The sequence below is a fragment of the Clarias gariepinus genome, chromosome 17 (assembly GCF_024256425.1).
Source record: "Clarias gariepinus isolate MV-2021 ecotype Netherlands chromosome 17, CGAR_prim_01v2, whole genome shotgun sequence".
NCBI classification, from domain to species: domain Eukaryota; kingdom Metazoa; phylum Chordata; class Actinopteri; order Siluriformes; family Clariidae; genus Clarias; species Clarias gariepinus.
Window position 1 is genome coordinate 24744707 of NC_071116.1, and position 72089 is coordinate 24816795.

The 72089-nt window shown below is 37.8% G+C and overlaps 3 protein-coding genes across 3 annotated transcripts in view; all 3 read left to right on the plus strand.

Annotated features, from left to right (window-relative positions):
• The first annotated feature begins 7203 nt into the window (after window positions 1-7203).
• Window positions 7204-40018, plus strand: LOC128545606 (adhesion G protein-coupled receptor F5-like). Its single transcript, XM_053516067.1, has 17 exons — window positions 7204-7259; window positions 8290-8350; window positions 14217-14284; window positions 14832-17032; window positions 24739-24853; window positions 25266-25330; window positions 25437-25573; window positions 25666-25851; window positions 27690-27896; window positions 28132-28284; window positions 31168-31346; window positions 31464-31634; window positions 36415-37770; window positions 37914-37955; window positions 38086-38148; window positions 38271-38334; window positions 39901-40018. Exons 2-17 carry the CDS (start codon window positions 8338-8340, stop codon window positions 39987-39989), a joined length of 5109 nt encoding a protein of 1702 aa, XP_053372042.1. The 5' UTR covers window positions 7204-7259; window positions 8290-8337; the 3' UTR covers window positions 39990-40018.
• Window positions 40019-63542: 23524 nt separating this feature from the next.
• On the plus strand, window positions 63543-68604 carry LOC128545509 (mucin-3A-like). The gene is made up of 2 exons (XM_053515821.1): window positions 63543-68331; window positions 68489-68604. Exons 1-2 carry the CDS (start codon window positions 63543-63545, stop codon window positions 68602-68604), a joined length of 4905 nt encoding a protein of 1634 aa, XP_053371796.1.
• Window positions 68605-68626: 22 nt separating this feature from the next.
• LOC128545604 (adhesion G protein-coupled receptor F5-like) overlaps window positions 68627-72089 on the plus strand; it is a 12358-nt gene continuing 8895 nt past the window's right edge. Inside the window, exons 1-5 of the mRNA XM_053516065.1 lie at window positions 68627-68997; window positions 70756-70865; window positions 71322-71386; window positions 71482-71618; window positions 71829-72014. Coding sequence (XP_053372040.1) covers window positions 68778-68997; window positions 70756-70865; window positions 71322-71386; window positions 71482-71618; window positions 71829-72014 — 718 coding nt within the window. The 5' untranslated portion in view covers window positions 68627-68777. The remainder of the gene's footprint in view (window positions 68998-70755; window positions 70866-71321; window positions 71387-71481; window positions 71619-71828; window positions 72015-72089) is intronic.

Sequence of the window (72089 nt, forward strand, 5' to 3'; positions counted from 1 at the left end):
CTTGGAGTGGTTAAAATGAGCTGAGTGCTGGATCTCATGGTTCTGGCTGGAGTATACATAAACAACAGCTCAAAAAAATAAGAAGGAGCTAGACCATTCAAAGATTTAAACACCAGGTTTACCATTTTCAATTTACCATAATTTAAAGCCGAGAGATATCATACAATTAAAGTATGCCTTTGTGAGGTATTTAGCAAAGTCAGGGATAGTGGGTTACCTCCACACCATCCAAATGACTGTGCCATAAAGTTGTTACCTGCCATCAATACACCCCACAATCGCATTTACCCACTCTCCATCATTGAACAACAGGCCATGAACGAATATATGCATAGCAACAAGACTATTTACGACCCTTAAAATCTTTTGTGGAGAGAAAAGGAGGTGATTTACCGCCATGTATCGAGTATCAGGGTTTAAACCAAGTAGCAGTCAAGTATAATTATCAACTACTATTAGGCCTTGTTCACCCTGGCGTTAAATTTTTGGATAAACGAACGCGCTCTGAACGTCCTAAACGTTTATGTTGCGTTTTGTAGTTGTGTTTGATTTACTTCTACATTGGCGTTCGTTTGGCTCTGTCTAACGCCAGCCTGCAGCCCAAATTGTAGTTTGTGTGTTAACCTGTGGAGGCAGTGTCGGGGACTGAAAAGCCCTTGTTGTTTTATTTAAGGTGCCTCCTTTTAATGTGGACAAATTTGCTTTATTGCACATGAATCTTCTTGTTTTAAAAATTCTAATTAAATTATAATATTTCTATATAATATATTAAAAATAATAATAATAATACGACAACATGGGGAGAGAAAAAATCGCCGCCATTACTGGGTTCACCCTCTGACTGCACAACGTCAGATTAAAGGAAGTTTTTTGTGGTTTATGAAGAAATGCTAAAATTTCCGCGCAAGTTTTATTTTTTAAGCATTTTATTTTTGCTTTTTTTCTGCATTTCCCTATGTATAGGATGTAGGATCATGGGATATATCCGGTTCTCCGAAGCATAAAATGAACGGAGAAAACAGACTAGAAGCGTTTTCCTTGCATTCGTTGGGATTTGAACAGCAAGAAAAAGCTGCATGCAACGTTTTTTTAACGCCGTATAAACGCACAGCCGGACAAGCACACGTCACCAAAGCTCATGTGAACACTCTCATTGACTCCTATGTGTAGAAAGCCCTCGGCGCTTCATCCACGCTCACCGGACGCTACTAACGCCAAAAACACTCGATTTTAACGCCCATGTGAACAAGGCCTTAGTCTCTGCTTCCTAGAAGTATTACGCTCTGCCAAAATTTTTACTAAGTTAGACCTAAGGAGTGCTTATAATCCTATCAGAATCAGAGGGTGATGAATGGAAGGCTGCATTCAGCACCACGTCAGGCCACTATGAGTACTGTGTCATGTCTTATGGGCTGTCCTATTCACCATCTGTCTTCCAGTGTCAAATTGATGGGGTTCTATGATATGCTGGGCAAGTCTGTCATTGCTTATATTGGTGACATTCTCATCTACTCCCCTTCTTTTGAAGCTCTTGTACTTCACTCAAAAGGCTAATGAATAATTAGCTATATGTGAAACTGTGAATTTCACGTATGCCAAATCTCTTTTCTGGCATACATAATGAGTTCAGAAGGAATTTTTATGGAATGAGTACAGTAAGGTCTCTGCTGTCACAACCTGACCCTCCCCTAACCCTAACCCTGACCCAGGGTTGTTTTGCGTGTGCGCACAATAGCCAAGGACATCTCAGACCTAGCTCTGGGAGTCTGACTCAAGGACCTGTGAGCCTGGAGTAGCATTAACATCCAAACTATAAAATCTAACTAATGTGTGCGGAGAGGACCAACCTGCCGCATCACACATTTGCTGCAAGGGAACTCCTCTTGCCAGCGCAATAGATGAGCTAATCCCCCTGGTCAAATGAGCCCCGATTCCTAGAGGCGAAGTGTGACCATGCGCCTCGTACAGTAGGCTAGGGCAATAGCATCTCTCAGCCAATGTGACAGTGCCCCCTGGTTGCGGTCCCCGTAGCATATGAAAAGCTGCTCTGACTTACACCACTGGCTAGTGCGGTGGACATAAATCTGAAGAGCACGTGCTGGACCGAGTAAGTAAAGTCTTTCCTGCTCCGGAGCTGTAAAAGGCAAAGGACAGAATACTTCAAGAACAACTGGGTGCATGGTTGAGAATGGAACTTTGGGAAGATAGTTTGAGTGAGGATGCAGAATAGCTTTGACTAGCCCAGGGGCAAAGTCTAGGCAGGATGGGGAGACTGACAAAGCTTGCAGATCTCCAATTCTTTCATCTTAAGAGTCAGAAGCCTGGCGGGCGCTGACTATAGTGGTTGAAATGGGTGTTGTTCAGACTTTCTAGCATAATAGCTAAGCCCTAAGAAGGGACCGTCATTCTGGTGGGCGGCCTCAACCGTTAAGCTCCATGAATAAAACGGGCAACTAAAGGGTGCTTTCCCACAGGAACCCTGTTGGTCAGAACATGACAAGCCGAAATAGTGCCTACGTACGCAGCCTGAAACAATTTGGCGGTGGACAAGGTCTACATGTTGTGCCATGTACCAACTTTCAAATACACTCCATTTGAGGGCATAAGTTCTTTTAGTGGAGGGAGCACTAGCACTTAAATAAGTTTTGATTACACTGGCTGAAAGACCAGCATCTCTTAATTGGCCCCCTTAGGGGCCAGACGTGAAGGTTCCAGAGCTTGGGCCAGGGATTAAATTTTGTCCCCTGCGCCTGAGTCAGAAAATCCCTCCTCACTGGAATCACCTACGGCGAGCCATCGAGGAGAAATATTAGATCCGAGAACCACACTCTGGTCGGCCAACGGAGTGCTATCAGTAAGAGGGGCAAACCCTGTTGATGGACCCTCGCCAGGACTCCCGGGAGCAGATCTCCAGCTCACTTGGGCTGGACGGCCATTTAAGACAGCACCCCAGCCCGTGAGAGAAGCGTCTGTCGTTAGCATCTTGCGATGACAAGACGGACCTAGAGTGGGATCCAGTTTCAGAAACCGGGGTCTGAATCACATAAAAAGGGTACGAAGCCCCTGGCGCGTAACCTCTCTCTACAGTGCTTATTACCCTAGAAGATATTCTAGGCAGTATCTTCCACGCTGCAGTAGCTTCCACACTGCCAGTTTCTCCGAAAGAGGCAGAAGTCTTGGCGGCTTGGTTAGACGGGGGGGTGTTAGATGTACGACATCCTGAAACATGGCGGGAAAAGACAAAAGAACTAACATTTTGTTGGAGACCAATGTTGTCCGAAACACCAGTGGTGGCGGAGCATGAACACCGACCTCCTGGGGGTGCCAGGGAGAACACTTCATCCTCTAAAGAAATTCTACACGCCCCTCCCCGAATGGAGCCACCCGGCTCATCACACTCTCCTTCTGCAATTTCCGCCTCGCGAGAGTCAGACCTTGTCGGGGCTGGGTGGCCGACTCTTGTGCACAGCGGAAGAAGAAATTTCCCGAAGGCTTGCTCATATAATTTCGCCTCCCGAAACCTAGTGGTGACGAAATTAAAAGCGTCGCCAAAAGCCCGGAAGGCGAGATGAAATGCAGGAAGCAGGAATGCACGATCCTTATTCTTGATGCCCAAGAGATTTAACCACAGGTGCCTCTCCGCAGACACCATCGCAGCCATAGAATAGCATGGGCCGTCTGTTGGTTGCACGAAGAACCAGGTCTGCGGCTCGGCGTAATTCCCAAAACGCCCTATTATCAATGGCCCCGCCAATGACCTGCTGCCTGAAAAGCTTTACCCGCCAGGGAAGATAAAAGTCTGCACAGCTTGGAGGGAAGTATTTGCTTTTTTAGGGAGGATGATGTCCCAGGAGAGAGATAGCCCACAACCGTCTCTTTTATCTGGGGCATCATTGTATAACCCCACGCTTCCGCATCAACGATATCCAAATAAATCGAAGTCGATGGCACGAAAAAACGGGATAAATATGGCTTGCTCATGAGCAAGTTAACTCGACGTGGAGGTCACTAATAGAAGAAGAGAGGGTGTCGTTGAGGCTCCGCCCCCTGGCCACCTGACAGAAACCTGTTGTTCAGTTTCGACCGCACGCATTACTACTTCGAGTAACTCCTCATATGCTCTGTTGTCACTAGAGGAGCGCTCTGAGATGCTTTTTGTTTCTATTTCCATCTCCACGGACGCGAGAGAGGATGTCTCTCCTGCCCATTTACAAAAAGCGCTGAATTGCGCTTGAGAAGTGGACGGAAAATTTTCACGATCAGGCGAGAGCGCAAGAGGAAAGAGGGGAGACGCCGTCTCGTGCATATCTACCAGATCGCGTGTGATCCCCAGGACTGCGCCGCTGCTTGCTTTAAATGCAATAGTAATTTAATCAACATTTATCTAGTTGTAGTTGCAGTGTAGGGCGGAATAGAAAAATACAGTACCTTAACATCTACATGCTATATCTTCTTCTTTGTCGTTCGGCTGTTCCCTTTCAGGGGTCGCCACAGCGAATCATTTGCCTCCATCTATCCCTATCCTCTGCATCCTCTTCTCTTACACCAACGTGTCAGCATTTTTAAAGCTACATTAAATACATTTTTACATGTGTGAAAAAAATAAACTGTATTCACCAGTCCTTTTTAAAATGACAGATTTCTTTGTAGGTGACTTCTCATGTCACCCCAATCGACCCCAAGGTAAAACTACAGTAATAACTAGTAGATGTGCAGGCTTTTACCAATGTTCCAGTATTTTTTTTATGTTGCCTACAGGACTATATTATATTTTATTATATGGATTTTCTTTTCACTATTCAGATTGAGTTTAATGCAGTAGATGAAACAGTTCTGAATCAACTGTGGGCCCTTTTGGAGATTCTCAGTGTACCCTTTATAATTAATAATGTCAATATTACTGAAATTGACATCACGGCAGGTAACTGACCTTTCAGTTTCTGCCTATTCCCATAGACAAAATCTACCAGAGATCTTTATAGACCTGTTCTGTGTTCTTATATAAGTCCAGGAAAATAAACAGTAAAATCTAACAGACATTTATTTAAATTATCTTAAAACATTGATCTAAAATGTTAATAAAATGATTGACGCTCATAGCAGATACATTTCATTTGTCTCCCTAATTGCTCCTTAGGCATCCTTAATTATTAAAAAAAAAAGTACCTTATGTGTATAATGTATAAATAATATATAATTATATCAATTGTATAATTGTTTTAGAGTATTCTTTCATGGGATATAGAAAGACATTAATCCTTTACTTGAAATTTTAATGCACTAAGTGTAGATATCAGGCTTTTCTCAGGGTACTCTCGTTTCTTTCCAGAGTAAAAAGACAAGTAGATTAGGCTAATTGGCATTTCTGAATTCCCAATATGAGCATGTGAGTGTGTGCCCTACGATGGTTTGGCACTCTGTCCAGGATACAGTATATCCCACCTAGTGCCCCAAGTTCCCTGTCATAGTCTCCCGGCCTCCTGCGACTCTTTGCAGGATAAGCAGTATAGTGAGAGTAAGTGAGTGTATGAGCCATTTACGACTTTCTCTTCCTTTATTTATTTTTTGACTAAATATTAATACTAAATATTTTAACATGGTCCTGTTTTATGAGTAACATCCTCTTTTCAGACTGGTCCTATAAAGATATACTGTATGCCAAAAGTGAATAGTTAAATAGATGTATAGATAAATGAGTCACTAGGACAAACAACCACTGTTACTGAGAAGTTGTAATTGGAGCAACTTGCCAGCTTTATGTGCCACATTACACACAGTCTGTTTAAATATTTACTGTCATGGCCACCTCTGGGAACACTCCACCATCTTACCTGGACACCAACGCACCACCCGTCGAAGGGTTGAGGATTTGTTATGTGCTATGAAATTATGAGCCATGATTTTTGAGAGGGAATTTGTCTTTGTTTACAATAATGATGTTTGCTTCTTTTTTTGTTTTTTTACTTTGTGTCTTGAATTCCATTTTAGTTATTTGTCTGTCTTCATGATGCTTCAATTTCGAACTGGATTTTGTTGCAGTTGCCATTTGTTTCACTAAACATTACAACAAACCAATTATTTGGATTAGATCCTCTGTTTTATTTAATTTACATAGTTTTTGTTCAAACACAAAACTCTCAATGCAAATGTTTGTTACTTTTAACCAGATAGGCTGCACAAAGGTAACCTACTTTATATACAGAGTCAGTGAAAGATGTATACACACTTTAGGTAAAGAAAAACTTGTAAAATTATTTAAATACTACATTTTTTGCTATACATTATAATATTATGATATTAATATTAATATAATATTCATCATATTATTTTTCCTTTCCTGAAGTTTGTATAATTTTATTGTCTGACTCTGTATATATACCAGTCAAAAGTTTAAACAAACCTCTATCTCCAATTTTAAGGTGTTTCCTGATTTTTATTTCTTTCTTTTCCAAAAAGCCATAATCTCCTTTGAACAGTTGATATTGGGATGTGTCTGCTAATTATGCTCTGTAAAGGCTTCACAACGCTCTAATCTGAGGTGCTGTTTGTTAATTGGTAATTTCCTGAGGCTGGTAACTCGAAATAAATTTCTCCTCTGCAGCAGAGGTAAGTTTTGGTCTTGCTTTTAAGGGATGACCATTTATGAGAGACAGTTTCATTATGGTGCTTGATAAGTTTTGCAAATGCACTTGACAATACTGTTCTTGCAAGAACTATTCCAGAAAGACTGACTTCCGTGTCAAAATAACATTGACTGTTGTTGTTGCTTAATTCCCTATGTCATGAGTGATATTTCATAGTTTGGAAATCTTCTTTATTGTTCTAGAATCATGAAACAAAAAACATTGAACATTTTTATATGTATTTTTTCCCCTTCTACTTCACAAGTATGTGCCACTTTGTGTTGGTTTTATAGTTCCTAATAAAATTCCAATAGAAAACATTTACATTTGTGGTTGTAACATGCCAAAATATGGAAAAGATCAAGGTATATGAATACTTTTGCAAGTCACTGAATTGTTTTTATAATTAAAAAAAAAAAAAAAAACAGTTGGATAAAACTCTATATGTGTGTAATAGTCAGGATGTACCTGCCACCCTTATCCATCTGTATGACTTGGATGGATAACAGCAAGTTAATGATAAGCCATCTTTTTGTTAAGCTATAAAATCTTCAAAAGGCAAACCTCCTTGTGGTTAGAGCACTAAACGTGGGCTAGCTGGAGCCAAGGTACAAGATCCAAAACTACATTTTCATGGTAAAGTTAATATTACATTCTCTTTACTGTACTTTTTAATTACAATTATTTGCTTACATTTGTCTTTAATTATTAATCAATATTCTATTTCTAAGGTAATATATTGCATTTGGTATCCCTCAACTCTATAAGTATTACATATAGTGTTTATTACATTTATTTATTTCCAAATTACTTTGACCAGAATTATGAGTCAGGGCAGTATTTTTTAAATGTAATTTTATATACTCTTTAACAGTAGTTGTTCATAAAGAAATGTTAGCGACAAGAAGTTAAGGACAAATCGTAGATGTGTGTAATCAAAGTATAAAGAAATAAACAATGCAGTAAAATCTTGCATGGATTGGCATGCAATGGCCTCATGCCCCAAGTCTCCTGTGATCGGCTTCAGGCCCCTGCAACCCTGTATACGAGTTAAATTATGCAAGCATAATATAATTCAAAATGTAATGCATAAGATGCATAACTGAGAACAAAATACACTTCCAGGAGTGGGCAACAAGACTAAAATAGGTTTATTCACAAATTAATGCATTTGGGTCAAGCATCTAAAGAAGCAAAGACATGAGTTTAAATACCCTTAACAACTCTGTGTCCATAAGAACTTAACAATAATGGCCTAAAAATTATATTTCTAAAGGACAAGATGCGACCTTAGGGGAGAACCTTTTAGAGAGAGACACACCTGGTTTGATGTTCTTCTTCTACCCTTTGATTCACACATACAGTACACAGAGATAACATTCCTTACATAAAGTAATACAGAGTGTTAGATTAGATTAGCTTTTATCACATACTGTACACAGTGACACAGAATAAGAAAAAAACATTAACGAATTGCATGTATACATGGGATTAAAACACACACTTAAGAAATGCATAAGGAGTAATATTAAGTACTGTGATATTGAAATTTGCCACAACATGACTCTTTAACCTTTTGCACAGTCGGAAAATAGTCTATTGAACTTAGCTAACCACAGATTGATTTCTTCTGATTGTACCAAATAACTCATTTATTTGTATGTAGAGAAACTGAGGTGGTACCAGTTGAAGTTTAAAATCTGTCTAGAGTATCATGGCTAATAAAGGTAAGTTATACTTTTGTATAACGCAACAATTTTAATTGTTTCCAATAATGTTGTCCTACAAGGAATCATTTAGATTCAAATTTGCTTGTTCGAGTATATGAAACATTGCCGATAAATTTTTGGTTCTAATATTTAACTCACTGATAGCAATAAAATTACATTCTGCTTTTTTTTTAATTAAATGTTTTCTTTCTAATCACTCTTGCTGAAATATCAAATCAGTAATTATAGTGTATTACAAGAACCATAGTTAATTAGTCGTATTTTAAAACTAATTTAGAGGCAACAAACAAAAAGCTAAATTTAAAAGCCTTACAACTTTTTTTTCTACAAGTACAAATACCCATGAATAAAAACCCTCCAGTGACTTAAAATAATATAATATTTTATTTTAAGTATATTGCTATTCATACGATATAAATACTGTGAATCTCTTGATCTAGTTTAGCAAAAACAACAATAATCATAGAAAAACTGCTGACCTAACAGTTTTCAGAACATGATCATCTACAAACTCCAAAAGAAGGGTAAGCCACAGAAGATCATCGCTAAAAAGATTGGCTGTTTGCACAGTGCCAAGTTCTGAAACATAGTCATGGAAAATTGACTGGAAGGGAAAAGCGATTGCCATGCCGATTTGCCGAAGAAATTGAAAGAGAAAGTGCATCAAAAGCCCCCAGTTACAGACACCAGGAAATGGACTAACTCTTGCATTCCTAGTATGAAGACACTCATGAATCAGAGATAACATCAAAAACACCTTACCCAGCCAAAAAAAAAACAAAAAAAACTCAGTAGTCCAAAGTAATCTTTTCGAATTAAAGTAAATCTTGCATTTAATTTGGAAATGAAGTTTGCAGAGTCTGAAAAAGGAGTGGACAGGCACATAGTCCAAACCGCTTTAAATCCAGTGTGAAGTTTTCACAATTTTTTGATAATTTTGGATTCCATGTCATTTACTTGTGTTGGTCCACTGTGTTTTATTAAGTCCATGCAATGCAGCCGTCTACCAGGAGACTGTAGAGCACTTCATTTGTCCCTGATTTTCTCCCTAAGTTAATCATGTCTAATTCCTCCCCATCACTAGGGGCTCCTTACTTAAGGCTACTATGACCACTTAGACAGGAGAGCCAAAGTCTATCAGGTGTTTCCTCTAAACCACGTGTCACTAACTGACCCCATCTTTTTGAACTGCTTGCTGACGCACCGTTGGGGGCAGCGTAACACATTTGGAGGACAGTGCTATCTGCTCCTTCCCTTTCAGTGAGATCACAAATGCCCCTGATTGGCCGTATCATAAAATTTTTCTATACTCGACTTTCGATTTTTAATGTAAGAGCACTAAGTGCCTCACATCCCAGCCCGCTGGCTCGGCCAATTAGCTCTCTCTAGGACCTTGGCTGCGAGAGGCTAGGGCATCACCCAGGGATTGAAACTGCGATCTTCAGATGATGGTGTATTTTACCACTGGCCCACTTTGGACAATATTAAATCAGTTTTTGATTGATCTTAGTTCTTTTATACCAGTTATACCACCATGTTATACCAGTTACTACTTAGCCGTAGTTATCAAAATTGAAGCAAAAAAAGCTTAAAATGTTTTACTTGACATGTAAAGTATTTATATATACTTTCTGAAAAACTGTGTTCATCTATACATGGATTCAGACTTCTATACCAAGAAACACTGAAGCTTGTGGTGGCTTTTTATGATGATGGTGGAGAGCACTACAAAATTTGAGGTGACCTGGTTCAAGGGGTGAATCCAGGAAACACGAATATCGGCATGCTTCACATGCAACTGCCACAGTAGCGCTTACATCACAATTGATAAAGCACATCCTGCTTCCCGTCTAAATTCTAATTATCTTGATACTGTACTTAATTAATATTTGCCTTTCTGGGACAGGTATCCTGACAAGCGAGTTAAATATGATCTCCTTTGTTGGTTGTCTGTTTTCTTAAAGGATAACTCAGATTATTTCTGTTTTAAATAACTTAAATAACTTCCTTCCAAATGTAAATTGCTGGTTAAAAGGTCTGCCAGCTGTAAATACCTGTTTGGATCATTTAAATTTTTGTAATCAGACAAATTTGTCTGTTTATTTTACTCAGATATGGGTACAAATGAACATTCCCTTCAAACTGGACAAAAGGTAATAATGTTTTGGAACAGTTGTCCTGTCAAGTAAAAAATTTTAATCACATTTAAAAAAAAAAATTTTATTAAATATTTTAACATATACATGGACAACAATAACATGGACAAACAAATTGTGGTTTTAATAATAGCAATTGATTGAGTGCTGCTGCTTAGTGTGTGTGTGTGTACATGGACAAAAAAATTGTGGTTTTAATAATAGCAATTAAATGAGGGCTGCTGCTTTGTGTGTGTGTGTGTGTGTGTGTGTGTGTGTGTGTGTGTGTACATGGACAAAAAAATTGTGGTTTTAATAATAGCAATTGATTGAGTGCTGCTGCTTAGAGTGTGTACTGTAAGGTAGGGTTGGTGTTGCAACTCCACGTGACTTCACCACCTCAGATAAATTTTGGTTTCACAATAGATTGTTTAGTTCAATCAGTTCAATTGCTCTGGATATGGGGAATATGTTGACTTTCAGTGTTTCTGATGTTGTCAGTGGAGAACTATGACATTTCAGGTCACCTGGGTACATGAAGTAAAACTACATACTAGGAATATCAGCATGCAACAGCAGCCACAGTAGCACTTTCATCACGTGATTGATAACATAAATTCTGCTCCGTGTTTAAATTCTGATTATCTTGATGCTGTACTTGGTTAATATTTATCTTTCTTGCTTGGTGACTACTTCCTTAACACATTGCTCCTTATGCACAGGTGTTCAGAATATATGAACGTTCTGCCTGTAATTCATTTACAAGGTTAGGAGGAACGAAGCTCATACAGAGGGGTGGTGTAAACATATGGTCAAATAAAAGTTTTAATCTGTGCAATGGAATAAATTATCTTGGAGTTTGGAATAAAATGTGAAATATGGTATCCAGTGAGGGTGCAAAATAAAGCAATGAACAGATTATCGGGATAAAGAGCACAATAAGAATCAGGCTTTAATGGCCATGTACACTAGACTAAACAAAGAATTTGCTGCACGTACGTACACCTTGCATTTACATGACAGAGACAAGTCTATCCAGGAGCAGCATGAATTCATTTGCCAAGACGTGATCATTAAATAAAGTCCTACATTAGCTTTTTTTCTAAAATGTCCTTATACACAGGAGAAATAATGCATTGTTTGCACAATGTAGCTTTATTTACGAAACATCTTCTGTGGGGACGTGTTTTTTTTAACACATCTGGTTTTATGCATGTACCCCTTCTAAGGGCTTTTGTCTTATTAAATTTTTCTTCTTTGACTGAGAGTGGAAACATCACCTAGTAACTGCGCATATGGGTGACCTCATGGGTTTGCCTGTTCAGAACAGTGCAGTGTGTCACCTCACAAGTCTGTCCCTTGCGAGACCTGCATCATCACAAATGAAATGTTCAAACCCTGATGCTTGCCTACACTGCTAAAAACAGCACAGCACCCACTTACCTCTCAGCTCTAATCTCACCACGCATCGCACCACACTCCCTCCGATCCTCCAGCTCTGCTCGGCTGGTCTCACCATCTCTCAGGGGTCGAGGAAGAGATGTATCTAGCCTCTTTTCTGTTCTAGCACCTAGGTGGTGGAATGAACTGGTTTTAGATGTCCTTACAGCTGAGTATCTGGCAATCTTTAAATGACAACTTAAGACATATCTGTTTCTTCAGTACTTGGGTAAAAAAAAAAAAAAAGAACTTCCCAACAGTGTTTGCTACTTAGCTAGTAACTTAGGAACCCAGTGTAAGGATCTGTCCAATGATGGAAACCTAAGCACTTTTGTAAGTTGCTCTGGATAAAAGTGTATGCCAAATGCCTAAATGTAAAAGGAGACATCTGTCTGAAATAAATATTATGCAAACTAAGAATACATTTTTTTGGGGGGAGGGAATATATTGTGCATATGTGGGTGAGTTTGCACGAAACTTGGTTTGTGTAAGGACTTGTGCTCTGTTTCCTACAGTATGTACCATGGAGGCATTTATTTATACATGATAATGGCTGAACATAGCCAAGAAGTACTACTGGAGATATTTATTAAGGTCTCCATTCCACTGAACAGAAACGATCACTCCCAATGTCTCCCAAATTAAAATTGGCTTTGGTCAGTACCAGTTCAGTTCATTTTTCAATTATTTTTCAATCATTTTTCAATTATTTTACACCCAGGGAAATACTATGCACCCCGCAGGTATTACATTACATTACACTACTGAAGAACACAGAGGTTCGATTCTACTTAATGAATGAGCAGAAGACAAAGGTACCAGAAATGTATCATGTTAATACAAGTAAAAATGATTTTATTAAAAACAAATAAAATGAAACATTTTGCTGATGATTCTCGAAGTACACACACCACACACAAAAACTGTGTTAACAGGTTTTTGGCCAACTAATCTCAACTTCCTAAAGAAGCATACGTTTCAATTATTAAACACTTAGTGCACACAGTCACACACGCACACAATATTCAGTTAAACAACACTGCACAGTTTTTGCTTGTTGTGTTGGACTCACATCACCACAGAAACGGCCATTAAAAAAAAAAATTAATAAAGCAAAAGAAAATACAGATTAAGGTACACACGCAGCAAAAGAAAATAAACAATTAGATGGCAAAGCTATTAGATACAGCCACAATATTCTCGACATATAATCTGGAGGCAGATGAGGCCAAAATAAACCATCTACCAAAGAAGGCAAAGGAAAACAAAATGTAAAAAAAAGAAAACCAAGTGATATGAAACAAAATTATTAAATTAATAAGCCAAGAAACAAAACAGCAGTGTACTGTAGTTCTGGATACTGGAATTCAGGCTAGAACACATACATCGCAGTAGGCACCCTGCAACATTACTAAGACAAGGAAGATAACATGTCATTAAATAAGGATAATTCAATATATGAAACCTACCACCCTTAAACATGTTCCACCCATACATTCCGGACGCTGCAGCAATGAGTCACATTACATTAGCAAAGCTGCCGTAAGCAACGATTTGAACTAAATAGCTGGAGAATGCAGTCACCTGGAGAAAACAAGAAGAAAAATAGGCGGTAAAAATCAGCGTAAAAATCATTAATGATTCGATAATGGCACTTATGAATTGATAACCAAGGCATTATTAAGGCGTTAATGTTTGGAGGGGCAGACAAAATTTTTCATCTTTTACCGAGTTCTCCAGAGGTCATAACAAATTTGCATCGGTGTAGATTTGGGAGCAAATTCGGCTCAGTGGAATGGGGGTATTATATAGAATCTGTGAGACTGCCTGTATTGTTTAAACAGTTCACATACTGCTTTTTATACTGTCATTTATCTCACTAGGAATTGGTCAGTGAGGACACAGAATATCCCTTTTAGTTATTTCCACCACTTCAATACCAATAAAAATTAATTTATATAATGTTCAGACTGTTGCGATGAGGGACTTATAGCCCAATGCTTAATGTCAACATTAGGTACTGTACACAGCAAATTAAGAGTGTTGAATTAACTCTTAGAGGGTTGAATTAACACAAAGCAGTTGGTATATGAGTCCACCTGGACCCAAATAAACTCTGCATGTGTTAAATCAACACTAGTGTATCTAGCTGTCTAGTCACTAATTTTTTGTTTGTTTGTTTATTTGTAGTATGTATGTTTCTTTCAATTACTTAAACAAGCAGGATTTAATAAGTTGATTTAAAAATGTTTTGCAAGTCTAAATATTTTTTTTCTATATTTTTTTAGGGAAAACTGAATTTTTCCTGATATTTGTTGTTATTGTGCCTATTCATTTACAAAGATTAACTTTCAAGGTAAGGATTTTAAAAAATGAATCAATTAAGAAAGAAATTACAGCACATTTAGACGGCAAGATTTCTAAATGTTAAATCAATATTAATAATATAATTAATATTATTTTGTTGCTTTAGGATAAGAGTATCCTAATTTTCTAATAATTAATAGTAATCTATTTTCCTAATAAATAGATGCTCACACCTTTAAAAAAATATATAAACATGAACAAAATGTAATTTTGGGAATAAAAATGGTATCTGGGCTGAATTATCTTATTTAGAACTTGCAACTATGTACTACAATAATTTTATACAGTAAATCCAACCACTCATAATCCTAACGCTCATGAGATAGGACAAATTATGAAATTTCATGCATAGTAACTAAACAAAGCACATATAAACCAAGGCATATTCAAATATTATAATTTGTAAAAAAAAACAAAAAACAAAAACTGAATTAATTGTCACAAATAAACTGATGACTGACTTAAGAGGTAATGTTTTAGAAAATGTTGAAATTTCTACCTATTTCTTTACCCTTCTTTAAAATAATTTTTGTTAGAATGTGGTGACTGCTACAACCACTGGAACTACAGCCAACACAACAACTGCTCCAACAAGAACTACTATGGTCAACACAACATTAACCAACAGAACCACAGTCAACACAACTCCTGTAACCTTAACCAACAGAACCACAGTCAACACAATAAATCCTGCAACCCCAACTGACAGAACCACTGACTACACAACAACTCATGCAACCCCAACTGACAGAACTACTGACAACACTAATCCTGCAACCCCCAATGACAGAACATCTCCTGCAACCCCAACCAACAGAACCACAGTCAACACAATAACCCCTGCAACACCAACCAACAGAATCACTAATGACACAATAACTCCTACAACTCCAATCGACAGAACCACAGTCAACACAATAAACCCTGCAACCCCAACCAACAGAACCACAGTCAACACAACAACTCCTACAACCCCACCCAACAGAACCACTGATTACACATTAACTCCTACAACTCCAATCGACAGAACCACAGTCAACACAATAAACCCTGCAACTCCAACCAACAGAACGACAGTCAACACAACAACTCCTACAACCCCAACCGACAGTACCACAGTCAACACAATAAATCCTGCAACCACAACCGACAGTACCACAGTCAACACAATAAATCCTGCAACCACAACCGACAGTACCACAGTCAACACAATAAATCCTGCAACCCCAACCGACAAAACCACAGTCAACACATTAATTCCTGCATCCACAACTGACAGAACCACAGACAACACAACAACTCCTACAACCCCAACCAACAATACCATAGTAAACACAATAAATCCTGCAACCCCAACTGACAGTACCACAGTCAACACAATAAATCTTGCAACCACAACCGACAAAACCACAGTCAAAACAATAAATCCTGCAACCACAACCGACAAAACCACAGTCAACACATCAATTCCTGCATCCACAACTGACAGAACCACAGACAACACAACAACTCCTACAACCCCAACCAACAATACCATAGTAAACACAATAACTCCTACAACTCCAATCGACAGAACCACAGTCAACACAATAAACCCTGCAACCCCAACCAACAGAACCACAGTCAACACAACAGCTCCTACAACCCCACCCAACAGAACCACTGATTACACATTAACTCCTACAACTCCAATCGACAGAACCACAGTCAACACAATAAACCCTGCAACTCCAACCAACAGAACGACAGTCAACACAACAACTCCTACAACCCCAACCGACAGTACCACAGTCAACACAATAAATCCTGCAACCACAACCGACAGTACCACAGTCAACACAATAAATCCTGCAACCACAACCGACAGTACCACAGTCAACACAATAAATCCTGCAACCCCAACCGACAAAACCACAGTCAACACATTAATTCCTGCATCCACAACTGACAGAACCACAGACAACACAACAACTCCTACAACCCCAACCAACAATACCATAGTAAACACAATAAATCCTGCAACCCCAACTGACAGTACCACAGTCAACACAATAAATCTTGCAACCACAACCGACAAAACCACAGTCAAAACAATAAATCCTGCAACCACAACCGACAAAACCACAGTCAACACATCAATTCCTGCATCCACAACTGACAGAACCACAGACAACACAACAACTCCTACAACCCCAACCAACAATACCATAGTAAACACAATAAATCCTGCAACCCCAACTGACAGTACCACAGTCAACACAATAACTCCCACATCCACAACTGACAGAACCACAGTCAACACAACAACTCCTACAACCCCACCCAACAGAACCACTGATTACACATTAACTCCTACAACTCCAATCGACAGAACCACAGTCAACACAATAAACCCTGCAACTCCAACCAACAGAACGACAGTCAACACAACAACTCCTACAACCCCAACCGACAGTACCACAGTCAACACAATAAATCCTGCAACCACAACCGACAGTACCACAGTCAACACAATAAATCCTGCAACCACAACTGACAGAACCACAGACAACACAACAAATCCTGCAACCCCAACCGACAAAACCTCGGTCAACACATTAATTCCTGCATCCACAACTGACAGAACCACAGACAACACAACAACTCCTACAACCACAACTGACAGAACTACAGACAACACAACAACTCCTACAACCCCAACCAACAATACCATAGTAAACACAACAACTCCTACAACCCCAACCAGCAATACCATAGTAAACACAATAAATCCTGCAACCCCAACCGACAGTACCACAGTCAACACATTAATTCCTGCATCCACAACTGACAGAACCACAGACAACACAACAACTCCTACAACCCCAACCAACAATACCATAGTAAACACAATAAATCCTGCAACCCGAACCGACAGTACCACAGTCAACACAATAAATCCTGCAACCACAACCGACAGTACCACAGTCAACACAATAAATCCTGCAACCACAACCGACAGTACCACAGTCAACACAATAAATCCTGCAACCACAACTGACAGAACCACAGACAACACAACAACTCCTACAACCCCAACCAGCAATACCATAGTAAACACAATAAATCCTGCAACCCCAACCGACAGTACCACAGTCAACACAATAATTCCTGCAACCACAACCGACAGTACCACAGTCAACACAATAAATCCTGCAACCCCAACTGACAGAACCACAGTCAACACAATAAATCCTGTAACCCCAACCGATAGAACCACTGATTACACAACAAGTCCTGCAACCCCAACCAACATAACTATAGTAAACACAACAACAACCACAACCAGTGAAACAACATCTACTCAATTTATAGGTATGATTTTAATCCTCACTCTTTCCAATCGTCAAAATCAGTCTTATTTTAATAATATAGTTGTACACTACCGGTCAAAAGTTGTGGCAAAACTGTGGCAAATATATCATTATTTCCGGAAGAACAACAAGTAGAATCTCTTGCGTGGTCTGATGAGTGCAAATTTGAAATTAGTTTTAACTGTCATGTCTGCCTCATGTTAGACATAGAAAAGGTGAACAGACACAGGAGGTGTGGTGGTGTGGGGAGTGCTTTGCTGGTGAAACTGTTGGTGACTTAGTCAAAATTGTAAGAACACACATTTGTTTTCCCACAGGACAATGACCTTAAACAAAATTCTAGGTTATGTAAGAGGTACAGTGGCAAGATAAAGTATGTTAATTTTTCAGAGTTCAAATTCAAACTTTATTTGCCACATACACAATTATACACAGTACATAGAATTATGGAATTTATGTATGGGAAGGAAGTTGTATATGAATAGAAATGTCCAGGGGGTGTGCAAATATGCCTGAAAAAAATGTAAGTGACTTTGTGCATTAGGGACATCCATGAATGTGCAGGTGTGCAGTGACCACTAGTGTCAAAGAATGTCCAGATATCCAGAGTGAGTGCAAGAAACATATGTGTGGACATGCAAATGGATTAGTAAGGTGTGCTGTAATAATTAAGAGACTGTATTGCCTGTAGGAAGAAGCTCCTCCTTAGTCTTTCTGTATCGGTTTTCAGGGAGTGGAATCGCTTTCCTGACCTCAACAGAGAAAACAGTCCATTGCTGGGGTGACTAAGGGTCCTCCATGATCTTCCTGGCCTTGATCCAGCAATGCTTGCTGTAGATTGAGTGCAGGTCAGGGAGCTCGATGTGGATGATGCGCTCAGCTGATCACACCACCCTCTGTAGAGCACATCTGTCCTGCATGGTGCTGTTTCCAAACCAGGTCGTAATGTTTACCATTAGGATGCTCTCTATGGTGCAGGAGTAGATATTCCTGAGCACCCTGGAGGGCAGTCTGAAGTCTCTGAGGCTGCTGGGCCTTTTTCACCATGGTGTTGATGTGACAGGACCATGACAGGTCCTGCGTGATGTGAACACCAAGGTATCTAAAGCTGTCCACTCTCTCCATAGGGCTCCTGTTGATGATGGGGGTCTGGTAGTTCCCCTCCTGCTTTGTGCTTAAGTCCACTATCAACTCTTTTGACTTGCTGGCATTTAGAAAGAGAATTCCATGGTTTCGTGCATTAATTTGCCATAAAATTTGGTCTGATCTTTTGCCTAACAACACAAAAAAAAAGATCTTTCATATCTTCATTGAGAACCTCATAGTGCTAGTGGAAAAGGTATGTGAATACTTAAATGACCTCAAAAAAGCTAATTGAAGTCAGGTGTTAGTATACCTGGAGTCTTGTTAAGGAAATACATTTGTAGGTGTGGACTAGAAACACTTTGATGGGTTAAAAACCACTCACACTTTTTGAGCTCTGCCCAAGAAAAATAAGCTAATGTAAGCCATGCCTAGCCAAAAAGAGATTTCAGAGGTAAATAAACAAACCTGAGTGACACCCAAGGATTTGAAGGCATCATTGAAACAGGCGAACATCTGTGTTCATGAGTCTACAGTATATAAAACATGGAACAAGTAGGGTGTCAATGGCAGGACACCACAAAGGATGCCGCTGCTTACTGAAAAGAAGATTGGTGAACAACAAAAGTTGGCGAAAGAGCACATTGATACTCCACTGCAGTATTGGCAAAATGTTTTGTGTACTGATAAAACTAAGATTTAACTATTTGGAAAGAACACACAGTACAGTGGTTACCCAATCGGATTGGTTATTACTGTCGCGCTCACCGCCGTGTAAAGACGACAGCGGCCAAAATAAATCAGTTGCATTTTTTTTGACTGGTTTTACAAGTCATTCGTAAAATGGCCGCCAGGTGGCGCAAAGTGACATTTTCACTCATCACAGTAAATACAATAATGATGGTATTTCCCACATGAGTACTTTACACAACAAACATGAAAAATTGAACCAGAGCTATTGATATGTACTGTACAATAATGAGTAAAAAAAAAAAAAAACATTGGTTAAATGTTGTTTAGATCAAGTTCACTAGCTGATTGATTTGTACAAAGTATAAACTGTTATATAGCGTATCTCCGTATCTGTTTATTGTTATTTAAGATCTGGGTTATTTCAGGTACTTTAAACACATTGTTGGGTTACTTATGTTGGGTCATATAAGATGTAGTGGGTCATTTATAAATGAACACCTGGTTGGGTTATTTTGACCCAACAACTGGTTTATTCATTAATCTTTCATTTCTCCAAATGGCAGCCTGCAAAATTTTCGAAATATTACTGTTATTGTGTCACGGGTGTAGTTTTAAGAGTTGTTTAGGCAGGAATGCATGTGTATACAGCTCAAAACCTCCATCAGTTATTAAAGATAGCGTCTACTTAAAAAAAAATACCCCAGCTTCAGGAAATCTCCCGGCACTCTGCGCATAACACCGAACCAACTCATGTCGGAAAGAATTTATAAACGTTTTCTAAACGTGGGTTATTGTTTTTTTACTTATAATATTTTTAAATTTAATTTAAATGAGGTTTGGGCTCAGGACTTCGATTTCTGATGCGCTCAAGTTCACCAAAAACAATACAGAACAGCGCACCTTATTTGCTTTCTAACATTTACAAAATCATAATGTTTTTTCGTTATTGTGAGTACGCTTGAATAAAAGTCTTATAAAAGATATGTAGTCTTATATAGTTTTATCATATAGTTTTTGCACATTAATCAGAGTCCTCATCTGTTACATTTTTGAGGACAATAGTTTTTTCAGCCTGTCACGGCGTGCGCCCAAATCAATATCGCTCCTCGCTCACTAGTTAGGCGGACTCCCCTTCAGATATGCAAAGGAGCGGGGCCGCGAATTAGGCACGTGAGCTGGTGAGCTATCCTTGCTAATGATCCCGGGCTTGCATTAAACGCTATTGTTTTTTCTAATGCGTTTAATGCAGCCAACATAATCCTTTATATTAAAATTCCATTCTTTTCCTGTAAAATATTAATATTACAACTTGTTCTCCAAGTTCTCCAGTGTTATTTAAGTTTTTTTTTTTTTTTAGGTTTATTTAAGTTTTTTCGGTGTTATTTGTAACAAGGGTTGAGAGAAATGTAATTTCAATTCTCTATATGTATGCACTGTACATATATATACTGTGACAACGTTGACTTTGACATTGCCTGATAAGGACAAATATAGTTCATAAAACACCACAATAAAGAGGAGGATGGGTACAGTTAAGTAACCTTTAAAGTGGCACTTATTCAGTAAACAGACACAATTTTAGCCAATAAAACATTTTATTTAGAGGCAGAGCTGCTCCGTTTAAGAGTGTACTCCACCCAACCTGTTCACTCAATCTGCTCATTCATTCATCTATTTATGCTGTAGTAGCAGTCCATGGAACAGAATCCTTTAAACTCTCGGTCAGAATAAAATGACGAGGCCTAAAACATTTCACGAGGCCTGAAAACATCTGTAGCGCAAAACGGACACCGATACAAACTGCCAACCCTTACTTCGAGGGAAAACCTGTCCGTGTTTTGTCTCACAGTAATATGTGTCTGTCGACAACAATTAAAATGAATAATTAAATGACACACTAAGCCTTATCGCCGCAATGTTCCTCCGCACTAAAATAAAGGTACTTACATATAAATAGGATTACTGCTGATTGGCCAACGCAGAAACTCCTTTCACCAATGAGAAAGCTTTCGACACGCCCCCTTCCTTTCGGCACGCTGATTGGCCAACACAGAAGCTTCATTCACCAATGAGAAACCTTTTGGCACGCCCCTACCTTTCGACACGCCCCCTACCTTTCGGCACGCTGATTGGCCAACGCAAAAGCTCTATTCACCCACCAGTTTCTTTTGACATGCCCTCTACCCTTCGGCACGCAACGACCTTTCGGCACACCTTATTGCTCCAGCCTGCAGTTATCCCTACTTGAAGTCAGCTCGAGCGGACGGAGGCAGGAGCTGCAGTGCGCAGATGGACGTCGCAATCACACTGCGTAGTAAAATCCACTGTAACCCAACAAACCCCAATTATTTTATAGCGCGGAGTGCAAGCCCGAGATCATTAGCAAGGATAGCTCACCAGCCGTGTCTAATTCCGTCATGTCATGTGGGCATTATAAGATTTGTATTGAAAACTTCTAACTAAAAAGTGGCAGCTGGCATGCCTAAAATAGACGCAGGTTAATTTTTTATAGTCTAAATAAAAATCCTCCTCCTTAATTTCCTATAGCCTAATTAGCGCCCATTTGTACACAAGGTGTTACCGAGCGCTGACGAATTTTGTTGTGCTAAATAATATTTATGCAGTATAATCACTGCCTCTTATTCCTATTAATCCTAGGTTGTTGGTCTTTTAGTGTCGCTGTGTGTGTTTTACAATGCCAGACAACATTCAAATGCAAATTATTTACCCTCCCCAGGTGTGAATCAGCTTTTCTTACATTCAGAGAAACTGAAATGCACCTCTCTCCACTTTAAAAACCTCTTGAATCTGAGGCTCTTCTCGAGACTTTCAGTGATTTAAATTTGTGTAATTTTAATCTTCTGTATTTTAGATTCTAAAGTTGACATTGTGACCTTTTTTAATCATTGGAATGGAATAATTTGAGATTTTCCTTATGATAGCATAAATTGCATTGTTTTAATCAGTCCATACACAATAATATTCTTTGGTATTTTTTATTTTTTTTTAACGGGTATGGGGGCTATCTTGGTTTATTAATCGTCGTGTCTGGTTTAGGTTTAGTATCCAGTGTGCACCGTTTGTACATCTGTTATTTTACAACTATATCATAACACTCAGAAAGACCTTTTATTTGGGGTTTAGTGACTGATGTGCCTAAAATTTTTCAGCTGAGCCTCTGTTTCACTGTTAATCCACGACTTTTCATGAGTATGTAAGACCGCGACACCTCACACACACACACACACACACACACAGCAGACCAAATCATTAGCACGTCCCTCCCCCAAACAGCGCAGCCATTTACTTTCTCTCCATTTACTTACATCTGAACTGAGTCGTTTACATAAGTCTCTGATCAATAGCTCTTCATATCAATTTATTCATACAGATTTACCTGTTTTACAGGGAAATTTACTCTTACTGAATGATTGACTCTGACAGAGCCATAAGAACAGTGGCAGCTGGAACACCTAAAACAAATGCAGAATTATTTTTTATAATCTAAATAAAAATGCTTTTTAAAACGTGGGCTATTGTTATTTATTTACAATATTTGTTAATTTACTTTAAATGGGGTTTGGGCTCCGTGATGTTGAGCATCGTGATCCTTCTCTTTACTTTAACACGTAGAATCAGCGCTTAACCGCACGCATAAAGTTTTGTAAATTCATTTAATGTTTAACTTTTCATAAGGTTTTGCCAGCGGTGGTACAACGCAACAAGGGAATTAATGACTACTAAAGAAAATTATAATGATCTGTCACGCCGTGCGCCCAAATCTACTATCGCTACTCGCTCACTCCGTAGGCTCCCTGAATAGGTGGCAAAGGGACGAAGCCGCCTATTCAGTCCGGCTGGTGATAATTAACGTTAATATGATCTCGGGCTTGTTCCGCATCATAAAAGCAAGGCAAAGAGTTTTGTCCGAGGTCCAGGAAATACATGATGCGGTGGAGAATAGAAGAGTGGCATGTGAGTGGGGCGATGTGACGCGCCCCAGGGACTTTAAACAAGGACACTGGAATTCCGCCCTTTGATCCTGCGGCACCTTTACTCCCGCACTGTGCTCGCCTTCGCAGCCCCGCTGCCGAAGAGGAAAAGGCTGCGAGGACATTTTGGAAAATTTTTACGTTAGCGAGGACTAGCGCCGGCCATCGATAGCGGGAGAAGCGCCGTCACAAGGAAGCGTGCAGGAGTGCCTCCGTGTGCTCCGTTCGAGTGTGGCACAGCCCCCCGGAACTGCACATGCACAACCTTTATCCCATTCTTTCCATTCTCCCTCCTTCAACCCTTTCCTTCGCTATTTTACCTAAATAAATTACCCTTTTCCCGTAAGACCTCGCCTCCCGTCCGTGCTTCATGGTGCTGTCCGTGCAACATGAGTTGAACCCGTTACAGATCAAAACAGCCTACTGCATTTCATTTTTATAATAACGCAAAGAACACAAGCGGGGCTGAATGACTGACTTCAGCTGATGCAGTATAACGTCCTGACAATGTTTTAATTTGTTTTAATTTAATTCACGCTTCTTTTCTAATTACACGTGATAAAATCTAAAGGCTCACTGTGTTAACATTTATTTTGCTTAAATTTGATCCTAATAAGATTTGATTTAATTTGAGTTTTACATTTGTACTGTACACCGTATTGTACGGTGATTATGAATTCCTTTAACTACAGTGCTTCACTTTATTTTATCCGCTACTACGTGCTAAAGGAGCGCATCTCATCAATCCTGCAGAGAATGAACTAAGGCATGAGGCATGAGGCGAGTTATATAGCACCACTCAGTGGTAAAAGCCAGCAAACGCAAAAACCCAAATGCTGCCGCCAAGCGGCGCGGTAAAACCAACACTCTGATTAGATAACCACTGTACATTTGACATACTATAAAAAGGCACTGCATATCATCCTGTCCTAACCACAAAGTAAATCGAAGTAATCAAAAAATTCCACCACAGAATGACTTCAGAAATACAAAAAATGCGTTTTGGAGTGGCCAAGTCAGAGCCCAGACCTTAACCCAATAAATGCTATGGAATGACTTGAAGAGAGTCGTACACATGACAGGTCCAAAGAATATGACAGCGCTAAAGCAGTTCTGCCTAGAAGAATGGGTTAAAATGGCTTCAGTAATTAATATACAATTTTGAAAAAAAATAAATAAATAAACAAATTCGAAAAAAAAAACAGGTCTGTCCGAACTTTTGACTGGTACCATATATTAAAGTAATTTGGCTATTTAAACCATAATGTCTGTGATTATATCTTTTTGACTTGCTTTGACATCTTTTATTATTGTTAATTATTTACAGGCATTCAAGTGTTAAGCTTCTCATTGACAATAAATGAAACTTTTGACTTTGCTCTGAACAGTCAAAGTAGTAACCAGTGGAAAACATATACACAGAAAATTGAGGCTTCAGTAAGTTGTATAGAATATAATATGATTTAATCCATGATGTCATCAATTTTATTATTATTATTATTTTTTTTATTATTATTATTATAAGTTGTTGTTGTCATTTTAATAGTGGTGGTGATTGGTTATGTAGCCATGTGGTACTTACTTTTACTACCAACAATTATACCACAAAACAGTTGAATGCTGGAATCTGATTGAATAGAACATGTGCACCCCCATTGTTTTGTCTAGGCCCGGCTGTTGTGTTTTATTCCCTACTTAACATTAAAGCATGGACAGTAGTTTAAGCTGGAATGGGATAACCTAAAAGTGCCCCCTAATATACATTATCATTTTCTAAATGTAGGATTAGTTTATGATTAGTATGTTTATCTTTACATGTGACATACGTGGCATTTGTTTTAACCTTCAGATTGATAAAAGTTACAGAAACGTTTCTACCTACCAGGCCAACTCTGCAACAGTGACTGGCTTCAGGTGAGATTATATATTGTAGCCTATAATTAATTAGCAAAATATAACATTTTAATGATTAATTTAAATTGACACTTGTTTTTTTTTGTTTTTGTTTTTTTTTAAACAGGCCTGGCAGTGTAATTGCAGATTTCAATATTAAAGCAACAAGTTCTAACCCTAATTTGGTGTTAGCCAACCAAGAACTTGTTAAAATTCTCAAATTAGACGGATTTAATGTGGACAATAATGCAATCAGTAGAAGTGGTAGATTATTATTATTATTATTATTATTATTATTATTATAAATAACTGTTTTCAACCAAAAAAATTATGTTGTACTTGATTCTTGACTTTAGTAAAAGATGGACTATATAACGGCAGTGGCAATATATATCCTGGAACAAATTTCACACTGTCCTGCAATATTTTATTAAGTAATGCTACAACATGGACCCTAAATGGGAATACCCTCCAGCCTTCAAATAAATATGTAATAAACAGCTATCAGCTCACTGTAAACAATGCCACTCCGAGTGACAGTGGTAAGTCAGAAACAATGCTGGTAAATTATCAGCTTCCTGTATTTACCTCAATAAACTAATTAACTGTATTATTAAAATAATTTTAGGATTTATTAAGGAATTAAGGAATTAATTTTTATCTTATAAATACACAAATTACATAAATTAATAAAATAAACATGTGACTAGATTTGTTATGTATTAATATGTATTGTGGCAAAAAAAAATACAGCAAATATATGGCTTAACCTGCTTTCTGCAAGGTATTGTCCATTATGTATTTTGAAACAACATTCCAGAGTGTCAGGGTGACTAAAAAATTATGATTTAAGTAATTCACAAAGAGATCCAACAAATTTGTGTTTTCATATTTAATTGATTATAAACACATGCACTATTTTCTGAACATACAAAACTGTGCAAAAGTCTTGAGCCAGCTCTCATTTCTTTCCTCATGTACATTACAGGGGATTGGACGATGAAATTGAAACACCTGGTTTTAGACCACAATAATAAATCATAAGTATGGTGTAGGGCCTCTTTTTGCGGCCTATACAGCATCAATTCATCTTGGGAATGACAGATGCAAGTCCTGCACTGAGGGATTTTGAGCCATTCTTCTTGCAGAATAGTGGCCAGATCACTACATAATGCTGGTGGAGGAAAACGTTTCCTGACTCGCTTCCCCAAAACACTCCAAAGTGGCTCAATAATAGTTGGATCTGGTGACTGTGCAGTCCATGGGAGATGTTCAGCTTCACTTTCATGTTCATCAAACCACTCTGTCACCAGTCTTGCTGTGTGTATTGGTGCATTATCATCCTGATACACAACACCGCCTTGAGGCTACAATGTTTGAACCACTGGGTGCACATGATCCACTAGAATGGTTCAATAGTCCTTGACAGTAACGAGCCCAACATGTTTCACATTGTTTACAGACCAAGATTTTCCCTTCTGGCACTATTGAAACCGACGTTTGCCATTGGCACGAGTGACCAAAGGTTTGGCTATAGCAGCCGATATATATCGGCTCCCGACAAACAGAACCCAGACATCCTTTTCACACAGCTTCCTCTTGCATCCACAGTTACTCCTGTTGGATGTGGTTCGTCTTTCTTGGTGGTATGCTGACATTACCCTGAATACCGTGGTTCTTGATAAATCACAAAGACTTGCTATCTTGGTCACAGGTGTGCCATCGAGACGCACGGCAACAATTTGTCCTCTTTTGATATATCACCCATAATGTTGTGTGCATTGCAATATTTTAAGCAAAACTGTGCTATTACTCTGCTAATTAAACCTTTACACTCTGCTTTTACTGGTGGAATGTGCAATCAATAAAGATTCATTTATCCATGAAACTTCCAACAATAAATTGGCCAGTGTTTCAGTTTCATTGTCCAACCCCTGTATACTGTATATTTTAGTCCAGTTGCTGTACCTGAGCAGTTACAAAGGAATGTTTTTGGTTTGTTTAGCCACATAACGATATATGTAATATTCAAGCATAAAAAAAACTTAACCTAAAATTAACCAGTGAGAAACAGGTGCGGATGATTAGGCCAGTTATGCTGAATGCAGACTGGTTGGAACAGATAAAAGGGGTGCTGAGATCACTGCAGAGGTTGTTACATAAACAACCAATTTTTAAATTGTATTATTAGGCACTGTGCAGCCTGTTGCAGTAAAACATTTATTTCCATTTTATTAATGCAATCTACATAATTTCATTTCATTTTTATTTGCAGTGGCCCAAGACCTCTGCATAGGACTGCACATACATTTTAATAGCATTTACAAATATTGTTTTAACATATAACCTTTTTAAAATATATTTTTATCTGCTTTCTCAGGTCAATATGCATGCACAACTATAGTAAACTCAATGCCCTATATTATCTGGCAAAGTGTTACAATTCAGCCATACCCAAATTTCCAAGTGACGACTGATAAAATAGTAGAATGTGCCGATATAGCACTTCCACTGCAGTGTTGTGTTCAGGAGATTTATCAAGTGAATTGGAATGTTGATCCTGCAGCTTGCATCCAAACTTCAACAGGTCATATGCATTTTTATGTGTAATTTGGGTCACTGATAACAGCCCAGCTTAATATTCAGTTTATATATTATTAAATAATAATCACCCTTTTTTTAATACACAGTAAATATTTAGCCTGTGTTTACCATTTGAAATACTTTGTCTATAAAGTAAAATGTTTACATTGAAAATTTAATGGAAAGTCTCTAAGAGAGGTTAAGCTTACTAATTTTAACCATTTAACTGGTTTTTACAGTCTCACAAGCAAGTTGCTTGTTATGTAACTATATAATTAACAAACAGAGCTGCCTGAATAATGACCAAGTAATACAAGTCACATGCCAACTAACAACACCAATCAGTGGAGGTACTAACAAAGAGAGCTTTACAATTACTGTAAGAAACAAAAGTAAGCAAGATTCTTTTTTTCTCAAGTATTATAATGCTTCATTTGTACAATCATTCAAGATGTAAAGATCTGAAGATAAAGAATCATTTTCACAAACAGAGCTACCTTACTTGTAAAGTGTGTGCCAAATATATTAACACATTGATATCTTTAATAATCTACTGTAAATGAAAATGTGTCTTTTGCAAAGCCCTGTATCCAGTGTTATGTTGAAGTGTCTTCTGGCTTGGGTAAAAGATGTATTTTACAAATATACACAGATTATTTGATGCATACTGTGGCTACCTCCTGGGCCGTATTAAAGGTCACTTTAGCATATTTATTCCATATTTCATAGATCAAATGTTTATTCAAAGACTTTAATAGTTTTAAAAGGTGAAGTATGGCAACATATATGGCATTAAAATGGTCTAACACCACAGTATTTGAGTGAATTGCTAGTGTCTTACGATCTGCCACGCCTACTTCGATCAAAGGATGCAGGCTGCTTATCAGTACCACGTATTATGAAAACTACAGCTGGGGGCAAAGCTTTTTCTTACAAAGCCCTAAAATTATGGAATAGTCTTCCAATTAGTGTTCGAGACTCAGACACAGTCTCAGTGTTAAGTGTTTAGTCCAGACTAAAAACCTATTTATTTAATCAAGCATTTTTATAAATATACTTGCCTTAGGTAAAGGAGCAGATCTGGGGGACTCATGGACGTAGAGTATTATGGTGAACTGTTATTCTATAGGTATGTTTAGATGCTGTCCTCCCCACTCTCATTGATCACTCAGGTTTGTTGATGGTAAGGTGATTGGTTGCTTTACATCTCAGGGAGCCCTCATGTCTGTGTTTCTTTCTGGCTCTCCCTTTTAGTTATGCTGTCATAGTTAGTCCTGCCGGAGTCTCTGCTTGCACTCCACAGTAAATATACATTTACATTATACATTACATGACTGTGACCAGACCTAACTCTTATCTCTTCTCTTCTGCTTTCTTCCCTCTCTTTCCTCCCCTCTCTCTCGGTCGAGCTACATGTGTTGTTCCTAAGCTGCCAGTGATCCAGACTCCCTCTGCCCTTCGGACCTGTCTGACCCATCCTGGTGCCCCGCTTCTGGTTGGGGATTTTATCACATGGATGCTCCGTGTGTCTCTTTGGGATGTGTCTCGTGTCTGGGGATGGTTCTCTTTACTTAGAAGACGGTTCTCGACTGGTGTTGGCAGCTGTCAATGCTGAACTGCCCGCCAACTAACACACAGTATAAATGCAGATCAATACCTGCTCTCTGTTTCACCCAAATGAGGATGGGTTCCCTGTTGGGTCTGGTTCCTGTCAAGGTTTCTTCCTATTACTATCTCAGGAAGATTTTCCTTGCCACTGTTGCCCTTGGCTTGCTCACCAGGGACTATCTGACCATTTTAATTCATACACATTCAAATTCCATACAAACTTAAATAATTATTTTGATTGTGTAAAGCTGCTTTGGGACAATGCCATTTGTTATTGCGCTATACAAATAAAATTGAATTGAATTGAAAATATGGCCATACTTTAAGAATATATTTTTCATACATAGGTAGAAAAGGTCTTCAAAGGTTAATGGGAAATGTTTTCCCACCTAAAGGTTTAAAAGATGCCTCCACATTTGCGTTAAAATATATCTGTGAAATTACATCTTTTACTCAACCAACCACTTTTAAATGTGCACAATTCAATTCAATTTTCAATTCAATTTCAGTTTTATTTGCATAGCGCTTTTAAAAATTGACATTGTCGCAAAGCAGCTTTAGACAATCAAAATAATTATTTAAGTTTGTATGAGATGTGAACGTGTATAAATCAAAATGATAAGACTGTCCCTGATGAGCAAGCCGAGAAGGCCAGTGACAGTGGCGAAGAAAAACTCCCTGAGATGGTAATAGGAAGAAACCATGAGAGATACCAGACTCAACAGGGAACCCATCCTCATTTGGGTGAAACAGATAGCAGGAATTCATACTGTGTCAGACTGGAAGTTCAGTTTAACAGGAGATGTGTTTAAGTTAAAACTGAGTCCAGTTCGTAATTGGAGGCTCAGGTAGACTGTAGGAAACTCCAGTCTTGAACTATCGAGCGACTGAAGTCACAAGTCCTCAGAGAACAGTTGTCTGCATTAGCCGAGGACAGGACCATCTTTATGGAAATGTGGAACCGTCCCCAGGTTCACATTTTCTCCACGCCACACACATCCCAGGCAGACCACACAGGGTATCCATGCGACGAGATCTGCAACCAGAAGCAGGACACTAGGACGAGTCCGACAGCTCCAGGAAGCAGAGGGAGTCTGGATCACTGGCAGCTCAGCAGCGACATGTAGAGAGAAAGAGAGAGAGGAGTAGAGAGAGAAGAGGAGAACGCAGAAGTGAAGGAGAGATGGCAATTAGGTATGGTCACAGTCAAACAATGTATAATGTGAATGTATATTTCGTGCAGAGTGCAAGCAGGGACTTCGGCAGGACTAACTATGACAGCATAATTAAAAGGGAGAGCCAGAAGGAAACAAGCAGGTTGCCAGCTAGCAGACACTTCCATAACACCTAAAGGATACACGGCTTTACAATATACACATTTTCATTTGCAAGAAATGATAAATGATACAGTAGCTTAATAAAGATACTATTCTGTCAATATCTTTGGCACACACTTTGCAAGCGGCTCTGAAATGATACATTGCTCGACTGATGTCAAATTTTTTGAAAAGCATTCAAATGTATCTAGCAATAGTTACAGATAGACAGCAAGCAAAGTGTGAATATTCCACAACCACTAAAACAATTATAAAACATTTCTACCTTATATTTATACAAACAATAAAAAAAATACTTTTTAAGAAGTGACTTATTTATTTATTTTTTAGAATTTACATGCTCTGATAGTGTATTTGGATCTGGAAACCCAGGACAGCAAAGCACTGGTGAATGTAACACAAACATGGTTGGCACTCAAGTGGCTATATGTGAACCATCAGGATTCTGGAACATCATAGAAAACAACTGTGTTCTGGGTGTCATTCAAAGTTTAAAAAATCAAGCTGAGGCAATGAAAAATCTTATTTCCATGAAATATAATGAAAAATAAATGAGGAAATAATAGAATTTAGAAAATTAATATAATTTAATATTTTTGTTTGCCTTTTTATTTGTACCTCTGTAGAATTTACAGGTATCAGACATCCCACAATTTATGTCCAACATCAGCAGTACTGCAACATTACAAACTCAAAATATTGTTGGCTTTCCAGCAACCATAACAACTATTGCGCAAATATTGACAATCATTTCAAATCTCTCACCAACAACTTTGATCAGTGAAACCATTATGAAGGTAAGGCTTTTATCAGAATATGATTAAATGTAGCTAATGAATTTAAAATTATTAATCAAGTACAGATAGCTTACTTGTTCGCTAATTATTGTTTTGATTTGAACTGTCTTCTTTTGGGGGTAAATCACGCTCTCCTCTGGCTTCAGGGAGAGTGTGAGCACTGTGACCTCCTTCCGATTAAAGTGCTTTGCGCGCGGATCGCCTTCTTTAAAAAGAATCGCCGAATCTGGAAAATTTTCCGTCCCCTCCTCAAGCATGCTCCACGCTTTTTGTAAATGGGCAGGAGAGACATCCTCTCTCGCGTCCGTGGAGATAGAAATCGAAACTTAAAGCACCTTAGAGTAGTACAGTAGCTCAAAGTAGTAGCGCGTGCGGTCGAGCGGCTGCATATTGACTGGCTGCAAGAGCGCGCTTTCCCCAAACGCTCGAAATTAGATGACAGGTTTCTGTCGGGTGGCCAGGGGGCGGAGCCTCAATGGCGCTTTCCCCCCTTCTTTAGCGACCTCCATGACGAGTTAACTCGCTCATGGAACATTTATCCCGTGTTTTTGTGTCATCAACTTCGATTTATTCAAATATCGTTGATGCAGAAGCGCGGGGTTATATAATGATGCCCCAGATAGAATTCAAATTCAAATTCAAATTTTATTTGTCACATACATAGTCATACACAGTACGATATGCAGTGAAATGCTTATATGCTCGCCGGTGACCTTAAAAAGAATATAAAAAAACCATATATAAGGAATAAATATTAATAAAAAGAAATAAAATACAGGATAGGAATCTCTCTCCTGGGACATCATCCTCCCTGAAAAAGCCAACACTTCTCTCCATGCCATGCAGACTTTCATCTTCCTTGGTGGGAAAAGCTTTTCAGGCAATGGAAAAGCTGAAAGCCCGTGCTATCAGCCGTTCTATGGCTGCGTGGTGTCTGCGGAGAGGCACTTGTGGTTAAATCGCTTAGGCATCAAGGATAAGGAGCATGCGTTCCTCCTTGATGCCCACATCTCGCCTTCCAGCCTGTTTGGCCAATATTTTTCGGGAGGCGAAATTATATGAGCAAGCTCAAGACTTCCCCACTGTGCTCAAGAGTTGGGGCTGCCAACCACCCAGTCCCAACCAAGTATGGCTCTCCCGATGTGGGAAACGCAGAAGGAGAGTGTGATGAGCCGGGCACCCCCTTGTAAAGATTGGGGTACGACTCGCCGCGCTTCGCAATCCGCCTCAAAGAAGTTGGACCAGCACACTGTCTTCTTCACAAAGACGAAGCCCTGAGGCTCATGTGCCCAGGACCATGGGGGTGGCGCGTAGAATTCCTTTTGAGGATAAAGTGTCCTCCCTGGCACCCCCAGGAGGTCGGTGGTCATGCTCCGCCACCACTTGTGTTTCAGGCAACACCGGTCTCCAACGAAATCTTAGTTCTTCCGTCTTTTCCTGCCATGTTTCAGGATGCCGAACATCTAACAGCCCCACCCCGTCTAACCAAGCCGCCAAGACTTCTGCCCCTTTCAGAGAAACTGGTAGCGTAAAAGCTACTGCCAAGTATATCTCCTTGGGTACTAAGCACTGTAGAGAGAGGCTCATAACCCCCCGGGTTTCAATGGCGTAGCCTGAACTTCCGTGAAACCAGAAAGGGGGCATATGCTGGCTGAGTTCAGACGTTGCTGGAAAAAGGGGCCATAGAACATGTTCCCCTACCAGACAGAGGGTCAGGCTACTACAGTCGGTATTTCTTGGTTCCCAAGAAAAAAGGGGGGCTACGTCCAGTTTTAGATCTGAAAAAATACAGGTTTAAAATGCTGACTGTCAAAGTGATTGTTTTTCAAATCCAACCAAGGGATTGGTTTGTGACAATCGATCTAAAGGCTGCATACTTTCATATAGAAATATTGCAACAACACAGGAAGTTCCTGAGGTTCGCTTTCGGGGGCGAAGCTTACCAGTATCGGGTCCGTCCATTTGGTCTAGCTCTCTCACCCCGCATATACACAAAATGCATGGATGCAGTTCTGGCTCCTTTACAACTCCGGGGTATCTGTATTTTAAATTACATAAACGACTGACTGATTCTGGCATAGTGCTAGCGCTTTGACATCGAAATGTTGTCCTAGCTCATCTCCGTTCCTTAGGATTGAGACTCAACGCCACGAAAAGCGTGCTCTTTCCTGTTCAGAGGACAACATATTTGGGTGTCACATGGGACTCGATCGCAATGCGGGCAAAGCTGTCTCCCGCTCGTGTCGAATCCATTCTCAATACACTTAAAGAAATCAAGCTAGATCAGAATGTGACTGTCCATCACTTTCAGAGATCTTTAGGTCTCATGGCAGCTGTGTCCACGGTGATACCTTTGGGCCTTCTGCACATGAGAGCGTTTCAGTTGTGGCTAAGAGCCAGGGGATTTCACTCGAGGGCCAATCCCCAGGGGCAAATAACGGTTAAGCGCCAGGGGCTTCGTTCCCCTTCTATGTGGTTCAGACCCTGGTTTCGGACTCTGGGTCCCACTCTAGATCCGTCTTGTCATCGTTAATGACAGACGCTTCCCTCATGGGCTGGGGTATGGTCTTGGATGGCCGTCCAGCCCAAGGGAACTAGAGAGGTTATCTTCTTGTGTGGCTCATCAATTGCCTCGACCCTACGGTAGTCTTATATAAAAATCGCCAGGGCTGACTGCGCTCGCGCCGCTTAAACAAGCTAGCACACCAGGTTCTGCTTTGGTCACAGGACAAGTTTCTGTCCATCCAGAGCTAAACGGTTGAGGCCGCCCACTAGAGCGACGGTCCCTTCTTGGGACTTCCGCTCGAAGGTCTGGTCGACACCCCTTTCGAACTACTAGAGTCAGTGCCCGCCAGGCTCTTGACTCTCAAGATGGTTTTTCTTATGGCCATTACTTCCTTGAAAAGAATTGGAGATTTGCAGGCTTTGTCAGTCTCCCCATTCTGCCTAGACTTCGCCCCTGGGCTAGTCAAAGCTATTCTACATCATCACCCGAACTATCTTCCCAAAGTTCCATTTTCAACCATGCACCCAGTTGTTCTCGAAGCATTCTGTCCTCTGCCTTTTACAGCTCCGGAGCAGAAAAGACTTCACTTACTCTGTCCAGTACGTGCTCCTCAGATTTACGTCCACCGCACTAGCCAGTGGCGTAAGTCAGAGCAGCTTTTCATATGCTATGGGGGCCGCAACCAGGAGGCAGCCGCCACTAGACAAATTGTAATGTTTGGATTGTGATTAAACAACTAGTTACTATGCTACGTGGTCGAGGATCAAAATATGGGCTTGTAAACAGCACTTCCGGTATTGCGCAACCGAGGCGGGACAATATAAGACGCGACACAAAAACAATTACTAAACCAGACCAAAGTGTATTATACAAAACAAACCAATAAATAAACAAACAAGGTGCACCACAAACCAATATATACAAAACATTTACAAATATAAACAAGGTGTGTGTCGTAGGCGGGTGTGTGAGTGTGTGTATCATAGTCCAGAGTCAATGATATTGCAGTGTGTGAAATGATGCACGGGAGAGATGGCTCGGCCTCACCGATAAAGATGTCGAATCCGGGAGCTCGAGAAACGGAATGAAAGGTGAATTGTGAGGGTCCTGAAAGTGAAAAGTAATCCTTTGCAATCACACAATCTCTCTCTCTTTAAACAACAACAGCGCTGGGTACATCTCTTCATGTTGGTTCTGGCTTTATACCGGCACACGTGACCCGACGCCGCTTTCAGGTTCTCTCGTGCTGCGTTCGCGCATGCTCGCGAGAGCTTAACCCTGTGACCAACACTTGTTATTTGGGACAATTAAAACCATACCGGGCACATTTCTTTGTGCAGGTGAGCAGCATTAGCTCCTTTATTAATACCCTGCTATTTTAACATGCCCCTTTATGTGGTCGCGCTACAAAATGCTGTCATGCTATTGGCCTAGCCTACAAGGCGCATGGTCACACTTCGCCTCTAGTAATCAGGGCTCATTCGACCAGGGGGATTGACTCATCTATTGCGCTGGCAAGCGGAGTCCCCTTGCAGCAAGTGTGTGATGCGGCAAGTGGGTCCTCTCTGCACACATTTGTTAGATTTTATAGTTTGGATGTTTATGCTACTCCGGGCTCACAGGTCCTTGAGTCAGCCTCCCAGAACTAGGTCTGAGACCTCTTTGGCTATTGTCCGTACACGCAACACAACCCTGGGGGTCCAGACACTTGCAGTGCAGCGGCGTTGGTATTCTCATTCCCATAGTGTTTTTACGCAGCATCGAGTGTAGCTTTTGAAAGGGAACATCTTGGGTTACTTTGCTGTAACCCTGTTCCCTGAAAAAGCGGGAACGAGATGCTGCACTCCAATCCGGCACTGCTTGCATGACTGGACATCCTTTGAGACAAAAATGATCTAAGGAATTTTTTTCGGTTCACTCCTATTTATAACCTGCAGGTGCACTTCATCATATGATGTCATCTGACTTAGGTTATATAAGCCAAAAATTTGGCATGTTTGATACACACATGCGTCACAACTGGCAACACAAAAAGATGTTCCCATAGCATTTTCACGCAGCATCTTGTTCCCACTTTTTCAAGGAACAGGGTTACAGCAAAGTAACCCAAGATGATTTGCTTTAATTTTCCTATGTAATAAATTACATGTACAATTTGTTGTTATCAATTTGTATTAGAAATTAGGACTTTCATCAATTTTTATTGCTAGTTACTTTTCATCCATCCCATAGATGGCCAGATGTTCTGTATATAATTACTTATTAAATTTTTAGGATGTCCTAGACACAGTTGACATCGTTGGATCAGTTGGTGCACAGCACACATGGGTGATTATAAATGAAAACAATGCAACCGTGAATGCCAGTTCTGAACTTCTCAACTCAACTGAAATCTTTGGACGCAGACTCTCGGACAATAGCTTTAACATAACAACAAACTTTACCTCTCTTAATAAAGTTAACATTACTTCCCCTTTTTCTGGAGAATTTGGCAAAAACTTAACTACGCAAATAAGTTTTCTGGAGATTATAGAACCAACTTTGATCACAGTGATAATTTCCTCAGCTTTTAACAATATCTTACCTGCTCGAAATCTGAACTACAATGGCAGCAATCAACCTGGCACCAGCATCAATGGAGATGTAGTCCTGATTGAAACAAACTCAACAATTAACAACATCTCCCTTTCATTTAAGGTCAAAAACAAGATGCTGGGCAAGCAGCAGTGTGTCTTTTGGAACTTTAAACTTTTGGATGACACTGGGGGGTGGGACTCAACTGGATGTCAACTTAAGTCATTAGAAAATGAAACTGAAATAGTTACATGTGAATGCAATCACACAACATCTTTTTCAATCCTGATGTCACCATTTACCCTGGATAAAGACTTAGCCATAATATTAGACTATATAACTTACACTGGCGTTGGCATTTCAATGGGCAGTTTGGTTTTGTGCCTCCTTATTGAAATCATTATATGGAAATCAGTGACAAGAAATGACACATCCTTCATGCGGCATGTCTTTGTAGTCAACATTGCTCTCTCCCTACTGTGTGCAGACATTTGCTTTATCATTGGAGCAGCGGTTGTTGACCAAGGCGAAGGTCCCTGCATTACAGCCACATTCTTCATGCAATTTTTTTATCTTGCCCTTTTCTTCTGGATGTTGTTGTCCGCACTCTTGCTCCTCTACCGCACCCTTATGGTCTTTTCCAGAATAAGCAGAGGTGCAATGATGGCCATAGCCTTTACTGTTGGCTATGGAGCTCCATTAATCATAGCTGTTATTACTGTGGCATCTACAGCTGGCAAAAATGGATATATCGAAAAGAAATACAATTGTTGGCTAAACTGGAGTCAAACAAAGGCCCTCTTGGCATTTGTGATTCCTGCTCTGACTATTGTAGGTATAAACCTCCTTGTGCTTATTATGGTTCTTTGTAAAATGTTCAGAAGAGGAGTAAATGCTTCTACGCTGCCAAATGAGAAACATCCCTTACTGGTCATTGCCAGATGTGTGGGAATTTTAACACCTCTCTTTGGTCTAACGTGGGGATTTGGCATTGGGACCCTGGTGTCATCGGACTTCGGGATTCATGTGGTGTTCACATTCCTTAATTCACTGCAGGTACCAAATTCAAGTTGCTATTTTTTTTAGTTTTTTATAATTGTACTTTGCATTAATATTCATGTACAAATTGTTTTTTTTTAAAACATATTTCATAATTTAATATATAATTTTTTTTAAATATTTAATTTGTTTTATTAAAGGGTTTCTTTATTTTGCTGTTCGGAACGTTACTGGATAGTAAGGTATATGTGTAACTTTTTACTAGTACTTCAGAATTTTTTTAAAGGCAAAAAAAAAGAATTTAGATTTATGCACTATATAATTGATATCACTTAAAGTATCTCTTTCATATCACATTGTTTGTGATTACAGGTCCAAGAAGCATTAGCAGCAAAGGTTTTTTTGTTAAAAAACTTGAGATCAACCCCTACCAAGGTAAATATAAATTATGGTACATATATTTAATACATTTACATATAATAATAATGATCATAATAACAATAATCTATATAAATATACACTTTCTTTTAAGTCAATGCTGCATTTCTAAATTACAGACCATGAGTGCAGGACCATCATCTTCAAGTGGACTTATTTCCACATTGAGGTTACGGAAGAGATGTATGTACTGAACTGAAAGATTAAAACTCTGCATTTAGAGTTTACCCTTTTGAATTTGTAATTTGTTATTGTAATGAAATACTTTACGTAGCACCAAAAAAGTTTTAAATGAACAGTACTGTGAAGTCTTGAGCCACCCCTTATTTATTCATACTTTGCTTCTAAAAATCCAGACTTGTATATTTTTAATCTAGTCTTGATGACAACACACACAACATGGACAAAGAGGTTTTATCAAATAAATATCAGTAGTATGGCACAGTATTGCACCTATTGCACATATTTTGATTGCACAGTGACGAGATCAGAAATGTATATATATATATATATATATATATATATATATATATATATATATATATAAAATTGCATATATGGAATGAAACCTGAGATAGTTGCATATACACACTGAATGATGCATAGCTAGTATGCGCCATCCACTGCTGAGAGAAATGTGAATCGCAGGTTGAAAAAGGCAGGAAAAGCCATGACTGGCGCGCAGCTGTCGCCAATTTTAAATAAGAGTATAAAAATAGCTTTATACTGGCTTTTACTGGTGCGATTTTGAAAATGTAAGCATGCTGGGTGATTAAGCTCACAGAACTAGGTCATCAAAAGAGGGTCCTGGAATTTGATCAAGTTATTTTTTTCCCCCATTGCGGTCAAATGACTGGTACTCACGCTTCTAGTGTTAAATTAGTCTATACCATTTGATTTAATTTAATTTAATATTGAGAATTGAAGGGTGGCTCAAGACTTTTGCAAAGTTTTATATGTGCTAATATCAAAAAAACAGCTCTTGCTATTCAATAAATTTCCTTGACATTATTTTAAAGATTATAAATTGTGAGGCAAGTGAATTAAGAAGATCAGCATTACATTTAAATTAATAGTTACTCCTTGCTAGTACAGTGAAACCTTGCATTACGAGTAACACGGTTTACGAGTGTTCCGCAAGACGAGCAAAGAGTTTTAATAAATTTTGACTTTGAAAATGAGCATTGTCTTGGTTTACGAGCACCGAGTATTATGTATCACGCATGTGCTTCTTGATTTGATGCAGAGTGTCATGTGATCACAATTAAGCCAATGGTTTTTCTCTCTCTTGCGTTGCGGTAATCATCTCCCCTGCTGGGTTGGTGCTTGTCTCCTTTACTGGTATAATCAACATCCTTGTGTGTGTGTGTTTTTCTTTATCTTGTGCTGCAGATTGTGTGTGTTGTGTGCGCGCATTTAATTTGACACCGCGCCGGTTCACACACACATGCTCTCTCTTTCTCGCCTTTACTGTGTGTCAGTGTTTGAGTGTGCGTGTTATGTGTGTTTTTCTTTCTTTTAAATGCTATTTATCACTGTACATATACTTATTGCTTGTCTACAATTTTGTTTACTCCAAATTTACCTTTCTTTTTAACTGGGACAATTGTTTTTACTTTTGTGGTACTTCCAAACTCTTTCCAAATTTACATTTTAGATCTAAGAATTTATGCTATATAATTCACCAAATATTTAAGCATTGTCCTGATTTGTGAAAAGCATTAAGTCTAATATTTTGGTCTTTTGCACATGTGTACAATGTGTCGGAAATGGAACTTTTGTCTTTAAGAAACTCAAATGCACCAGCTGACAGTAAATCCTCCACACCAACAGTATAGGACTGTTTAATCATAAACCTTACTATACAGTATATTTATACATAAGGAGTAATGCATGTAAAAAAAAAATCATAGTGAAACAATACTACTGAAGCACACTTAAAATGTTTAGCTTAAACATCATAAAACTTTATTCAGCATGATGTACTGTACATGGAATTCATTTAGAATTGCCTAAAAATAAGATTCTTTGGATAACTACTTATAGCTAAAGTCAATACACCTGTTGGATATATCTATTTTGTCTGCATATCCTTGTCTGATATGTTTTGTCAAAGTTGCAAAAGGAGCACACAAACTTTCCTCCATTATTTAGGCTTGTGTTCAATAAACTGCTTAATTAGGATATCTAGGATTTATATGATAAAGAAATTGACTGCAATAATGTACAATTAAATGTTTTGTTGTAAAGAATAGTAAATATGGTTTGAATATTTATTCATTTATTAATTTTACCATACAAATTGTACTCATCCTTAAAAGCATGACTTATTAGAGAAACATCTTGCATGCTTTGGGTTGTTTCCCAGCTAGTGTTTTTGTCACGTAACGTTAGGTGTTGGACTGTGGGCATGCAGGTGTGGCAAGGCATAGACCCAGAGGGGATGAGGTGTAACAAAGAAAGTCCTTTTAATAATAACAAAATAAAAACAAACATGAACAAAAGAAAGTTGGCTTTACTTGGGAGCATACTATAAACAAAACCAATAATCCACTAATATACAGACAGGGGATTACACAAACTAATATACAGTACAGATACGGGATACAAACCGGACGAGACAAGACACACTAAACATATTAGAGGACTAAACACAGGGGACTATACATGCAAAGGGCTAAACACAAAAGACAGGCTTGGCTAGGCCTACTATCAGTTATGCTTATTAGCTGTTAGGATAGATAGTAGCTAAACAGACTAATTGCTAAACTGGCTAATAGCCAGAGACCCAAGAGACAAACAGACTAGGGGCACAGCAGACTAGGTATGAAACAGACTAAGAACTCTAAAGGTTAGTGGCTAAATAGGTTAGTAGCTAAACAGACTATGATCTAAAAAGACAAGAAGACTAGACAAACTAAGATCTAAGCAGGTTAGTAGTGCACTGATTAGTATTTATACAGACTAAGAACTACACATGCAAAGGAGGTTACTTACACATGAGGGTAAACACAAAAGGCTAATTCTCCTAGCGGCTAATCCTGCTGGGAGACACAGAGAGACATACTAAATTAAGACAAATATAACCTTAACTTAAAGCTCCAAAAACCAAAAGGCCAACTATAATTAAACTAACTAAAACTGAACATAATCAGAGAAAACAAAGGCCCACTTAACAGAACACAAATTAATGACCAACCCAGTTTCCCAGAACAAACAGCTATTTATAACATGATTAATGAGCTACCTCGTTCAGGTGAGCACCCGCGTCACCTGACCAAGGTGCCTTCTGGAAAACTGAGTCCACCAACAAAAACTACAAAACAAACAGTGCCCTTTAGTGGGCAACCCTCACAGTTTCATTCTATTATTTTTTTATTTTTTTGCCAAATAAATTGAATTAAAAATAAACCCAATAAATATATAGGTAAACGGAATGTTTGAGAATGGCCCTCAAGTCATCTAACTTCATTGCTAATATGCTGGTATATCCTATACATTCTTTGCATGCAAGGTAGCCCAGGTATAGACCTTGAAGCCAAAAGAACATTGGGCGAACACTAAAAAATGTACAAAAATATAATCTGTCCAGGGATGCCTAGATTTTTACATTAGACTGTGTGAGTGCCTCAGATATATCTAGATAAAGCAATTGTCTTAATCTTAAATTTAAAAGAAATTGCAGGTAAATAGTTTGCTGTCTTGTGTATTAGAAAGCCCTTTCAAACACATATTTATATATATATATATACAGTCCATTTGCTATCTTTGCTTTTTTATATCTTTGTTATTATAACAATTAGATGTTGGAGTGTGACTTTTTGCTCTATCAGACAAAAGAACATTAATAAGCTCATGCACTGATGTTATGCAAAAGGTTTAGCCAGATCTCAACTCCACTAGGACTAGGGTTTTATATTAAAACAGAATGTGGAACCTAATCTTTCCTACTCCACCCAGGTTAGATATCACTACTATCTAAATACGTGCATCATGTTTCTTTACTGGTATAATACAAAGATATTTAAATGCATAGTATAATATGCTGTAGAAAAGTATAATAACCTGTATTACTGCATGACTATAAAATATCTTACCTTCAGTACGCATAATGCATATGTAGATTCTAAACTTGGCTGGTAGCAATTGATTGACTTTTTGCAACAAACAGTAGTCACTGGGGACACTCCATACACTGTTACATACTGTAGTAAAGCAGTTCACCTATATCACAGTTTTTAACTATAAAATAAAATAAAATGTGACGGCATTCTTCAAGTTTTTTTCAAGTCATGTCAAGTAGTTACTTCATTATTGTCACTTCAACCATATACAGTTCAGTACACAGTGAAACGAAACAACATTCCTCCAGGACCAAGGTGCTACATACAACAAATTAACAACATAAATGAACAAAAACTAAATAGCTAACTAAGCACCAATGTGCTACATACAACATGAATTAATAACACAAATTAACAAAACTAATTAGCTAACTATAACACCTAATTAGCTGGCTAGCTGAGACAAGACAGATTGACATGACAACATAATTAACCAAAAAACTACCCAACCTGGAGACCTAATTAGCCAGCTATCTGAGACAGGACTGATTGACATTAATTTGAAGATTGAATTTAAACATAGATTTATCTAAGGTTTTCTGGTAGTGGTATATTCGTACAGCAGTTGTCCCGATGTCCATATGCAGTGTAAAACAAGCGAGCTACAACACAACGCGGCACCATTTTGGATCCCTCAGAGAATTACATTTCGTTATATTTCTGTGCTGTCACTAAAGTGTTCATATCTCAAAAATCTTATCTGAGTGATTTTATATTGCACATTTACTTGTCAATGTTTCATTCTTTTGAAAAAATATTTAAATGCATTTTTCACAGGTATTGGGCTTGAAGTTTTATTTATTTAAAATGGGATTATTGTGGCAATTAAGCCCCTAAGTAACATTTAGCCTGATTTTGTGGTCCTAAAATTTTCCACGTATGTTGTAGTTAAATGTGTAATGACAGTTAGTTGACCTTTTTTTGCAAGCGGTAAATCACATAGTCAGTGTATGTTTTATACATTAAGTAGAAACATAACATAAGTTAAACATTCTTCTCTATCTGGGTGTTGTACACATTCTTACAGTTTGAAAAATTACCAATACCAATTGTGTTAATAATTTATTTGCTTTAAAATTACTACTAGTAGGGTACTTATTTGAGGTTATTTTGTATATTCAATTGCAGACTATAATCTCAAAGATCTGTATATGATTATTTAGAAAACATGCCTAAATCATCATATCCAGGATTCTTAAAGTTGGTTTTAAGCACTTCACTTCCTACTGTATATGATTGTATGTGTGCCACATAGAATTTGACTCCATGAAACAACCAAGCAGTTAGCAAATAAAAAAATAACTAGAGAGCGAAAATTTCTGAAGAAATTTTAAGTGTGCCTCTGCGACGGCCGGGTCACTGCTAATGTGCGTGGACACCATCCAGTGCGTGGTTGAGTCTACCAATGTATCACAGTCACGGCCGTGATGTCACAGCAGAGGCCGGCCTCAATGTTAAATCTATGGGACTTTTTGGGGCCGTTTTTTTGGGGGGATTTTGGGAGCACCGCCCGACGGCCTCCCCACCAAAAGTCATAGCACACCATTCGTGAGTGAGCCGCATGGACAGGTATAACATAAGAGTGGGTCGTCTTGAAACTGCGGGACGAGAAACGCTGCAAAGTTTTAGGGATATAACAAATGGATTGTGCAATGATTTCTAGGGGAGAAGAGTAACGAGAGTGAAAATTTTGGGAGAAATTTTAAGTGTGCCTCTGCGACGGCCGGGTAACTCCTAATGGGCGTGGACTCTAACCAGTACGTGGTTGAGCCTTCCGTTGCATCACCGTCGCACCCGTGATGTCACAGCAGAGGCCGGCCGCTATGTAAAGTCTATGGGACATTTTGGGGACATTTTAGGGGGATTTTGGGAGCACCGACCCCCATCAAAAGTCATAGCACACCATTACCGAGCGAGTCGCACAGAACGGTGTAACATATGTGTGGGTCGTCTCGAAACTGCGGGACAAGAAATGCTGCTAAGTTTTAGGGATGTAATAAATGGATTGCACAATGATTTCTAGGGGAGAAGAGTAATAAGTGTGCGCCGGCACACTTTATGAGTGTGCTCTGGCACACTTAATAATTAAAGTCATAGACCACTATTAAGGTTTTTATTTCAATTAATTGCATATAATAATTATATATATACATGGGGTGTTCAAGTTAAACCAATACTTTTCATTGTGCAGAATAACAGAAGCCAGTTATGCAAGTAAAACCTAGTTTTATTTCCCTCCTGGTCCATTAAACTCCTGCTAAACTAATGCACTTATCCCAGTATTTTAGCAGTCCTTGGATAACATCAAGGTAGAAATTTTCTCACTATGCTGGAATCATGATCGTACTGCCACCCTTATGTCTGTAAAGAATCGTTTTCTTTAATGGTCAAAAACATGCAGAAATGCATTGGAGTGCCATCCGAACTGTAAAGGGGATGTGGCAATAACTTCCTGCTAAATCAAAGTTTAAAGCATATCAGTAACAATCAGTAACTCAGAGCCCACTCTGAGTTCCCACTGTGTTCTCACTGGCAGATCACACTCTGCAAGTTGTGCAAGGTTATTCCACTCACTTTGAAAATAAACAGTAAAATTAAAACTATTTTAATGTGAGAAAAAGTTTTATTAATAGAGTTTATGAGAAGAGATTAAATTTATAAAAAGATATTTACTTATAGATGGAAACCTGGAATGGAGTTCCCCACCGTGCCCCTGGGAACTCCATGGTCCTGCTGGGGGACTTCAATGCACTTGAAGGTAATAACGGAGGAACGTGATTGGGAGGAACAATTACGCGGATATTCATTGCAGATATTCTAATTTAAAAACTCTGTATGTGACAAATAAAATTGGTGAGCACTTCCTGCTTCAGTAGGGAGTACCGTCACCATAATATGTCAATAGGGCAAATTTGGGCACCCCCTGCGCCCCAGGGCCCAACTTATACTTTCTTGCAGGATATGTCCTGCAAGCCTCTTCGAATGTGGTAAATTATATATTTTCACAAAATTTTTACTCTATCCTAAAATTCGTCAAAGTTGGTCTCAGTGTTAAGTTTATTTTTTGGGCAATAAATTGACCCCCACTATGGTATCAAATTTCCATCAAAAGTATTGCGGTAACAGATCGAAAAATAATAATAAGCGTAAATAAAAGAAAATGAAAGACTCTTAAAATTATAACGCACAAAAATAAAAAATAGATGCAAAGTTATTAAGAAAAATAAACAAGGCGGTCACGGGTCGAAAAATAATAAGTGCAAATTCCAAATGTAAACCCATTACAAATTATATTGCACAAAACTGAAACGCGAATTCAGCATTTTTCAAGTCACAGACAAAATCTGGTTTTCCGCTCATATTTAAATTTTTTGTGTGCTTATGCTCCTTTCCCTTTTGCTCACGTTCTCATGTTTTGCGCTTGCGTTTCAAAACTTTGCCGACAGAGTTTGATGTAAATTAGGGCGGGCTTCAGTGTCACCATTGGTTAACTAGTCCGAATTGACAGCTGTTCCTCTAGCCAATCAGTCGAAGGGGGAGATTACGTCACTCCAGCGCGACTCATGACTTCTGTGGATAACTCGTACAGGTGTGAAGATGGATAGCCCCCGTCAGCTGGCAAATGCTGGACAGTCTCAGGTAATTGGCCTTAATTGTTTTTTTAGTGGGTGACCGATACATTTCTTACGTGCGTTATGAATATTTTCTGCAAGCTTTATGTTGTACCGAGTAGGTTACATAGTATAGCCCGTTAAGACGTGTCTTTTTAGTTAGGTTTAGTAAGCAGGTTTTAAGGCATTATTAAAGGTTGTTGGCTGTATATCAAAAAAATAAAATTCATGATTTTGCTAGCCGTAACAGTGTAGCCTTGAGCCTTTAAAATGTCATAGCAAAGGGCCTTGATACTTACATCTGTGTGTTTTATTTATTTATTTATTTATTCATTCATTAATAAATGTGCCAAAATATGTGTTGTCATTGTGGAGTAAAAAATAATTTATTTTACCATATAATAACAACATTGTAAAAACTGAAGTGTTCTGAATACCTTATGGATGCTCAATATAAACTTTTTTTTTTTTCATTGTTTCTCATTATACTTGCATTACTTTTAATTTTAACTTTGTGTTTAGCAGACAGAGTACCCAGATGTGGTTAGTGCAGCACAGAGCCTCATCTCTGTGCTAACACAGACTCTTAATCAGAGTCCTGTAACACCACGTCCACAAGGTCAGGGTCAGGGCCAGCAGACAGCAGTGCAAGAACAAAGACAGACAAATACCACCATTGATCAGGACATGGCCAGGTGCATTTTGCTGGCCACACAGAGCGTGGATGCCCAATCAAATACTTAAAATCTTTAATTTGCAGGCACTCTGTACATAGTTAACCCCTTACAGTACAGTAGTTGACAAAGTTAAACAAACTTAGTTAAACATGAAATTATTTTTATGACTATTTATCTACCAACATTAATTTTATGTTGGAAAACAAAAATAAATACATTTTCTTTTCCTTGTAGGGCCTTTCCCAGCATGTATCGAAGACATGCAATCTGTGGGAAAAAAAGAATACATTTAGCATCCCGAACACATACCAAGCCTGCAAAAGCATTTAAACCTTATGATTTAAATGTGTATCTCCTGGATAAAAATTCTGAGACCACCCCTTCACCTTCACATGAACTCAAGCTTGTGCAAGCAGGGCTTGGCAAAAGGACAATCTCAATTACAATGGACATGACACATTCAGAGGTAAGGTAGTCCGTTTGTATTTTTTTGGGAAAAAAAAGTAGTTTATATACTAGAATCGCTAGTTAAAAAAAATCAATTTAAAATGAGTGAGTTTCTTTGCATTTTTTAATAGTTTTCCAGCTTACTGTATGAAGCATTCCCAAAAATGGAGGGTTTGAGTGGAGGATGGATGCTTTATAAGGCTACTGGTGACTTTACAATTTTTCTTTATTATCACTTAAGTCAGTATGTATTTGGTTATAGAAAAATGTTATAGGGGGGGTGTAAGGCGGCTAAACATTATTCCTCCAGACTCAGAAGGTTACACTGGATCCCAAATCAAAACTGCCTCTGCATCTGGAAAGACAATGCTGTATGTAGTTCCTCTGCAAGAGGAACTGGACCTTAATCCTCTCCCTAATGATACCAGAGAATTCAAAAAAATGCCAAAGGCTACTTGCCAAATGTGCAACAAAAGCATGCCCCTGCAGGTGCTGGCTCTTCACATTCAGGTTTGCAAGTCACATGATTCAGCATCTTCAAATGAACTGGTAATGGAGTAATGCTGTTTAATTATTTGCTGATTTCATGATGTATTTCAACTAAATGTTTAATTTTTATTAATTTAACATTCCACATTGATTTTATATTAGATCTAGAACTGTGTTCAAACCTTCAAAAGAATACCAAATGATTTCAGTGTATGTTTGTCAGTAGATTGCTAATCACATACTTATGATGAAGCGCTTTGTATGATATGCTTTTAATTTCTTTGTTGTTGGAGCAGACAGAAGTCCAGTTTGTCTCAGAAAGCAATTTGGATGAGATGAAACAAGAAAATTTTTCATCTGAGGTAATGTGGCATTAAAACTCTCCAGCCCTAATAAAACATTTCTCTAACCCATGGTGCTTTTATATTATTTAATATGTTGTTGTTGTTGTTTGTAGTCTGTTTTACCATGCCCAATATGTCAGCTGAAGTTTCCTGTGGACAATCTTGAACTGCATGCCAGCCTTTGTGGAGAACAAAATCTATGTGAGTTACACACACTTTAGAAAACATAGCTCTTGGAAACAGATATGTTATAAATCTTTGTGCTTTATTGCCACATGTGCCACTGGAGGAAAAATAAACACTTTATTCTCTTCACATTACAGTGGAGTCTTTTTTACACAATGATGATCCTTGTATTACTGATGATACAACAGGCAATTCAAACTCTCAACAAGTATTATGGTAAACTTTTTCAATAAAAGTCTAAAAAAATTCAGTAAACATTAGTGTTTATGTTGGCTACTATCTCAATATCTCCTGCCACAGTCTAGAGGGTCTTCCGGAGCTGCTTGCTAGCCGAGTAAATGCAGAAAACCACTTTCGCATTTGTGTCTTACGGGACAATCTCCTAGAGAGGGGGCTCAAGCAGTGGCAAAGACAAAAAAAAAGGAAATCCAGTCAACCAGCTAAAGGTAACCTTCATTGGCGAAGCTGGAATCGACTCTGGTGCTTTGCGAAAGGAGTTTCTTACAGGCAAGTTATTAAGTATAATAAAAGTGGAAAAGCTGTAACAAAAAGAAAGAACATTTATTTGGTAATTTACACAGTTTTGTTCTTAATATATTATTAAGAAATGATCAGTGGCATTGAAAAACGCCTCTTCTTGGGTCAGAGAGCAAAGAGTCCACAGTACTCCAACAGTGACCTTGACAATGGTCTCTTCAGGTTTGTAACATTTGTAGCTATTTTTTTTTTCTTAATTATGTGTAATGGCATTGACTGAGTGCTTTTTATAATCTCACTTTGGAATAATTGGACTGCTGGAGAGATCTTTGCAGTTAGCTTAGCTCAAGGTGGCCCAGCCCCATGTTTCATAAGAGAGTGGTGCTACTATTATCTCACCACTGGGGAGGTTGATGTCCTCAGAATTTGCAAGGATGATGTAGATGATATTGAATACTCCCTGTTGATCTCAAAGGTAACTTCACTCTGAGTACTGTAGTATATTGCATTGTTGGTTTGCATTTTATCACAAATTAATAATGTACTGTTAATTTGGTATCCTGTTGTTACTATTTTTCATGAGGTTGAAGAGACAGCTGATCTGACTGAATTTACAGATGAAATTATCAGCTGTGGATACACAGGACCACTCAACATACAGTAGACCAAAAAGATGCCATAATTCGGTAAATATGGAACATAATTGCCCTTCCAATAATCTTTTAAGCAGTCTGTGTCATGAAGGACATTTGAAAGACGATTCAGTGTTGCTTGTTAACTTACCACTTTAACAAACTTTTGCTATATTGGTTATTAGTTTTGCACAGTTTTTTTCTTTTAATCAATATAATAAAAATCATTTTGTTATGATTGTTATTTAAATGTTTCCATGTATTTACAAAGAATGTAATATAATGTTGTGTATTACATGTTTGCTAAATGGTTTATGGAATAGTATGTGTTAACCTTAGTTAAACAATTTGTTGTATTTGTTTACATTTTATTTAACTAATATTTATTAGAAGTGGTGATTTAACTGTTATTTATCAGAAATAGTGATGTACCTTTTTTGTGTTTTTTTATTTAAGGTTATCGACCACTTATTTGAATCTACTTTGAACAATTGTTGTGTGACCTGCAAAGCTGTCAGACACAAGAATTAAAAAGGTATTCCAGAATTGATCCTCATGTCCCCAATATATAGTTGGCTAATGGCTTTTTTCGAGTTTGAAGCAGAAGCTGATGTGCAAATTCCCAGATAACTTGACAGTCGATTACCTTGTATACAGTCAATAACTGTATATTGACTGTACTGTACTGTATATGCGGTTTCAGTCGATAACCACATTTACAGTTGATAACCAAGTGTAGCAGTTCAACAGATCAGTAAAGTCCAGAGACAATGTGCTGCTGACACAGGTTAAGAGGATAATATCCAAACAAAACGGCAGAAGAAACCTTTGAAAAAACAGTCGAGCAACTGAAAAGGGACAGAACTTCTGCAAAAAGTAGCTTCACCAAATTTGCCGGAATTAGACCTTAAAAAGGAATTCAAAAAGCTCTCCACTAGAGCAAGAAAAGTTTTTAAAATCAATGATGATTACAAGGCTGGATTACTGGCAGATATAAAGGCTCACCGAGAAGATGGTGCAGAGTTTTACTTTCAGCACAGCAAGAAGCTGATTTGAAATAAACAGGGAAAGATGCAATGCAAGGCACGAGGAAATTGATGAGCTAGTGCGAACTAACCTCTGGAAAAGATATGGTCAAGCCAAGATCTCAGCTACTATCTCCGTGTCAGAGACAACTTGCGAACATGCTATCACCATACCTGTCGATACCGTTGGCTATAGTACGCAACTGGAACTCTTGATGAGACTGTGAAAGAGGCAACCAAGGCTCTGGTAAACTGGGAAAGGTGGACCTTAACAACTGTAAGAGCAGAGTTAGAGAGTCATGTATGCAAGCTGAAAGAGTTTAGCAGTAAGTGTGAAGCAAGAAAATTAAATTTGCATGTACTGAAAAGATTACAGAGAATGCACAAGCATCAGAAACCAATGTGAAAAATACAGTAAGATGGATATGATAGCATCTGCAGCTCAGATTATGCCAGTAGTAAAAATTGATAGGTTCAGTGGTAATAAGAGGGACTTCTACCGCTGGAAGAGGGACTGGGAAAACCTACAGAGACAAGGAGAACCCAAAGGGTCGGCTAAAGTTAAAAAGATTCAACTGGAGGACAGCATCGACTACAAGATTGGCAAAGAGCTCAGGCTTTCCTCTAACAACATAGCTGCTGACATCGTCAGAGTGTTGGAGAACTGCTATGAAAACAAAACCACAATCGCCAGTGGAATTGATGAGGAGCTAGAAAGTTTTCCTGCTGTAAGAGACAATCAGTCAAGGAGTGCTATGTAGTTAATTCAAATGATAAAAAAAGCCCTGGCAGATCTCACGGAACTTAAAAATATCAGCACAATCAAGAACCCACTTGTGATAAAGTCCGTTGAGAGCAAGTTACCTGAGTGTGTGAAAAGACAATGGTTGATCTACATGACAGATCTTGCAAATGGCATCACACCAAAGAAACACTTTGATGCACTATAAAAGTTCCTAAAGAAAGAAGAAGAAATTCTTGAAAGGCTTGAGCAGTTAAAAATCTTAAAAAAGGCAGAAAGGACAGAATAGATATCTGAGAAGTATACCTTCACCAAAATGACAAAGAAGACAGAAAGTGGATGCATCGTGTGTGGAGAAGAGAAGCATAGAGACAAAATCTTCTTCTGCAAAAAGTTTAAAGAACTAAAACTAGCAGAGAAGAAATCCACTGTAAAGGAACTGAGTGCATGTAAAAAGTCCTTGAGATGTCACAAGGATGGTAACAGGTGGAACAACAATCATCTTTGCAGAAACAAATACTGTAAAAGGGGAGCCTCGTCCATTACCTCCTTTGTCCAAAAGGGAAACTCAAGGACATTGGTGGCGGAAAAGCCACCATCAGAGACCCCAGGAAAGGAAGCAGATTTACAAAGGAGCAGGAGGAGCTTCTGGCTCAACTCTCACCAGAACTAGCAGAAAAGTTCAAGAGAGCATTCACCAACAAAGCTAAGATGATAGACTGCTCTGAGAGACAAAATGGGACTTTTAGTCAGGAGTAGATTAAAAGAACTCCCTGTTATTATGATGTTGATGGAAGTAACTGCTAATGCAGGACAAAAATTGGCACTCTGATAGATCTGGCCTCAGACACAAATTATATTACGCACAAAGCTGCTGATAGACTCAAGTTAAGAGAAGAGAAAGTTACCCTGGTGGTTCATGCAGTTGGCAAGATGGCCATTAGAGTGAGCACAAAAAGGTACCTCCTCAGGATTAGAGTCAAAACTCATGAGGGGAATGTGGCTCATTAGTTAATCTGTTAGGGGTAAGAGGAGATTGCCAAAGTCCACTGATGTGTAACTCCAGAGCAACTTAAAAAAAATTCTTTCCAGTCATAGACCTCAAAGAATTAAAAAGACAGAGGAAGATTGAACTCCTTCTCCACCACCGAGAGGGGAGACTAAAAATGAAAGTGGTGGGAGATCTCGTCCTATGGGACAATCCGTTGGGGAAAACTGTTGCTGGAGCACAAGAAGTAGTAATTTAACTGTTATTTATCAGAAATAGTAATGTACCCTTTTTGTGGTTCTTCATTTAAGGTTATCAACCACTTAGTTTAATCTGCAAAGCTGTCAGACACAAGAATTAAAAAGTGATTCCGGAGTTGATCCTCATATCCCCTGTAGTTAGCTAATGGCTTTTTTTGAGTTTAAAGCGGAAGCTGATGTGCAAATTCCCAGAAAACTCGACAACAGTAGCTTATTCAGCATACATAAATACAGTCGTATGTAAAAGTTTAGGCACTCCTTGATAAATAATAGATTTTGGTGATTTTTTTAATTGTAAAGATGTTAACACAGTCTTTCTTGGAAATGGAAAAAAATGCACAATATTTTCATGCATAGCTACTTTTTATGTCATAAATTGGACAAAGATAAAAAATTTTTTTTTTAAAACACTGGAAAACACAAAAGTTTGAGCACCCTACATAATCAGTACTTAGTAACACCTCCTCTAGTGGGTATAATTTTTCCCCATTCTTCCTTGCAAAAGGCTTCTAGTTCTGTAATATTCTTTGGTCGTGTTGCATGCACAGCTCTTTTAAGATATACCCACAAATTTTCAATGATGTTTAAATCAGGGGACTGTGATGGCCATTCCGAAACCTTTAGCTTGCGTCTCTTGGTATTCAATAGTGGATTTTGGGGTATGTTTAGGATCATTGTCCTATTGCAGAAGGCATTCTCTTTTCAGCTTCAGCATTTTTACAGATCGTGTGATGTTTGCTTCCAGAATTTGCTGGTATTTAGTGAAATCCATTCTTTTCTTCCTTCATGCAATGTTTCCTGTGCCACTGGCTGCAACACAACCCCAAAGGATGATAGATCCACCCTCATGCCAATAGTTGGCAAGGTTTTCTTTTTATAAAATGTTGCTCCTTTTTTTCTCCAAACATGCCTTTGCTGATTAAGGCCAATACTTGTTGCATACTTCTGATTTTTACGATGGGGACGCAGGTAAGGTTTTCTTCTGCTGACTCTTCCATGAAGTCTGCTGACTCCTAGAAAACTCCTTTTGGACTAGAAAAAACACCTGGCAATTCAAAAAGAAAGAAAAAAAATGAAATGTTCAAGTTAAGCAGGTGTTATTAGTTATGGCTGGTGGTTCAGGGGGGGCAGGGATAGCGTAAGGAAGATCACAGGTTCAAACCCCACAACCACCAAGTTGCCACTGTTGGGCCCTTGAGCAAGGCCCTTAACCCTCAACTGCTCAGATGTATAATGAGATAAAAATGTAAGTCGCTCTGGATAAGAGCGTCTGCCAAATGCCTAAATGTAAAATGGAGGTTTTGATTCGTCTTTATGACCAGCATAAGATCAGCAGTTTCATGAGGGCAGTTCTCTCCGAGAGTTTTCTTGGTCTTCCAGATCACATCTTGACCTCCACAATTCCCCCTGAACTGCCAACTCTCAATTACTTAATTTCTCACTGTGGAAACTGCAAGCTGACAATGCTTAGCTATCTTCTTACACAGCTGCTTAGAAGAACCCATGGTTGTTGAGTGTCCGCAAGTGTGTGCACAAAGGTTGAAGAGTCGGAGTATTAATACTAGTACTAATGACAAATTTTGCCATGCATCAGATCCAACGAGCTGATTAGGGTCTGAAACTTTGTAAAAAGAATCTAAAACTCTGGAACTCTTAGGTTGCCCAAACTTTTGCACAGTGCCATAACAATGTTTTTATTATTATTATTTTTGTTTAGTAACTATGCATCAATGTTTGCTAAAAATATTGTCAATTTTTTCATTTCCAAGAGAGACTGTGTTAACATCCTTTCAATTAAAACATCACTGAAATCATTTATTTATTAAGGGCTACTAAACTATTACATAAGACTGCAAATGTTATAGTCCTAGACTGTACTACTGTACTACAACTACTAAAATCTTTTTTTTTCTGGCACCTGGTGAACTTCTTTTCAAGTTCACTTGCAAATTCTACTACAGGACAAGCAAACAAACAAAAAAATTCAAACAAAACAACAAAAATCCACTTTTTCCCTAAGCACTTAGATATTAAAAATACTACTTTTACATGATACTATATTTAAAAAAAAAAACTACAATATAAATACAGACCAACTTGTACTGTATTTTCTTAATATATTTTAGTCAAAGAAATAATGAGATCTCTTGTATTTTTTTCTCCCTGTAGGCTGAATTATCTAGGTATTAAGTACAGTAAAATCTAACCGGAGCATTAGGATTAAGCTCCGTAATCTGAGGACTCTGTTTGTAACAAAGATCTCCATTCAGTGCATTCTCCCTGAGGGGTATGTCTCGCTTTTTAAATCGAAGTAATTGTGCTTTCTCTGCCTGGATTCTGGTAAGTAAATCCAACAACAAAAGGACAGGTTCAGTTACATGCAGGATGAACCTGAAATAGGCTTACAGTTTCATTTCTAATTATTATTATTATTATTATTATTATTATTATTATTTTATTTCTTAGTTCTTTTATTTAAAATGAGAATTAATACTTTAAAAAATACCTTTCAGACATTTTGTAACAAACATATAAGACACTGTAATAGAGTAACCTCTGACTAAACCAAAAAAAAAAAAAACTGCTTCCAAAATGTGTATACTTTATTATGTTTATGGATTTTAAAAATGTTTTTTTTCTCCATAAAATTTGGACCAGGACAATTTTTACATTAAAATTTTGGATGGGCATACTTTAGAACCTCTATTTTGCACCTCACACAATAGGAGGAACAAGGAAGCAAAAAAAAAAAAACTGGTTTTGCAAGTGTGTAATAGTGTGTATCATTACTCATTGATTAGCAGGGGTTCTCTGTAAGTCAGCTGTCAGGACAACACAAAAGGCAACAGACTTTAAACAAACCTGTTAAAGATTAGTGTGTTACATGCCAGGTGCCTGGAGGTAAGACTTCATAATTATTATAAGAAGATGCTAATGATTAAATGCTTTACTTTCTTTTAATTGTTTTAATAAAAGCATTTATGTTATTTCTGTTATGTTTTTGCATTGAATTACACTATAACTGTTGTAGGAGCCTATATTATTTGTTTTTATTAAATTTAACAAATACAACAAATTAGAAATTAGTACTAAAATGTAAGATATTAATATTAATATATTAAGATAAATAAATTTAATGTGGGTTGCTATGCTGTGAGCGAGAAGACGTTTAGCAAACTTTTAAGTTTAGATCACATGCAAAATGCATGTTTTATTATTAAATCTTAATACGACAGTGCTCTTCCTTGAATCAAAAGCCTGCAAAAATTATTAACATTCATTAGTAAGGTATGTTATTGTCTTTTCACTTGCCTTCCAGACAGATTCTAATAGTTTGAGTACAAACAAAATATGTTGAATACAATAGTATGCAGTTATGTTTTATGGGGAATAGCATACATGCATTAGATGTAACTGTAAATGAGGACAAGAAAGGGCATGGACCCCCAGACAGATGGTCCTAGTAAAACTTAGAGTTACAGTTATAAAAGCATTCTAAATATCAATTTAGTTGATATTTACAGTAGAGAATCTGACTGTGGGGAAAAAGTTTTTTGTTGTTGTTGTGAGGGCCATTAATGGTTCATTAGTTTTTAGATCAAACAATTTATACCAAATAAACAAAATCATTTGATCCTTGACAGCGCAGACAATATGGATGCTAAAATCTTGTTTTTTAAGCTTTTAAAAATTTTACTACACATCAATAGTAGTGAAAGTCTTTATAATAAATCTTCATAAAAAAGTCTTATATGTCTGTTTGCTTTTGACAGTACACACCCAGAGTGAAGAAGAAGAAGAAAGGGACTGAAATGCAAAATAGCAGGATGGAAATGGCACAAATTCAGGAGGAAAGAAAACCAAAAAGGGGGTCAAACCAATCACGAAGTGAAAAGTAATCAAGACAATATATCAAATACCTGAAACATTAAGAAAATCTTTGTAAGTACTCTATTAAGTACCAGTTTTTGCAATGGGTATCTTTAATTAGCAAACTGATTTTGCAGACTACTTGTTTAGTCTTCCTTCAAAATGTTAATATTATTGACAAAATATATTCAACATATAGACTAAAATATAATAATAATAATAATAATAATAATAATAATAATAATAATGTAATACTAAACGTAAGGAAATTGCATTTCCCTTCATGCAACGCAGCTATGTGTATCATTGTCGTTAAGGCAGTCACTATTGACAATTTGAACTCTATGTCCTTCGTTAGTGTAATACAAAACGCACAACATTTTGTATCTTTATTTATATGTTCTCAACTCCGGTAGGTTGCCTAAAACATTGAAGTGATCAACTGCAGTTTGCAATCTGTGTGAACATCATGGTCAGTGCAGGTAAGATTTTTTATCTACAACTATAGTTATTATTTACATTGTATTCTTAATTATGATTCATTATAAAAGGATACATGCGATTGTTGGTCAGTAATTCAGTTACCAAAAACACAGTGTTGGGAACACAGTGACCACATTGTCATCCCTTTTACACTGGTTTACACCAAATCACTTGTTCTAATACTCTATGGTTTCCATACAGTAGCAACAAGTAACTTATAGAAGATACTTCACATAAACAAATTGTACAGTACTGTATGTTATTAGTGAAACTGTGAAGTGCTTTTTTGGATATCTTTTTGGTGTCCCATTTATCAGCTTCTTCTATAGTCTGAGATAAATCAGTTGTTTTGTTTTTTCCATATGAATTTCTTTGATGAACATGTATCTTGATTAAAACATGTGAAATGTAAAATTTACTTTAAGTTACAAGGGTAGTAAAAGTAAAAATTCCACCATTCCACCAAAACATGTTTTTGTATGATTTTTAAAAAATGGTATCTCCCACAGTTTAGCCACAATTAATAAGTCAGCCTACAGTTGTGTTAATTGTTATTTCAGTATGCAGTTAAGTATTAATATTGTTTTGGTTAAATTTTAATAAACTATAGCAAACTTATGCTTTATTGTAATTTTGAAGCGAGTTAAAGAGAAAGTGATGGCACAATTATTGAGTATTGGTTCACACAAAATAATTAAAATATTAAGATTATTGAACATTATGGGAAACATTATAAACAAAACAAAAACTTCAGTGTTAGCCTCCTCCTCCTCTACCAGTTTTAGTTAGTTTAGTTTAGGCTCCCTATCATAGTAAGGTATGCACCGTTTAACCAACACAGTAAATAAAATATTACAGGATCTGTTAGCATTATCACATCTTGTATGGAGATTTGATTTGCTCCAAGTGCAAAGTGGGAAACACACACACACACAAAATAACTAAATAAATAAATAAATAATAATAATTATTATTATTATTATTACGTGGTTTGGCAGAGCACTGAGGGAACTGGCAACATTTTAACTCTTCTTGCTTCAATAAGTTTTATTTTTAAAAAGTCTTTTAGACCACTATTAAAGGACAATCTTAATGCAATGTGCAGTGTAGTAAACTTTGGATGGACGTCATTGGTTGTAATGTATTTTTATGATTTTTAGGTAGCATCAGCAAATTAGAGAATACATTTAAGAATTAGCAGGTAAATACTGTAAATGTTACACACAGTAGTTTATAGAATCAATTTCTAGTTTCTGTAAATCTCATCATTGTTTTTAATCACACTTCTGCTCACCCCAGAAGGAATTCTGACCAGCCTTGTCCACTCCTGTAGACACTCAATGACCTTTTTTTGTACCAATCCTCAATTCTTTCTAATAAATCAAACAAAGAAGACTGTAGAAGACATGTAGAACAGCATAATTTCAGCAACTTTCTCCCAATTGTCAACTTAGAAACATTTACAATCTGAAACATTTAAACCCCCTACTTTTTGCAGTCTTTCGTTCGCTTTTTCCTGACTACCGTTTCGCTGTCACCATGTAATTGGATTGCCTTTGTTCCTAAACCTTCCTAAACTTGTTACTTAACGTGAAGATGTAACTTCATCAATCAAAGAAATTATGTAGATAAGCATTAGAGTTCAATGGCCAATTCACTAATTTGCATATGTACCCTTTTCCATTATGTATTAATTACAGTTGACATAAAATTCTGTTATTTCTGCTTATAAACCCAAATGTTACAAATGTTCTTTATCTTGATTCTGTAGCAAAAACTTCAGAATACTTGATGCTGTTTCCAGCCATTTTCCTCATTCTTATGTGTGTAGTAGACACACAGGGACTTCCTAAAAATTCAGACTGGGTTGTGGAGGTAAACTTCTCCTTAATATTAGCAAATGACCTAAAGAAGCTAAACAGTATCCAGACATAAATTCTAAGCTTAAAATTAAAAATAATTTAACGTGTATTTGAAAACAAGAAACTAAATTTTCTGCACATGTCTGTACATGTGTCTAATAGTCTAATGAATTTCCTTTATTATTGTTTTGTTTTTCCAGTTTAGAAATACAGAGGGACAACCACATAATTTAAGAGAAAAACGAGATGGTAAATAAGAATTCTATCTATTGTAAAAGCATATAACACAATTTCACTTTAAGTAATAATATATAGTGTCATAGTGTGTAGAATTATTGAACCATACAGGAAAGGAAATTCTGCTCATGGGGTTTTCATTTAAAATATTTACGCTGTTGGCAAATGATATGTGGTATATCACTAAACCCTATTATCATTATCACAGATTTTGCAATATTCATGTCAAACTCCATATTTAAGTTTATTTGACCTCATGCACAAACCTTTAACAATTTTTTAAAAAGTCTAAAAAGTGTTCTGCATAAAATGAGGAATCAATATTTTTCAACTTTCCTAGACTCAGTTCTGTTATTTTCCAGGACTCATATAATATTAACTGTAAAGCAGTTGATACATTAGTTAGGATTTAAACATTTTATAACTTAAAAACACATGAAGGCTGGCAATTATATTGGATGGCATAGCAATATGTATTTTGGTTTTTGCTAACTAAATAGGTAGTTGATTGATTGATTGATTGATTGATTGATTTCCAGGTAACACAGATATACAAGAATACATCATAGTGGTTGAGGTGAATGTATCACAGTTGATTTTAATTGAACAAATAAAATCATCATTGAAGAACTTCAGTTTTCCATTTCAACTAGACAACACCACAGACATTGAAGGTTTCAACATTACAACAGGTAAAGCTTATCTTTTATTAAGGTTGTGCTTTGATTTTTTTTTTTATTATGCTTTTAATAACTTTGGGATTTACACCAGCTTATATTGTGTATGGAAATCCCAAATATACCACAAGTGAAATGTAGTCAGAGAAACATCGTGAATGTAGGGGCAGTGTTAACATCTGGCGTTGCTTCTATTTGTCAGCTGATGACATAAATATACTGAAAGGTTTTTCCATCAATAGATTTTTAATGCAACTCTGGATGGAAATCAATGTTGTAATATTGTAGGAGCTTATCAAAATGATGGCCTGGCCATAATCAAAGAAAAAGGTACAGTAGTGTGTGATTTTATTATTTATTAATTTTTTGGCTGGACAGAGTAAATTTTCATTCCGAGGCTTTTATCATAGTAAAACAAAAGTGTTTGTCCTTCCCTTAGGAGATTGTAAGCTTGGTTCCTGATGAGTAAAATTTAGGTAAGCTTAGGTAATTTAGCTAAGCTAATTTATGCTGAATAGGGCAGATTGGAGATTCCCCAGAAGTACGCTGTTACGCTGCCTTGAGATAAGAAGTAGGTAAAAAAAATTGCATGCCTTGAAAAAAGCACTTGTTAGGCTTGCACATCCCTATTTTGGTACCTGTTGTATGATAGGGGACAGTTGACTGGATTCTTGTTTCTCTGAGTACTTTTCCAAAGGAAAAGGTTTCTGTCTGGCTATAAGCAGACTAGTGCTTTTAATCAGAATCAAATAGGTTCATGTAACCAGTATTATGCTAGGATGAATGCTACTTTTGTGCTACTCTGCATGCTACATAATATGGCATTAATGTAATGCCAAAAGTCCAGCCAAAAATCTTTGTTTATTTGTTCTGTTTAATCTGCATCAAGTGTTCAGGTCTATTTTTCTAGCCAGGGGTGACTTATTGTCAAATAATATAATAGAATATTGTTACATCCTTCTGGGGCCTTGTGTTGTTTAAAGATTGTATTTCTCAGATATTATCAACTGTATGAGTTTGCAGAGTTTATTGCACATATTGTCAACTCAAAAGCTTAGTGCTCAAACACCAGGTGTGTATACTGTATCTACAATGGGCCATCTTAAGCTACAAATATAAAGTAGAAATTTAATATTAAAACTGCTCATATTGGTATACAGACCGCAGATGTTTTTTAAATAGTTGCATGTAATTGTTTTGCATGTGCCTAAATAAAAAGCAAAACATATACCCTCACAACAAATTTCATTAGGTACACCTGTTCAACTGTTTTTCTAACGTAAATATCTAATCAGGCCATCTTATGGCAGCAACTCAATACATTTCGGCATGTAACCATGGTTAAGACAATCTGTTGAAGTTTAAACTGAGCATCCAAATGTGAAAGAAAGGTAATTTAATTGACTTTAAATGTGACACCAAAGTAGAAGTTGGTGCCAGATAGGCTGGTCTGAGTGTTTTGGAAACTGCTGATCTACTGGGATTTTCACTCACAACCAGTTCTATGGTTTATAGAGATTGGCCTAAAAAGATGAAAAGATCCATTAAGTGGCAGTTATTTGGGGGACAGGCCTTGTTGATGGCAGAGGTCAGAGGAGAAGGGTTAGACTGATAGAAAGGCAAAAGTAACTAAAATAAAATCTTGTTACAATTGAGGAATGCCAAAGAAGATCTCTGAATTCACAACACATACAGTAGGCAGATACTGTATGCTACAACAGCAGAAGGCCACATGGGGTGCCACTCCTGTCAGGCAAGAAGTGACAACAAATCGCATGGCTCAACAAAATTAGACAATAGAATATTGGAGAAAAAAACATTGCTAGGTATGATGAGTCTTGATTTCTGCTGTGACATTTAGATGGTAGGGTCATCATTTGTTTTAAAACAACATGAAAGCATGGATCCATCCAGCCTTGCATCAATGGTTTAGGCTGGTGGTTGTGGTGTAAGATGTGGGGGATATTTTCCTATAATATTTTGGACCCATTAGTGTCAATTGAGCGTTGTTTAAATGCCACAGCCTATCTGAATATTGTTGCTGACCCTGTAATAATAATTTGTTATTATTAATTGCCATACAGTATATTGGAAATATTTTACAATATAATGTAATCAAAGTTTTTCATTTTTCTCATACGTCTCTTGTTTTTAGGTATGCTTCTTTATTTTTTCAGGCTTAAAGATAATAGATAGATAGATAGATAGATAGATAGATAGATAGATAGATAGACAGATAGACAGATAGACTTTATTGATCCTGTGAGGAGAAATTATTGAGTTACAGCAGCAGTACAGTAGGTTACACAAACACTAGTGGAACCAATATAAATTAATATAATATTGCTCATAATGCTACATAGAAAAAACACCTGGCAATTCAAAAGAAAGAAAATAAAATGAAATGTTCAAGTTAAGCAGGTGTTATTAGTTATGGCTGGTGGTTCACGGGGGCAGGGATAGCGTAAGGAAGATCACAGGTTCAAACCCCACAACCACTAAGTTGCCACTGTTGGGCATTTGAGCAAGGCCCTTAACCCTCAACTGCTCAGATGTGTAATAAGATAAAAATGTAAGTTGCTCTGGATAAGAGCATCTGCCAAATGCCTAAATGTAAATGTTCTTATGTGGACATATAGCTATTAAAAACCCCTTCCCAAATTAATAATTAATCTTCTGTGTAAAGTGTCTGAATAGTAATACCTTTTATGTGTCTTCAACTGTAGCTCATTATAATATTCAGTCCTAATTAGAATAAACTTTTTAGAATGTTTGAGGGAAAACTTACTAAACTGTATTTGAATCTAATTGAAACGTTTATCTTTTTTTTTTAATATACTTTTCTTTGTGAGGAGTACTAGGAGCTCGAAGATGTTTTCACATTATCTCAAAATAGATTTAAATTTATGTATATAGTATTTTACTGTAACTTAATTTATTTTTGATTTTCCCTAGTGTGCAGTTGGAATGGTACTGAATATAAGTGCATGTGTGAGGACCAGTATTTCTGGGCATGTGAAAAGTGCATGATCTACGGATCTTGTGATAATGTCACCAATGGCTTTTGTGGTTGCATCAATGCTCTTCCAAATGATGGACAGTTCTGCCAACTAATCAATGAACTGACATGTATGTACGATATAAATAAAGCACATAGAAATGCAAATAAAATTCACATAAAAAAAATTAAAAATGTATATTTTAATTAATAAGTAACAAGTTTAGCTTTTTTGTTTTTTTAAGAGTGATGCATATTTTTTTATACAATGGACAAATTTAGGCGAAGAATTTTATGCCATTTGCTCATACTAAATGGTGTTACCCACCAAAATAATTTGACCAGCATAACAAATGCTGATACTCTTAATTGAACAAACAAACGTGTTAAAGGTATATAGTTATATACAATTAATATTACAACATTTACAGTACATGTGTCAGGACATTTGGAATAAATTAATTAAGTATTATATTTTACATAATCTCTGTGTTCTTACTTTATAGATACCTCGGCATGTCCATCTTCAACAACCACAATAGGTAAATCCCTAGGATGACCATAATAGTCTTCTTTCTTATCAAGCATAACATTAAAAAGATGAAGTAAAGAGCATTAACGATTGGGTTAAATGGTACAGTATGATGTATAGAAGACAGAGCATGGGTGATAGCTAGAAGGTCACAGCATTTTTAAAAATCTCAGACTTGCTGTATGCTGTGATGAGTACATACCAAAAATGGTCTAAGGATGGACAACCAGTGAACTACTATCAGGGTCATGGACAATGAAGGATAAAGTGTTATTTACTTATTTATTTTACATATTCATCTTTGGGTCTTGAAGCCAAACATCTTTTATATATATCAGAAACAGAAAAAGTGGCCTTGCTGTGCTATTTTTCAGCAATGTCATTCGACATGAAAAAATGCATTTTATCTAATTTAATATATTTAATCTAATTCATCTAATATATGAACAGAGAATCTTGATAGTGGGACACTGTAAGATATCTTGCTAAAATGACTATGTTTGATTGATTCTTGAAATACAAGCGCTTTGGCAAAACTCCTACCTTTACTTTTACAGACACCACAGCTGCAAACAATGGTGATTTAATCACAGGCACCAAAGCAAACCACACCAAAACCACTGCCATAGCAGCCCTAAGCACAGACACTACTAATTTAGCAGCAACTAATGCTGAAACTGTACCCAGTGCTACCACAACTACAGCCCTAATCAGTACAAATCAAACAGAGATGACAACAATCACAAACCCAGCCACCACCATATACATCACAAATGCAGACCCTACACAAACCATCAACGCCACATCATTAGATAGTGCTTCTACAAACATAGACAAAATGATCAACGATATCTCATATACAACTGCTACAACTGCAGATACCATAGGCGCCACAATCATAACTACTACATTTGAAGACACTATACCCAAAGTTGCCTCAACAATATCCACAAAACTTTCAAGTGATACAACAACAGATTTTACAGCTACAGCTCTTCAACCTACAACCAAAACATCCCCAGTTACCACACATACTGCACCTAGAGACACAACACAAATGATCACTGCTACATTTATAGAGACCACTACTGCATCTATAACTGAAGCCAACAAAGTCACCACAATTATGATGACTACTAGCAGAGATGCAACAACCACAGATGACAGAATCATAACTGATATAACCACAGACACTATATCCATAGATACCCCAATTCTGGCTACAAAAAGCACAGATTTTCTAGCCACAACCATCACAATTCCTGTCACCAATATCACAGAAATCATGGCTACAAACACCACACCAACCATCACCCCTGCAACTATAGATACCATTACTGAAACTGTGGCCAAAATAAACAAAGCCACCACAAACCCTACAATGACAGCTACCACTAGCACAACTGCTACAACCACAGAAACTATATTGACGGCTACCCCTACTCCAGCCACAACTGCAGACACCACAAGCAAAATTACTGCTTCTGTAACTTCTGACATACCATATACAAACGCTCCATATAAAACCAAATACCCCATAGCGGACCACACCACAACAATTGCCACCATAGCAGCCACAAACACAGCCTCTACAACCAGAACAGCTGCTGACACTTCTACCCAAAGTACAGCCACAAAGAGTATAACTCGTCCAGTGTCTACAACCATTAAAAACCCAGCCACCAACACCTCACACATTGCAAATACAGACACCACACAAACCATCACCACCACATCTACAGATATTGCTATAACACCCATAGACACAACAAGGAAAGATACCTCATACACAACTGCTACAAACTCAGTTTCCACAGATACCACAATCATAACTACTAAAACAGGCATTATACCCACAGATACCCCAATCCAGGCCACAACAATCACAACTGATAAAATTACAGATGTCACAAGCTCATTTTTCCAAACCATAACCATCACAATCCCAGTCACCAATACCACAGAGATCCCAACGACATTCAATACAACAACCACAGATACCATTACCGCAACAATGGCCAAAACAAACAAAGCCACTACAATCATAACAACTGAGACAATGGCAGATACTCCTAGCACAAATGCTACAACCACAGAAACTATACCCATAGCCACCCCTACTCCAGCCAAAGGAATCACAACTGATATAACCACAGACACCAAAAAAGCAAATACTGCTTCTGTAACTTCAGACATAACATATACAAACACTGCAGATAGAACAACATACACTACAACTACGGCCACAATAGCAGCCACAAACACCTCTACAATCAGAACAGCTGCTGACACTTTACTCACAAACAGTATAACTCATCCAGTGTCCACAACCATCAAAAACCCAGCCACCAACACTCCATACATTGCAACTACAGGCACCACACAAACCATCACCACCACATCTACAGATATTGCTACAACAAAGAGAAATACCTCATACATAACTGCTACAAACCCAGTTTCCATAGAAACCACAATCATAAGTGCTAGAACAACAAGAATTATATCCAAAAATACCCCAACTGCTGACACTTTACACACTGCTACCCCAACTACAGCAACAACCCGTAAAACTCATACAGAGATCACACCCATCACAATCCCAGCTACAGACATACCCCACACTGAACCTACTGACATCACAAAAAACATCACCATGTCTAAAGATAGTGCTATCACAACCCTAAACAAAACAAAGAGAGATACCTCATATACAACTGCTACAACCACAGATGCCACAGACACCCCAATTATAACTGCTATATCAACAAAGACTATACCTTTTGCTGTCTCAAAAACATTCACAGAACTTGCAACTGATACAACCACAGATTTTGCTACTACAGCCCTTCAAACCACAACCATCAAATTACCAGTTAGCAACAACACACACACAGGAACTGGAGACACCACACAAACTATCACTACTACAACTGTAGAGACCACCACTGCAACCATGGCTGAAACAAACAAGTTCACAACAATTGTGATGGCTAGAAGTAGAGCTGCAACAACCACAGATAGCCCAATTATAACTTCTATAATCACTGACATTAAACCCACAGAAACCACAATTCCAGTTACAACAATCAAAACTGATGAATCCACAGATGTCACAAGCACAGACTCTACAAATGCAACTAAATTTACATCTTCTGTAGCTACACACCACATAGCTACAACTATTGCAGATATAACTTCAGACATCACAGGTGTCCACACCACAACCATTGCTACCATAGAAGCCACAACTACAAATAATACACTCATAAAGGGTACAACTGCAGACACTGCTACCCCAACTATCGCAACAACAAACACAACTCAAACAACCATCACAAATCAAGCCACCAACACCACAGACAGTACAACTTCAAACACTACACAGACCAACATGGCCAGAATTTTAGATACCACTATTATAACCATTGACAAAATAATTAACACGACACCCACTGCTGCCTTAACTATAGCTCCAACATTTACAAATAATGCCGCCCCAATTGACACAACTACAGCTCTTCCAACCACAACTATCACTTTATCGCCTAATAACGCCACAGACACTGTAATTACAGACACCACACCAACTATTACTGGTATACAGATAGAGACAATTACTCCAACTATGGCGAAAACAAACAAGTTTACCACAATTATGATGGCTAACAGCAGAGATGCAACAACCACAAATACCACGATCGTTACTGCTATGACCAAAGACGATAAACCTATGGCTACCTTTATTCCAGCTGCAACAATCACAGCTTATAAAAACACAGATATTACAAGCAAGGATCTCCAAAACACTTTAAGAACTGTTAAAACTACAGACACCAAAAACACAATTATTTCTTTTGTTACTATGAACACTGCAGCTAAAAACACTGCAGGTATAGCCACAGGCACTGGAGACACCACAGTTGACCACACCCCAACCACTGTTAACATAACAGCTACAACTGCTGACACTTTTCAAGCTGCTACTACAACAACAGGCACCAACACAGACACTACAGTAGCATCAGCCACAACTGCTGACACTTCCACTACAATCATAACAGCTGACACTGCTACCCCAACTACAGCCACAACTCATACAGAGATCACAACCATCACAAACCATACAGACATCACACAAACCATCTTCACAACACCTATAGAGAGTGTTGCTACAACCATAGACACAACAAAGAAAGACACCTCATACACCACGTCAACAAATACAGATTCCACAAACACCATAATCATACCTGCTATATCCAGAGAGACTATACCTACTGATGCCACAAAAATTGCCACAAACTTCACAACTAATACAACCACAGATTTCACAACAACGGTTTTACAAACCACATCCATTACATTGCCAGTTACCGACAACACACACACTACAACTAGAGATACCAAACCAACTATCAGTGCTACAACTATAGAGACCACCACTGCAGCCACAGCTGACACAAACAAGGTCACCACAATTAGGATAGCTACTAATACCTCAGTTTCACCTACAACATTCACTACTGATAAAACCTCAGATGTCACAAGCAAAAGTATCCAAAACACAATCACCTTGAGAACTACAACTGCAGACACCAAAAACACAATTGCTTCTTTAGGTACTATGGACACCAGAGCTACAAACACTGCAGATATAACTACAGACCCCATAAACCACCACACCACAACCACTGCTAACGCAACAGCCACAACTGCTGACACTTTACCTACTGCTACCACAAACACAGCCAAATCAAATACAACTTATACAGAGATGACAATCATTACAGTCCCAATCACCAACAGCACACACACTGCAACTACAGACACCAAAAATATTATTACTGTCACATCTGCCCCTGCAATCATCACCAAAAGCAAATATACCAAAAACACTGCTACAACCACAGATATCACAATCATAACTGGTACATCCACAGACACTTTATCCACTGCTGCCCCAACATCAGCCACAACATCCACAACTGATAAAGCCACAGATTTTACAACCACAACTTTTCAAAACACAATCTTCACAATCCCAGTTATCAACACCAAATACATCACAACTAGAGACACCACACCACCCATCACTGCTACAACTATGGAAACCAGTACTGCAACCATAGCAAAAACAAAAACAATCACCACAATCGTGATGAACACAAGAGGAGATGCAACTACCACAGATAACAGACTCATGACTGCTACAATGACTGACACAATACCCTCAGAAACCCCAATTCTAGCTACAACACTTTCAAATGATAGAACCACAAATAACCCAACTCTCCAAACCCTCTTTATGACTGCTACAACCACAGGCATTACAAATGTGTTTGCATCCACAGCTTCTGAAACCACAGACAACAAAGCTACACGCATTGCAGATATAACCACAGATAACGAAGCTAACCACACCACAACCATTGCTAACATAGCAGCCTCAAACACAGACACCACAATCATAAAAGCTACAACTGCAGACACTAAAACCCAGACAACAACCATAAAAAGTACATTTGTCAAAACCACAAATATTGCAGTTATAGTAACCAACACCACAACAATGGCAACTACAGACACACTACCAACTAGGACCGGCACAAATATAAAGACCATGACTACAGATGAAATACAGAAAGGGTCCACACTCACAACCTCTACCACCAGATATGCCACAAACTCAGATACTAGAGGCACAACTTTTTCAACCACAGTTCCGACAATCACAGCGGCTAAAATCAGAGATCCTACAACTCCAACCATTAGAAGCACACCATTTATAACTACAACTACAAAGCATAAAAGTGAAGCTCCTGTAGCCTCAACCACACACACAGCTGCCTCAACTAAAACCACTATAATAGTAAGTTCTACATCCACAGAAACCAAAAACAAAACAGCTCAAAACACCCTGCATGCAACCACAGCCTCTACAACCCCAAATACAACAGCTACCATGACAGCCAATATCACCACCAATACACCAATGGCAATAATCCCAGTTGCAAGAACTACAGGCATCCTTACTCCAAAAATAACCACATCAACCACAAGCCCAGCTAAAACAACTGCCCAAACATCCACTACATCCACTACAGCCACACATACCACAACTACAACAACCACAATAAAAGCCATCATAACCCCGACAACCACAGCCACGACCACAAGTCAAGGTAAGATTTCAAACCCTGTTGGAATTAGTATAAATTGTTATTTTTTATAGTGTAATGTTTCTTTGGAAAGTGCCCATGACTGTTATAATACTGTGTGATATTAAGCATGGATTTAAATAATTAAAAAATTTTTAAACACATAATAAATCTGCCACCTGTTTTGATCCTCATCATCATATATATGTGCTATTTACTTATACATTTTATTGCTCATGAATTATTATATTAATGTATATATTTTTAGATTTATTACTGTAGTTTTTTTTTTTTTATTCTACACATCCTTTTTAGTTTAAACACATACGTTTTACATTTGTTCTGACAAACCTAACAAATACGATAGGTAAATAATTATACAGTATAATTTATAATTACCCAGATACCCTGAAAAATAAATGTAGCAAAAAATAACAAGAACTAACATAAATTAACACAGGTGTGTAAATACATTTAAGAGATGATGAGATAAGATTAAGAGAAGGTAATAAAGAGTTGCATTGTGTAAAGAAGGTAATAAAGAGTTGCATTGTGTAGAGAAAGTAATAAAGAGTTGCATTGTGTCTTTGTAGATTTAGAGAAGGCGTACGACAGTGTGCCGAGAGAGGAGCTGTGGTGTTGTATGAGGAAGTCTGGAGTGGCGGAGAAATATGTTAGAGTGGTGCAGGACATGTATGAGAGCTGTAAGACAGTGGTGAGATGTGCTGTAGGTGTAAAAGAAGAGTTCAAGGTGTAGGTGGGTTTGCATCAAGGATCGGCTCTAAGCCCCTTTTTGTTTGCTCTGGTGATGGACAGGATGACAGATAAGTTTAGACAGAAGTCTAAATGGACTATGATGTTTGCAGATAAAATTTTGCTTTGTAGCGAGAGCAGGGAACAGGTGGAAGAAAATTTGGAGAGGTGGAGGTATGCTCTGGAAAGCAGAGGAATGAAGGTTAGCCGCAGCAAGACGGAATACATGTGTGTAAATGAGAGGAACCCAAGAGTAACGGTGAGGCTACAGGGAGCAGAGGTAAAGAAGGTGCAGGACTTTACGTACTTAGGGTCAACGGTCCAGAGCAATGGAGAGTGTGGAAAGGAGGTGAAGAGGCGCGTACAGGCAGGTTAAAATGGGTGGAGAAAAGTTTCAGGTGTTTTGTGTGATAAAAGAGTATCATCGAGAATGAAAGGAAAGGTGTACAGGACAGTGGTGAGACAAGCAATGCTCTACGGCTTAGAGACAGTGGCACTGAAGAAAAGACAGGAGGCAGAGTTGGAGGTAGCAGAGCTGAAGATGTTGAGGTTCTCTTTGGGAGTGACAAGGATGAATAGGATCTAGAATGAGTTCATCGGAGGGACAACCCATGTTAGATGTTTTGGAGATAAAGTCAGAGAGGCCAGATTGAGGTGGTTTGGGCATGTTCAGAGGAGAGATGGTGAATATATCGGTAGAAGGATGCTGAGGTTTGAACTGCCAGGCAGAAGGTCTAGAGGAAGACCAAAGAGGAGATTTATGGATGCAGTGAGAGAGGACATGAAGTTAGTTGGTGTGAGAGAAGAGGATGCAGAGGATAGGGTTAGATGGAGGCAGATGATTCGCTGTGGCGAAAGTCAAAAAAGAAGAAGAAGAGTAAACACATTTAAAATGCATGTACAGGATAAAGCTACAACTTTCCCAACCTCATTTTACCATCCTCTGTGCTTGTTGTTTTCTGATTTTCCCATTGTTCCAACTGCTTATCACTTACATGTAATACCTTTGTAATTTTTTTTTACCCACAGACATCCTTGTCATATATTTCTCAATGAAAATAAACCAACAATTTGACACTGCACTCGTTGATAAAAAAAGTGCAACCTTCAAAAAAGTTACGGCAACAATTGAGAATTCAGTAAGTTGCAGTATTATGATACAGTAAATCTTTCAATATAACACTTATTTATTATTGACAATAGTAGCAAGATTAAAAGTAGCAATTTCCTATTTTTTTTTTTACATCTTGTATTATTTTATTTTTTTTTATTACTGTTCTGTTACAGTAATAGTAAGGGTAAAAGATGTAATATTGTTTGTTGTACATACTTTAACTTTTATTTAGAACAAAGTTTGTTCTAAATAAAAGCTACAGTATGTACAGTACCAACAAACTGGCGACAGGATAATGGGCTCACTCATGCCCATACATTTTTGTGTATGAACTTTAAGGCACGACTGCAGGGGGTCGGTTCCTACTATCATTCCAAACCTTGCTATACCGGCTCTACAAAGCCATTGATGTGGTATAAACTTAGTTTTTACATACTGAGCAGTGAGCATCATCTTTTGTCTTTTTTTTATTATTATTTAGATTGATCAAAGTTACAAAAGTGTACCTGGCTACCAAGCCAAATCTGCAACTGTACAAGGTTTCAGGTGATTCTTTTAAGCATTATTACTAGTTACTAGTTATTTTGTCAGCAGCTCTTTTCTGAAGTTTATGTCTTAAATGATGTCATGTGTTTTGACAGACCTGGCAGTGTGATTGCAGACTTCAGCATTAATTCAACTACTGATATCCTTGATTTGCTTTGGGCAAACCAACAAATTGCTAGCAATCTCCGTTTACTGGGATTTAACATAAGCAATGATGCATTCAGTTATAGTGGTAGAGAAGTCTTTCTTTTCTTTTATTGTTGTTGTTAATAATAATAATAATAATAATAATAATAATAATTATAATTATAATAATAATAGTAGTAGTAATAATTACCCTTTACATGACTTAAGGTGCTTTCTTAGCTACATGCAACTTCTATAGCTTTAATGGTTTAAAAAATTAAATGAACAAGAGTTTATTTATGGTGCTGTGTTCCAGTGGCATCTGGGCTGTATAAAAGCAGTGACCAAATATATCCTGGACAAAATCTGAAACTGACCTGTAACATCACGGTAAATAACAGCATTCAATGGATGTGGAATGGAATTGAACTGCAGGGGTCGGATAGGTATGAAATTGTTCAAACTGTACTCACGATAAAAAACATCACTCCCGATGATAGTGGTAAGTAAAAAAAAAAAATCGTCTTAATGTTGTCGATAAAACGTTGCATTAATGTTGACTGTTTTTTTTTTGTTT

Coding starts and splice junctions, on each gene's coding strand:
- LOC128545606 (XM_053516067.1), top strand. Junction 17,033..24,738: donor AACACAACAACTCCTACAAC/CCCAACCAGCAA, acceptor TTGTTAATTATT/TACAGGCATTCAAGTGTTAA. Junction 31,635..36,414: donor TCAGTGAAACCATTATGAAG/GTAAGGCTTTTA, acceptor TTAAATTTTTAG/GATGTCCTAGACACAGTTGA.
- LOC128545509 (XM_053515821.1), top strand. CDS start 63,543: ATGACAACAATCACAAACCCAGCCACCACCATATACATCACAAATGCA. Junction 68,332..68,488: donor CCAGACAACAACCATAAAAA/GTACATTTGTCA, acceptor CTCTACCACCAG/ATATGCCACAAACTCAGATA.